The following is a 70,257-nucleotide window of genomic DNA, read 5'->3' on the forward strand; positions in this document are numbered from 1 at the left end:
TAATTATCAAAGCTTATAAATATCCCTATTATACAGCCCGTTTCTCCTCGCCGGTGCCAGTCCTGGTAACATCTTATTCCATAAATGACCACGGTGTCAGAGATCTCTCCTTACACACAAACATAACGTAACCCACTTATGGACGTGCTGTAATATTTCCATAGATGTAGTGCGGGTCGATTATGTGTCGGAGTACCGTCTGCTCGTGACTTGCCAGGTGCCGGTGTTGATAGATGTTTTACTGTCTTGAATCAATTTGTGCAGTTCTCCGGGCAGACGCCACTGCGACCCCACCCACGCCACAATCTTCTAGTTTAGATATCAGGACGGCCATACGGAGGATGTATGAACTTCTTCCCATTGTATTTATAGAAGCCGTCGCTCTTTCCTTCCAGTGCGGCTATTGATCTAGTCACCATGGTAACCCATCTTTACAATACGTTGTATCACTTCCATTCCGCAGTGATACATTCCTCCTCCATTGATGCTGCACAGCCGCACAATCCAGTCGCCAAAGCGTTAAATGACTATACAATGGCTGTGCACAATGGATCTTTTTAGTGTTTTAACCCATTATTCCTGGGTGGATCCAGGAGGAAGCCTAGGCTACTCGTTTAAAGATTCATGCTCTGCTGCAGCACATTTTGCAGCCTTCGCAGTATACAGTAAATCAATGGTAATGTATATGTGAGCAGAGAACATACATGTCTGCAGTAAGGGGTGATGCCTCTGCTCTATGCTGGATTTTAGGATGGGACACACAACAATGTACAAGAATCTCTCTCTCTTATTGGACATCACTGACCTCTATGGGGAGCAGATGTCTCCTGCAAACACATAATCATAAACCGGCTGCTGCCCTGCCCCCAAACACACAGCAGACACATAAATGGTCCCAAGTCTCAAAGGATTCAGATGGAGAAAGTCCCAAATTTGCAGATAACATAAGTAACGTACATTTTCCCTACAGATTCAATGGAGACTGAAATCCAAAGGGTTTATTATGACCCCCTCCGTCATCAGTATCACATTTCAGAGGATCTCATCATTCAGGTATATGAATATCCATAAGGTTCCCATTTATGTGCTGTGCTATGGGTGGTCCCCGTTCTGGAACATGATCCCTTTCTCCGTCTAAATGCATAAGAACACAGAGAGAATCTACAGATATAGATATAATACGGATAGAACAATCAGTAACTTACTCTACAGGGTGACTCCCAAATAAGCCCCCCTCCCCCCTATTCTGGAAGTCATTAAAATGAGTACATTGGGCCACATTTATCAGAACTAGTCCAGTCTGTACTATGTGCAGTTTGCCTGTGGAGTGTGCAGGGGGCGCCAGATTCACCAAAACTGCTGCAGGGTCTTCATGAATCTGGAGCTTCCTGCATTGCTTGGGAACGGTACACCAACTTTTTTTGGTGCACCTTTAAAATAGGGTGTACAACACAATTCTGTTGAGTCGCAATAGCACTGGAACGCCCCTTTTTAACCGGCTAAGGACCGGGCCCTTTCCTGCTTTTTCATGTCCATTTTTCACTCCCCACCTTCAAAAATCTATAACTTTTTTATTTTTACATGTAAAGAGCTGTGTGACGGCTTGTTTTCTGCGTAACAAATTGCACTTCATAGTGATGGTATTAAATATTCCATGCCATGTACTCGGAAGTGGGAAAAAAATTCCAAATGCAGTGAAAATGGTGAAAAAACGCATTTGCGCCATTTGCTTGTGGGCTTGGATATTACGTCTTTCACTGTGCGCCCCAAATGACATGTCTACTTTATTCTTTGGGTCGGTACGATTATGGGGATACCAAATTTGTATAGGTTTTATAATGTTTTCATACATTTACAAAAATTAAAACCTCCTGTACAAAAATATTTTTTTTTATTTTGCCAACTTCTGGCGCTAATAACTTTTTTATACTTTGTTGTACGGAGCTGTGGGTGGTGTCATTGTTTGCGAAATTTGATAATATTTTCAATGATATAATTTTTAGGACTGTACGACCTTTTGATCACTTTTTATAGATTTTTTTATATTTTTCAAAATGGCAAAAAAGTGCCATTTTCAACTTTGGGCGCTATTTTCCGGTACGGGGTTAATCGTATTGAAAAACCGTTATCATATTTTGATCGTTCGGGCATTTTCGGACGCTTCGATATCTGATATGTTTATGATTTTTACTGTTTATTTATATTTATGTCAGTTCTAGGGAAAGGGGGGGTGATTTGAAATTTTAGGTTTTTTTATTATAATTTTTTTTTTTAACTTTTTTTTTTTTTTTACTATTTTTCAGACTCCCTAGGGTACTTTAACCCTAGGTTGTCTGATCTATCTTATCATATACTGCCATACTGCAATATGGCAGTATATGGGGATTTTCCTCCTCATTCATTACAATGTTCTGTCAGCACATTGTAATGAAGGGGTTAAAACGAAATAGCCTCGGGTCTTCGGAAGACCCGTGGCTACCATGGAGACGGATCACCACTCCCCGATGACGTCACGGGGAGCGGCGATCCCAGGTAAGATGGCGGCACCCATGCGACGCTATCTCTTTTTTGGCTGCCGGGTGTTACCGGTAAGCCTTTGCTGCAATATGCAGCAAAGACTTACCGGCTATGGAGAGGGCTCAGCCCGTGAGCCCTCTCCATGCAGCGCGACCCGACCGCCGCCGTGAATACATGGCGGGCGGTCGCGAACCGGTTAAGCAGAATTTAGTGGTGGGGCAGACACAGAGCAGCCGCAGCACAAAACTGGCGCAGACACTTTATTAATACAGGTACAGGCAGTCCCCGGGTTACATACAAGATATGTTCTGTAGGTTTGTTCTTAAGTTGAGTTTGTATGTAAGTCGGAAACGTATACTTTATTATTGTAACCCCAGCCAGATTTTTTTTGTCTCTGTGACAATTGGATTTTAAAAATGTTGGGTTGTCATAAGAACCAGGAGTAACAATAAATCCTAATTACAGACACCAGTGATAACTGTTACAGCTGATTATTGTAGCCTAGGGCTACAGTACAGTAAATTACCAACATCCAGGTCCGTTTGTAACTAGATGTTGTATGTAAGTCGGGTGTTCTTAAGTAGGGGACCGTCTGTACAAGCAGTTTGCACGTTCTTTTCAGTGCAAGCTCAGGCATAAAACTGGCGCAAACGCCTCAATAAATGTCACCCAATGTCTTTACAATTTATAACAATAATACAAATATTCCACCCCCTCAAATATTATAAAAATACTAACCCCCCAGTTAGTATGAACAATTTTAGCATATAAAGTGCCCCCTCTTTAATTAAAATATGTACAGTGTCCCTTAAATTATATTATATCTACTCCTATGAATTGTTTTAATAGCAAATATACCACCAGAACCAATCTCAGTACCGAAATATAGCACCAGAACTGAGCCTAATACAGAAATATAGCACCGTACAAAAAAAGACCAAAACCAATCTCTGTACAGAAATAGAGCGCTAGAATTGAAATCCATACAGAAATACTACCAAAACTGAGCTTGGTACAGAGATACAGCATCAGAAGGGAACTCCGTACATAAAAGCAGCACCAGAACCAAGCTCCATAAAAAAAACACAGCACCAAGTACCAAGCTCAGTGCAAAAAAACAGAACTAAGCTCTATATAGAAATACCGTACTGCACCATAACAAGCTCATTACATAAATGCAGAACCAGAACCAAACTCCATAAAAAAATCCAGCACCAGTACCAAACTCAGTGTAAAAAAACAGAACTTAGTTCTATATAGAAATACTGCACCATAACCCAGCTTATTACATAAATGCAGCACCAGAACCAAGCTCAATACAAATAATACAGAACCAGAATTGAGCTCCATACAGAGATACAGTATCAGAACCAAGCTCTGAACAGAAATGTGGCTGCAATGCAGCACAATGTGCAGAAATACAGCACAATAACCAGGATCCTGACATACATATATACAGTATCCCAAAATGTATGTGCTTATATGCAGTGCCCCACTTATATGCAGAGCCCCACTTATATGCAGTGCCCCACTTATATGCAGAGCCCCACTTATATGCAGAGCCCCACTTATATGCAGAGCCCCACTTAACTAAGACTACACAGGAGTTATAGGAGTGATATCTCTCCAGTGTTATATAAGGGTAGGGGTGATATCTCTACAATATTGTTTGGGGTGGATGATATATTTCCAGTAGTGTATAGGGGTGGGGTTAATATCTCCATAACATTGTACACGGGGGGGGGGGGGGGGTGTTATATCTTTCCAGTACTGTACAGGGAAGGGGGTAAAATATTTCTCCCGCATTGTACAGGGGGTAGAATCTCTCTAGAATTATACAAGTGGGAGGCTGATATTTTTCAAGTATTCTACAGGAGGAATTGGTATTGTATAGGGGGGGGGGGGTTATTTCTTGTTTTATACAAGTCTGGGGTGATATCTCTCTTGTATTGTACATGGAGGGGGGGGGGGGAGTTATTAATAGCTCTCCAATATTTTACAGGAGGGTGTTCTATGTACAGGGGGCTGTTATGTATACGGGGGGGGGGGGGGGTGTTATGTGTACGGGGGTTGTTATATGTACAGGGGGGTGTTATATGTATACGGGGGGGGGGGGTTATGTGTACAGGGGGGTTATGTGTACAGGGGGGTGGTATATGTATACAGGGGGGGTGTTATGTATACAGGGAGGGTGGTATATGTATACAGGGGGGGAGTATATGTATACAGGGGGGTGTTATGTGTACAGGGGGGTGGTATATGTATACAGGGGGGTGTTATGTGTACAGGGGGATGGTATATGTATACAGGGGGGGGAGTATATGTATACAGGGGGGTGTTATGTGTACAGGGGGGTGGTATATGTACAGGGGGGTGTTATGTATACGGGGGGGGGGGGTGTTATGTGTACGGGGGTTGTTATATGTACAGGGGGGTGTTATATGTATACGGGGGGGGGTTATGTGTACAGGGGGGTTATGTGTACAGGGGGTGGTATATGTATACAGGGGGGGGGAGTATATGTATACAGGGGGGTGTTATGTGTACAGGGGGGTGGTATATGTACAGGGGGGTGTTATGTATACAGGGGGGGAGTATATGTATACAGGGGGGGAGTATATGTATACAGGGGGGGTGTTATGTGTACAGGGGGTGGCATATGTACAGGGGGGTGTTATGTATACAGGGGGGGAGTATATGTATACAGGGGGGTGTTATGTGTACAGGGAGGGTGGTATATGTATACAGGGGGGTGTTATGTATACAGGGGGGGGTGGTATATGTATACAGGGGGGGTGGTATATGTATACAGGGGGGTGTTATGTGTACAGGGGAGTGTTATATGTACAGGGGGGGTGTTATGTGTACAGGGGGGTGGTATATGTACAGGGGGGTGTTATGTATACAGGGGGGGTTATGTGTACAGGGGGGTGTTATATGTACAGGGGGGGTGTTATGTGTACAGGGGGGTGGTATATGTACAGGGGGGTGTTATGTATACAGGGGGGGGTTATGTGTACAGGGGAGTGTTATATGTACAGGGGGGATGGTATATGTATACAGGGGGGGGGGGTAGTATATGTATACAGGGGGGAAGTGTATGTATACAGGAGGGTGGTATATGTATACAGGAGGGTGGTATATGTATACAGGAGGGAAGTGTATGTATACAGGGGGTGTTATGTGTACAGGAGGGGGTGATATGTATACAGGAGGGAAGTGTATGTATACAGGGGGGGTTATATATACTGGGGAGGGGGTGATATGACATTGCTGCTCGGGCTGCAGCCCCCATGTATCTGTACATTTCTAGGCTCCTGATCCGCTGCCAGTGTTATGGGCTGAGGTATTAGCCGGCTCTGTAGTTTCCCGCCCTGGGACCCCCTATCCCGTCTCCTGGATGAGACTATGGAGCAGACCACCCGGCCCACCCCCTCCCGGCATTATTCACAGATTTCTCCACACAGATACAGACTCCAGCAGCCCCTCCCGGCAGGGAAAGTGAGGGCTGGAGATCCCACGGGGTTTCAGGATGCTGACTCGGTGCCAGAAACCCAGCCCGTGTTATCTGCAAGAGGGCGGGGTAACCTAATGCAGCACTGGCACAGGCGCCGCACACCCCGGGAGCCCGCAGGACGGGGGAGCCACTGCGCATCCGCAGCACGCCGGTACAACAGCGACATCTAGCGGACACTGCCGGCACTGCGCCACCCAGAGACACTGCACGAAGTTTACTCTGAACTTATCTGAACTTGAAGTCTCCATTATCACCAATCACTGGTTATTTCTTCTATGGTTGTAGATGCTTTAGTAATGATGATATTTTATATCTCTGATGGATACATATGTTGGAAGTAGATACAATTTAGATGTTAAAGCTGCAGATCTGGAACTGTGAGAGTGTATGAGAGCGGTGGCTGTAATACAGATGTAATACAGATGCGACAACGTGCGGGGTTTATGGTGACGCGATGCACGGCCTGTGACTGTTAACAGGTGAATGCAACGCAAATCAATTTCAAAATGAATATTTCGTACCAAAAAATGTGACGCTATCCGCCTGCAGTGCGTATTGTAGTTACATCCGTTTTTTCAAATCTGCAAAATAAAAAGGATGTATTTAATGCCCAGCCGGTTGCCCTGCAACATTTGAGAAAAAACGGACCGCTTACTGATGTCATCCGTGTGCCGTCCATTTTTATTGCAGATCAAGTTGACTTCTTCGGAGGTGCGATGTTTTTTCTCACAGTCTGTACATGAGTGGAAAAAAACGGACATGTGAATAAACCCATAGATTTAAATTCTATCTGCAAAAAAAAAATTGAATAACACATTGATGTCAAAAAACGCCGTCTGAATAAGCGGATCAGTTGTTTTTGGCCCAATAACAGCACATGCAGCTGTACAGGTAGCCACAAAGGTACATGTGCTGTTCTTGGGCTAAAACCAACATGATGGGGCTCATTTACTAAGGGTCAGGCTGCTCACTTTCGTCGGACTGTGCGCCTTTTTCAGTGGATTTCATGGCTTGGACAGATATGTAACAGGTGTCTCTGCTAGGATTGTGGCGCACGCGATCTCTTTTTTGGCGCAGCTGCACTGGCTTTCATGTGACAGAAATCGGGGGTCAGGCCGTCACGGTATTTAACTTTAAAATTGTGTCGCAAGATCAAGCACTTACATGCACCAGGAAGAAGAAGGAGAACTCCGGTGGACCTGAGTGGGGAAGCGACACATGCAAGGAGAGAAGAACGTAGCACACATCCTTTGTTGACTTTAACGATTTTTCTTTTAATTCATTATCATATTATATACAGCTCCACCACAAAATCATAAAGAATCATATAATGTAACGACAGATCACAAGATTCCTTTCAGCGATTTTTCGGTCTGAATCGACCTTTGTCAAGCATGATCTGTAATGGGAGAGGTAGTGGTTCGGGAGCTCGGGTGGGGCACATTTACTTAGCCGGTATCCTGCATGTGTCGCTTCCCCGCTCAGGTCAGCCGGAGTTCACCTTCTTCTTCCTGGTGCATGTAAGTGTATTGGATGCAACACAAATTTAAATGTAAATCCCTCGCTTAGTCCGTATCCGTCGTCCGACAGCCCGCCCCCCAATTTCTGTCAAATGAAAGCCGCGCAGATGCGCCAAAATCCGATCACATGCGACACAATCCCCAGCGTGATCCACGAAAAGTCGAGAAACTCGACGAAAATGTGGCCGCAGGATCCTTAGTAAATAAGCCCCTTTGTGTTTCTGAGACTTATGTCCATAAAAACGGTGTGTTGTCCATTCGGTGGGGGTTATTTACTAAGGGTCCGCGGATCACACTTTCTTCGGAATTTCTACATTTTTGGGATTTGCGTTGCTGTGACAGGTATTTAGAAGGGAATTGTGTTGCCCGCGATCTGATTTTGGCGCATCGGCCACATTTGCCGATGGACGATCCAACTGATTCGGACTGAGCGCGGAATTTAAGATTGAAATTGTGTCCCAACCAATGCACTTACATGCACCAGGAAGAAGATGGTGAACCCACCCGGACCTGAGCGGGGAAGCGACAGATGCATGAAATCGGGTGCACGATCTTTGTGAGTCGCGGCAAAGTTCATTCTCGTCGGACAACACACAGCGGGAATCGCGCTAGACCGGGTAAGTAAATGTGCCCTAGTATGTCATCAGTTCTTGCACAATTCTATGAAGGGTCACATAATTGTCTAAAAGAGAATGTGATCCACAAATACGGACTGCACACGGAAGACATTGTGAAGACTGGTGGAAATTTATCATACACTGGAGCTCCGGCGTTATTCTTGTGGGCAATTATATAAAGCAGCCCAAGGTTTCCAGTCCTCGTTGTATGCGAGTTGTAATGTCCCCTCATTTGCGAGTGCCCCAAAAAACCTTGTACTAAACCAAGTGTTCCTACCAAGAAGTGCACCCACAAAAGTAAGTGACTATACACTGCCCTTAAATTATTTGCATCAAGCATAGTGCCCAGGGGCGTAACTTGAGGGGGTGCAGAGGGTGCGGCCGCAATCGGGCCCATGAGGCCTAGAGAGCCCATATGGTGTATCTTTCCTATATGAGAAGACTAGTTCTATAAATAATACATTATAATTGGGGGGCCTGGCATGCATTTTTTTTACTGGGGCTCGGCAGCTTCAAGTTACGCCACTGATAGTGCCCCAATAGTAATAGTGCCAAAAAAATAATTGTGCTGATACCTATTCCCTATAGAGCGAAGACGTGAAACCCAACAGCAGGTGTCAAGATAGAGGCCCACATTTATTAAAGTGTTTGCGCCAGTTTTGTGTCGTGGCTGCTCTGTGTCTGACAAGACAGAAAATTGTGCACCTAAAGAGGCTGTTACTTCTTTGTCGCAGTTTGCACCACATTTATTACTGATATGCGCCACAATTCTGTAGAATGAATAAAATGCACCAAAGAACAATGGTTCATTCTGCCGCAGCAGTGCAGATTCCTGAAGACTGTGCACCAGTTTTGATGAATCTGCAGCACCCTGCACACTACACAGACATACTGCACATAGTACAGACTGCACTAGCTTTGATAAATGCTCATATAATGCCCCTGGACAGTGCCCGCATAGGGTTTCAGAATACATTCGGCAACACAGAGTTCTCTTTAACCCCCTTAAAGGACATCTACCACCAGGATGAGGGATTGTAAACCAAGCACACTGACATACTAGTGTGTACCCCCTCTGACAGGATATGCTCTTATTTAAGCTTCCGGTGCCCTAGATTTTATGGAAAAAAATACTTTAAAATTATGCAAATAAGCCCGCTGGGCTCCAGGCTCTATTGACATCTGTGGAGCCTGTAGCCCCTCAGACTCATTTGCATAACTTTAAAAGCTTTTTATAGTAAAAAACCAGGGCATAAGTAGCTAAAAAAAGAGTGGATCCAGCCCGAGAGGGCACACACCAGTATATCAGTGTGCTGGGTGTACAATCCTTAAACCTGGTGCTTGATGTCCTTTAAAGGGAACCTGTCACCAGGAGACCCATTTTTAGCACTCCCCCAGTCCCCACAGAGCATAGTACATACACTGCCAAAGTGTTTTTGTATTAAAAATTGGTTTTACAGAAAAAAAGATATGTTATATTGCACCTTTCATTAGCATCTGCTGTGTGACTAGGCAGTTGCCAAATGGGAGGGGCTGGAAAGGAGCAGTTCCCCCCACCCTTGGGAAACAGCTACTCCATGTGACCTTTTCAAATATATGAAAACACCCATCACTGGTCTTAGCGACGCCCCCTGCTCCTCTACAGCCAATCCCGAGTGTGGGGAGTTATTCATATATTTGAAAGGGTCACATGTTTCCCAAGGGTGGGGGGGGTCACTGCTCCTTTCCAGCCCCTCCCAATTGGCAACTGCCTAGTCACACAGCAGATGCTAATAAAAGGTACAATATAACATATCTTTTTTTCTGTAAAACCAATTTTTAATACAAAAACACTTTGGCAGTGCATGTACTATGCTCTGTGGGGACTGGGGGAGTGCTAAAAATGGGTCTCCTGGTGACAGGTTCCCTTTAACATTAAAAGTGCCCCCACGAGTGACTCCTTCTGGCAGTCTCACTGTTGTCACTGTTTTCTGCTGGTTTTATCCCCAGAAGAGATGAGTGGACCTGAAGTTTCGTGTAGCCCTGGCCAATCATAGCCATGGCTAGTTGTTCGGCCGCCAATCCAAAATGTCCAGCGGGCAGAACCTAAACGGAAACATCAGTTCTGCTCATATCTAATCCCCCCTATTTTTATTTTTCAGTCGATACTTCTATTCTATTCCGTTTTTGCTCAGAATGTTGCTTTTTACAATTCATCTGTCACGGACCCACTTCCCCCAATCAGTGACCTACTTGGACCACACAACGTCACTTTCTCCTGTAGTCCGAGGAGGCCACTGAGTGGATGAAGCAGGTCATGTGACCCCTGGCACTTCCAGCGGATCCACTGGTGCTGAAGACCGCACAGCAGATGCACACCCATGCCCCAGCCCCCACCGAATCCTAGAAAACCCCTTTAAGGAACGGGGTTCCAGAATTATTCCATCATAATGAACTCAATAATTTTACGAATCCAAAGGAGGTGACGGGTCCTGTATAAAAGTTCATCTACTGCCTAGTGTTTGGAGGAGGTTATTATTTCATACTCTCTTCTTAAACGTGAATGTATTCACAGTAAATGGAGGATATTGATTAGACGACGCTCTGCCTGTAATTATACGTCGCTGCCTCCATGACTAATGGACAGAATGATAGATTCTACTTTTATAGTTTCAGTAAGATTTCTCCCCTATGAGCATCAATCACCCCACAACTTCCCAAAACAGGAACTTCCTAAAGCAGATGCCTGGTTTATGAGACTTTTTCTCCAGATTATTGTTTAGGTTATTGTTTAGGACTTCTATCAATTACAATCAACCAGTTAAAGTGATACATTGGGGGACATGTATTATCGTATCTGCGCCTAAAAAAATGCATTTTTTTTGGTGCAAAATTGTTGCGGATCATTTATAATGAGTTTGCGCCAGAAAAAAACAGATCTTTCCGACTATCCCGACTCCTCTGTCTTTTTTTGGTGCAAGTGGGCGTGGCCTAACTTTTCCACATTATCCGTCACATTTATGTGTATTTTGTCAGCATTTTTAGGCGCAATTTTTGGTGCACAATAGACCAGGAAAAAAAATGGCCAGAGAGCAAAATTAAGGGCAGTCCATGTCAGATTTTGGTACACATCTCATTGATGTCGGCATTTTTATGGCACATGACTGATTATTACCATCTATCCATTATTTACTTACAGCCGTACGCCACTTTAAAACATCGGGCTGTGCTTTCCGGAGACTGATCTCCGATGCCGACAGTCGTGCTTGTGCCAGAATTAGTAAATCCCCCCCATTATATGCAGAGTTCATTGATATCACTGGGCACCATATATCATCATGTCTGGCCTGAGGTGGCGCTGCAAGCAAGTCGAATGCTCTGTTATAGATAACTGATGATGATTTAACTTTAGGGGGATTCTTCAAACAAAGAATTAAGAAAATAGATAACGACATAACTTTTAACCACTTCCTGTGTTGTAATATTGACGTATGTTTATTTCATTGCAGTGAATGGTTGCATATTACAAGTCACATACAGATTAGCCCTCTGATCATCACCTCTGCTGTGCTTAATGTACTCCAGCTCAACACTGGTTTATACTGGTTTTACCTGTATCTATATACTGGCGGTCCCCGACTTACAGACGACCCCTAGTTACAGACGGACCTCTCTGTCCCCTGTGACCTCTGGTGAAGCTCTCTGGATGTTACTATAGTCCCAAACTGCAATGATCAGCTGTAAGGTGTCTGTAATGAAATTTTATTGATAATCTTTGTTCCCATTACACCAAAATATTTAAAATCCAGGTCTAAAAAAGTTACAATTATAAAATATATATGTGTTCTGACTTACATACACTTTCAACTGAAGAACTAACCTAAAAAATGCACCCGAAGACTGCGCGTATAAGAAATGAAATCAGATTAGTCATACAGTCACTGGTATAAAAAAAGCTGTATATCTTAGCAATCTATTCCTAGTTTCAGCCAGAATAAATGTCACATTATGGGGGACATTAATAATGCTTGAGCAAGAAAATATCCATTTATTGTTAATAATAATAATAATAATAACAATGAATGTAGGAATTATCTCATTATTTCTATTATTGCCCCAGCAGTCGTTAAAAGAGCTGAAATGTCGCCCTCTTGTGTCCATTTGTTATATTGCAATTCAGATCTTAAAGCGGACCTATCACCCTGTACAGGCGGTCCCCTACTTAAGAACACCCGACTTACAGGCGACCCCTAGACGACCTCTGGATGTTGGTAATTTACTGTACTTTAGCCTTAGGCTACAATAAACATCTATAACAGTTATCAAATGTGTCTGCAATGAAGATTTATTGTTAATCCTGGTGACAAACCAACATTTTAAAAATCCAATAGTCATACAGACCCAAAAATGTTTGCCTGGAGCCACAATTCTAAAGCATACAGTTCTGACTTACATATAAATTCAACTTAAGAACAAACCTGCAGAACCTATCTTGTACGTAACTGCCTGTACAAGCCCGCTAGGAGCTGCTTACGCTAGCCCTACCCCAGATGTTACACTGCTAGCTTTATCAGGACCCTCCAATAAATCTACAGAACACTGTGATATATAGAGCTTACAGCGGTCCGGCATCATGGGCAGGCGATGACTGCCAGGCTTCATGCGGCAGTCCTCAGACCGCCCCCTCATGAATACATCAATACGCTGTATATATATATATTTATACACACGTGGACATCCATCGGGTTTTCGGTCGGCCACGCCCCCCCCCCGATTTCCGTCGCGTGCATGCCAGCGCCGATGCGCCACAATCCGATCAAGTGCGACAAAATCCCAGGGCAATACAGGGAAAATCGGCGCAAATCGGAAATATTCGGGTAACACGTCGGGAAAACGCGAATCGGTCCCTTAGTAAATAACCCCCATTGTTTTTATGCCACCCTTCAATAGTAGTTTTTAAAAAATAAGCCTTAAAAATAAGGCCTGGACAGATATGATGGATCCCTTACCGTAATATTTTGTTGCACAACCTTTTGAAGCGATCGCTGCAATCACATGCTTTCTGTAAAGGTCAATGAGACTTCTGCACCTCTCAGCAAGTATTTTGGGGCAATCCTCATGAGCAAACTGCTCCAGATGTCTGGGGTGTGAAGGGTAGTCCAGTGTTTTCCTCTTACACTTCTTGGCTGTTTTTAGCTTTGTGTTTTGGGTCATTATTCAGTTGCAAAACCCATGACCCGAGACTGAGACCAAGCTTTCTGACACTGGGCAGCACATTGTACCCTGCACAGATACAAGACCTCCTGGGCCAGATGCTACAAAGCAGCCGCAGGTGTCAGATGTAATAAGTGTGATTTCTTGCCTTATAAATGGGGATGGACCATCCGTTGTGTTGTGCAGAAGTCAGGTGGATACACGGCTGATCGTCCTACTTAATAGACTGCTAGAATTTGTATTATGGCTAGAAAAAAGCAGCTAAGGAAAGAAACTTTCAGCAATGAAGGTCAGTCAGTCTGAAAAATTGGGAAAACTTTGAAAGTGTCTCCAAGTGCAGATGTGAAAACCATCAAGTACCACATAGAAACTGGCTGACATGAGGACTGCCACAGGAAAGGAAGACCAAAAGTCACCTCTGCTGTGGAGGATAAGTTCATCCGAGTCACCAGCCCCAGAAATCGCAAAGTAACAGCAGCTGAGATTAGAGACCAGGTCACTGCCACACAGAGGTCTAGCAGCAGACACATCTCTACAACCACTGGTAAGAGGAGACTGTGTAGCAGCCTTCATGGTAAAATAGCTGCTGGGAAACCACTGCTAAGGACAGGCAAGAAGAAGGAGAGACTTGTTTGGACTAAAGAACACAAGGAATGGACATTAGACCAATGGAAATTTGTGCTTTGGTCTGTTGAGTCCAAATTTTAGATCTTTGGTTCCAACAACCGTGTCTTTGTGCAACACAGAAAAGGTGAATGAATGGTCTCTACACTTCTGGTTCCCACTGTGAAGCCTGGAGGAGGAGGTGTGATGGTGTGTGTGTGTGGGGGAGGGGGGGGGGGGCTTTGCTGGTGACACTGTTGGAGATTTATTCAAAAGTGAAGGTACACTGAACCAACATGGTCACCACAGCATCTTGCAGCGGCTGCTATTCCGGTTTGCGTTTAGTTTAACCATCATTTATTTTTCAACAGGACAATGACCCAGAACACACCGCCAGGCTATTTGACCAAGAAGGAGAGTGATGGGGTGCTAAGCCAGATGACCCGGCCTCCACAGTCACCAGACCTGAACCCAATCAATGGTTTGGGGTGAGCTGGACCGCAGAGTGAAGGCGAAAGGACCAACAAGTGCTGAGCATCTCTGGGAACTCCTTCAAGACTGTTGGAAGACCATTTCAGGTGGCTACCTCTTGAAGGTCATCAAGAGAAGCCAAGAGTGTGCAAAGCAGTAATCAAAGCAAAAGGAACCTAGAATATAAGACACCTTTTCCGTTGTTTCACACTTTTTTGTCAAGTTTATAATTCCACATGTGCTAATTCATAGTTTTGATGCCTTAAGTGTGAGTCTACAATTTTTATAGTCATGAAAATACAGAAAACTCTTTGAATGAGAAGGGGTGTCCAAACTTTTGGTCTATACTGTACTTTCTACTTTAAAAGTATATTGAAAATTTGTTCATTTTTAACTAGCCCTATGTAACTGGGAAAAAAAACACTACATTTTTTTTAAGGTAGCACACAAAGAAAGAAAAGCTATTGACCTTAGACTAATGCATACAAAAATTTGCTAAAAATGCCCCGCTCATTATAGCCTCTTCAGGCCTCATCATTAAGGGGTTAATTGTATAGAAAGCTTCTATGTTTCCTTCAAGTTGACAGAAATCTGACCATGGTCACACATGGCCATCTGTGTGACATCACATGACTAGGGATACAATGAGCACTGCACCTGTGTGACATTTCATGACCAGGGATATCATAAGTCGTGCGCCTGTGTGGCATCACATAACCAGGGATATGTAATGAGCTGTGCACCTGCGTGACATCACATGACAAAGGATACAATGATCTGTGCCCCTGTGTGACATCATATGACATGGATATGTAACGAGCCATGCAACTGTGTGACATCACATGACCATGGATATAACAAGCCGTGCACCTGTGTGACATCACATGACCAGGGATATGTAACGAGCCGTGCACCTGTGTGACATCACATGACCATGGATATAACAAGCCGTGCACCTGTGTGACATCACAAGACCAGGGATATGTAACGAGCCGTGCACCTGTGTGACATCACATGACCAGGGTTATGTAACGAGCCGTGGACCTATGTGACATCACATGACCAGGGATATAACAAGCTGTGCACCTGTGTGACATCACATGACCATGGACACATTTCTATCCATAGGAAGTAAACAATGAAGCTTCCTGTTGCATGACATGAAGCAGAGATCTAGAAAACAGTGAGGAATTGATGCAGAAAGTATATTGGAAAATTGTAGAACTTTCCATCAAACAAACAATTATGTTAATTTGCGGAAAAAGGAAAAATTCTACAAATATTGGACAATTTTGGGTGTATTTTATTTCCTGTAGGGGGCACTGCTGCAAAGTACAGCGGTCACTGCAACAATCATCAGCTTCATCCAGGTACCACAGAGGAACAGGCACGTCTGGTGCACGTCAAAGGGAAATCCATTCATTTTATTATATAAAAAACCTTGTGTTCTTCTCTTAAATATCACAGTGTAAGTGAATTACGGTGATCTTTAGTGGTCACTCTGTCCATGCATTATACCTCATCAGTCCATCAACAACCAAATGTTCCTAGAAGTGACTTTCCACTGCTGGAAACTATGTGTAATAGACTAATGTCACCCTTTATCTATAGGATCTGTATGACTGATACCTAAACAGGACACAGATGGCGCTGCCTAAGAGTAATGATATATATACTATGCACAGCCCACTGCTATATATCACCCGTGTGTACCAGAGATCACTGGTCCAATCCATACAACTGATTGAGAAAGAATATTCGGAGAAAATATAAAAGAAATTCAATAATATCTTACAGTAAGTTACTAACACACCAGCAGCAGCCACTGCTAAGAGGTGTAACCACCAAGTATCCTGCCTCTGTGTTGGGTTAATTCGTAACCACAAAGCCAGCGCCTAAAACTAGTTAATTTTGTTGGTTCTGAAACTTTCGATAGTCATCCCATACAAGCTGCTAAAGCCTCTCTTTATAAATCAGGACTTGGTACTGAAAACTATAGCAAGGGACCTCTAGGAAGGTCTTAGTATATATTAAATACCACATTAGTATATGCAACCAGGGGTCCTAATGTGGTATTTAAAGGCCACCTGTCACCTGGTTTTATCCCACTAAACTACTAGCATCCTCAAGGAGGATATGAAATTTCCTTTGTAGAATTTCCTCTTTGTGGAATCTTACACATTTACCAATAAACACCCCCCAAACTCAGGCAAATTTTCACAGAGATGAGTCAAGTTTAGTAGTTGTAAGAGAGTGGGGCACATTTACTTACCCGGTCCATTCGCGATCCAGCGGCGCGTTCTCTGAACAGGATTCGGGTCCGGACGGGATTTATGAAGGTAGTTCCTCCGCCGTCCACCAGGTGGCGCTGCTGCGCTGAAAATCATCTGAACGCGCCGGAATACACCGAGCTGGACCAGGTGAAGGTAAGCGCTTCCCAAGCGACACATTTTCAGTTTTTAAATGCAGCGTTTTTTCCGAACCCGTCGGGTTTTCGTTCGGCCACGCCCCCCGATTTCCGTCACGCGCATGCCGGCGCCGATGCGCCACAATTCGATCGCTTGCACCAAAATCCCGGGGCAATTCAGGTACAATCGGCGCAAATCGGAAATATTCGGGTAACACGTCGGGAAAACGTGAATCGGGCCCTTAGTAAATGACCCCCAATGTCTCTTCAGGAGCCGCTATCTTCAGTTATATATCACCTAAAAAAATGCGTGTCTTATATTAAAGATAAGGATCTTGTCTTTAGGGTCACACCAGGCTTATGACTTTGTGAGCTACGGAATGAGAGATACAGGCAAATCAATAAAAAGTTGGAAATGCAAGCTGCAGATAAAGAAGCAATTCCCACCCATTATTTTACTGACTGTATATACAGTTCTGTAGCTCATAGACCCTAAGATGGGGTCTGAAAGATGAAATTCTTATCTTTAAAATGACACAAGAAGCATAAGCATCTAAGTACTATAGAACAAAAGTGACACTACCCATGCAATCACTTCATAAACTTTACTCATCTCATGTAATCTCAATATTGGGATGAGAAGAGTCATATTTAACTGACTTTAGGGTAGATTTTTTTTTTATAGCTAAATGTGTGGGATTTCACATAAAAGTGAGAATTCTATAGAGGACATTTCATACTGTACCTGAGGGAGATTGTAGTTGAGTGGGGTAAAATCTGGCAAGAAGGTTTCATTTAAAGAGAACTTGTCACCAGCTTTTACACCACTAAACTACAATCCCTCAGGTAGGGTATGACATTTCCTTTCTATAATTCCCTCTTTTATGTAAATCTCACCAATTTTTCTATAAAAAAAATCTCCTCCAAAGTCATGTGAAAATGAGCAGAGAAGAGTCACTTTTAGAGGACTGATACTCTACAGCACCTATAAATATGTTTCATATTGCATCAGTTTTTTTGTTCTGTAAGTTCTGTAGTCTTTAGCTGCCTGTGTCTTTGGTTCTATTGGTCTCAGACCCACAAGCCTGATGGGATTTGAAAGATGAGATTGTTATCATCAATATAATATCAAAAAAGTTCTAGGAGAAGTAGGACCCAACATAAGCACAACTGAACTGATGCTCCTCCTCCAGCCTCTGAAAGTGACACATTTCATGCAAAAAGTGACTCTTCTCTTCTTATTCACATACGACTTGGAAAACAATGGGCCACATTTATCACTCGTTTTTTCTGTTGTTTTTGCGCCTTTTCATTCAGGCGCACCGTTTTTGCGCCATTTTTGCGATTAAACGCCAAACTAGCCGCGCAGCAAAAATAACCAGCTTTCCCTCATCTATCTTACCAATCCAGATGTTTTGCTGCGCCTAATGATATTCATCACTTGCAACGTTTTCATTTAGGCGCAAAAACGGGCGCAAAAACACTCCAGCCCGAAGGTGGCGTTATCTGAGAAGAAAGCACTGAGCCCCTTTGCAGAACAGCTCATTTCTAGCAGCAAAGCTCAGCCAGACACTAGAACATGTAATAGATACATTAGATACATTACAGACAGGAGCTGCAGACTCTATTTACAGTTCATCACCTTCTATTTACAAAACATTCTGCAAAACGCTGAGCTCAGAGCAAGAGAGAAGAGAAGTTTGCTCAAGTTTGCAGAAGCTTGCAGATACTACAAACAAGTGTCCCCCATGTAATTCTGCACAGTGTCTGAGGGGGATACTGTGCAGAATTACAGGGGTGCAGCAGGAGACCAGCACTGGGGGATCCCCTCCAGGAGAAGCCACTGCTGAGGAGGTCACTGGGTGCAGGGTGTCACACACCTGGGTGCTGCTGTGAGTGTTATCTTCATTCAGGGCTGTGGGAGAAGCAGAGAGGAGCTTGTAGCAGGATCACATGTAAGTGCCCGAATTTAACATTGCGCCTAAACTGCGCCACAATTGCGCCTAAACTGTGTTAAAGTAAAGTGATTAATAAGAGGCAGGAAATTAACTTATCACAGATGGTGATAATTCTGGCAAAACAGTGCGCCAGAATTTAGGCGCAACTACTACACTTAGGCGCACAAAAGTGATAAATGTGGTCCTTAGGCGCACAAAAGTGATAAATGTGGCCCATAGAGTAAGAGATAGAATGGATCTATGGGGGTCATTTATCTTATCTCCGTTTTTGTCTGTCTTTTTGGTAATTTATTAATCTCACTTTTTCCTTGTTTTTTTTTTCAGGTATCTTTTTGAGACATTTGTTACAAATGTGGCAAGTCATTTCTTTCCATTTTCTTAGTTCTCCTTAAGTATGGTTTGGTCTGGAGTTTTTTGCGCCAAAGAATGTCGCAAATTTTAGACAATTTGAAATGATAAATGTCTTTTGAGACATTTAGCACATCTGGAATAGAAGATAAATGGCTCTTATTGCCGAAAAACAAATGTCCCCAAAATAATGTCTCAAAAAAGACAGAAAAAATAGGAAGAAAAATAAAGATAAATGACCCCATATGGGGATCAGAGAGAGAGAGAGATACATAGGGGCACACTAAAGGGGTCTCTCTAACCATGTACAAGAGCAAAACATATATAGCAACGTATACAGTGTATACAGTCATCATATCTTATGGAGCAATATACCAACACTTACAAATACAGATGCAGCAGAGCTGAGATTGCTGTGATATGATGGGACATTGACATACAGGACTCTGCATGTTTTGTCTCATTTTTATGTCCTGTTAATAGGACCTCCTGCTGACAGTGACAGGGCACATTTGATGACATTAAGCAGCCCATAAAGCCTTAAAGTTCCCGTATCTGTTTATTAAGTTATATGTTATCAATCATCTGCACTGGCTAATATTTTCCTGCTCGATTTTATGACCTCCATTCACCCTTCTTATTGGGCATCATTCTTTTAGTCATTGCCTTTAAGGCAAAATATATAGGACGGTTCAGTCCACTCTCGCCTGCACGACTATCACTACCGCGCTTTTCATGCGGCATCAAATTATGGTAAAGTGGATGGTAACAGGACAGAATGCTGAAAACAGAGAGCAATAGCGGGGGAGAAGGAGCATCAAGGATGACGAATACTCAGGCACAAAACACTTGGCTGGAGAGGGTACGTGATGATATTACGATGATGATATTACGATGTATTATACAGGCAGCCCCCGGGTTACGTACAGGATAGGTTCTGTAGGTTTGTTCTTAAGTCGAATTTGTATGTAAGTCGGAACTGTATATTTATAATTGTAACAGGAGCCGTCTGTAAGACGGGTGTTCTTAAGTAGGGGACCACCTGTATATTATATTACACATGGCTAGAACTCTATAATCTACTTACTGATATAAATATGTGATATAATCTTCCCCTGTAGGTTGATATAGATGATAACCAGTTACTGATTCCGGAGGATGGGGAGGATAGAAAATGTTCTAGTAATGTCTTCTGGGCAGGGTTTAACCTGATCAATGCCATCCTAGGAACAGGAATGATCGGTGAGTTCATCTACCAAAGTTATGTGACATGTTGTATCCCCCAAAATAATAATGATGCCCCCTATAACATAAAGCAGTCACTTACATTTTCACAAACTTTTCCATTGCCCTGAACTATTCATTTTTTAAATTCACCTAATTAGGACAATGGGATACTAAACTTACAAAAAATATAGTATAGTAATAAGAATGCGTTCAATATAGTAATATAGACACATGCAGGGCAATATAACACAAGCATAAATTACAGCACAAACGCAGGCAATATAGAGTAATGATACAAAGGCATACAACACAATAATAAAACAATAAAATACAATAGTAAACAACAGTACAATAATATAGATACAAAGTAAGCAAAATATTATACAAATGCTACAGCATACAATACAATAATATAGATACATGCAGTATACACTACGATAATACATGCAATATAGTAATGCAAACACATAAATTACAAAACAAAGGGAACTAGAAAAACATACAAATACAATATAATAATACAAATGCATACAATACAGTAGATACATGCAGTAATAAAATACAATATGATAATATGAATACTATAGAAATGCACGCACATAAATTACAAACACATGCAACACAATAACAGAAAAACATGCAAATGCAAATTATGATGCTAATGCGTATAATGCAATAATATAGATATATTCAGTAATAAAATACAATACTATAATACAAACAATATAGTAATGCACACATATAAGTTAAAATACAAACACATGCAACATAACAGAAAATGCTAATGCAAATATGATGTTATTATACAAATGATGATACAAATGCGTACAATGCAATAATATAGATATATCCACTAATAAAATAATTAAATAATTAAAAATTAATAATACTAACAATATGGTAATGCACACACATAAATTACAATATACATACATGAACAAAAATAGAAAAACAAGTAAATGCAATATAATGATAGAATTGCATAATATAATGGAATCATAAAAATAATACAGTAATGCACACAAATTACAATACAAACATACAATATAATAATACAGATGCCAGAAAAAAGAAAACACAATACAAAAATACAAACCCAAACAGCATAGTAATGCATCTAGATTACAATACAAACATATAAAACATGATAATAGAAAAAATATGACTTAAGATAAAACAATAATACAAACATACAGATGTAGGTAGGCCAGTAACAGTTTATGCATAGACAACACTGGGGCACAAAGGGTTAACTCAGCGTCTTTGCTTTTATGGTCTTCTGTAATAAGGTATAGAAATCCATCTTATACTTTGCTACCTCTGTGTAATACAATCATACAAATACATAGAAAACAATAACAATGTATCTAGAACAATGAAACGCAGCATGATACAATAATACAAACTCCAGCGATGTAGTGATACAAGTGAAAAATATACAATATACACATAGGTAGAAAAACACATCACTATGGAATAATACTGATAAAACAATATAATACAATATCAAGCAACAATTGACACAATTGTATGGTGTAACTATGGGAGTGCAGAAAACCTCACATCTCAGAAAGCCCCAAAAACCCCCATATAGTCCCCCTATAGCACCCGTAAGGGCGACACATGTAAAAGACCAGAATGTTTATGCCTTTTCCATTCTATCAGAACTTTTGCAGGTTCTGGACCTGTATATGAACACAGACCTGTACATCACATACTGCAAATACCCAGACTGTGATTTCTTGCTGTCTTTATGACGCCCCCATGCGATGCCTATACTATCCACTTCCTGATTAGTGCTTCTTATATTACCAGGATTACCTTATTCTATGAAACTGGCCGGATTACCTCTAGGGATCTTACTTTTGCTTGGAGTGGCTTATGTTACAGGTAGGCAAAGATTTCACTAATAATCAGATTCTCTGTTTCTTCATATTCTATATAGAGGCAGTCCCCGGGTTACGTACAACAACGGTTCTGGAGGTTTGTTCTTAAGTTGAATTTGTATGTAAGTCGGAACTGCATATTTTGTAACTCCAATTTTTTGGTCTCTGTGACAATTGGATTTTTAAAAATGTTGGGTTGTCATAAGAACCAGGAATAACAATAAAGCTTCATTACAAACACCTGTGATAACTATTATAGCTGATTATTGTAGCCTAAGGATAAAGTACAGTAAATTACCAACATCCAGAGGTCCGTTTGTAACTAGGGGGTCGTCTGTAAGTCGGGTGTTCTTAAGTAGGGGACCGTCTGCATACAGGATATGTTCTTCGAGAATACCACCTCTATAAGACCACCCCTATAAGACCTCCCCTATAAGACCTCCCCTATAAGACCTCCCCTATAAGACCACCCCTACAAGACCTCCCCTATAAGACCACCCCTACAAGACCTCCCCTATAAGACCACCCCTATAAGACCTCCCCTATAAGACCACCCCTATAAGATCTCCCCTATACGACCACCCCTATAAGACCACCCCTATAAGACCTCCCCTATAAGACCACCCCTATAAGATCTCCCCTATACGACCACCCCTATAAGACCACCCCTATAAGACCTCCCCTATAAGACCACCCCTATAAGACCTCCCCTATAAGACCACCCCTATAAGACCACCCCTATAAGACCACCCCTATAAGATCTCCCCTATAGGGCCACACCTATAGGACCACCCCTATAAGACCTCCCCTATAAGACCACCCCTATAAGACCACTATTCACTGCATTATTAGGTGATTGTTGCAATGAGATTTTACTGTGTCTCAGTCCCTCGTCGTGTATAACCTTGTACACATTTGAAGTTCTCTTTCATTGATCAGTAGTTTCTGTTGATCCAGGGGGTTACTCTGACCTCCATATTCGGGGTCAGGAAGGATTCTTTTTTTCCTGCTTTGGGCCAATTGGCATCAGCCTTGGAGGATTCTTGCTTTCTTCTGGGTCAACACAATATTATGTATAGGTTGGACTTGATGGACTGATGTCTTTTTCTAAACTTTTTTGCTATGATGATCTCTTGCTCTGTAATGCTTCTTATCCCCTCTGGGGGCGCTGTAGGGGGAACTAAACACTTACTGCCAGGTTCCTCTACTGATTACAGATTATTGGTGGGAATCTCTACCCACCTCAAGGATTGCAAAATGGCTTGTGGATAAGTCTGGTCATTATAAGGGCGCCTTTCACATACCGAGGGTCCACATTGTAGAATCTCATAGAGCAATGGCACACATTTCCAAAAACAGACCCAGACTTAAGTTTTATGAATCCGACACTCTAGCAGTGACTCATGTAAAGTATAGGAAGCTCCCCAGCATGTCCTGCTGTGCCCCCTCTTACCATGCTGTCAGCCCCCCATATTACAGGAGATATATAGACATCTCCTGCTGCTTATCTTGGAGACGAATTTTGCTTTGGGGCCGTGAGCTGCACAAACATCTCTCAGAGAAATTATCCGGCTATAACCGAGTTACAGGAACAGATCCTGGCTTACTCTCCATTTGTGGGCCCTCAGGGTGCACGCAGGGGAGACATGGGGGCTGCCATACAAATGCTCCAGTGCTGAAAGGGTTTTAATTAGCGGCTGCTAAATCTCAAGCTAATAAAGCAAAGAAATAATGTAAAATAATGTAATTGTGTGCCAGGAAGAAGACATGGTACAAAGTAACAAAAAATGTACACCTTACCCTGCACTGGACTCCTCATATGTCCAAACTATAGTCCTATATGTGCTTTTATAATATGGACTATTCAAAAATATGGACCAAGCACCACCTATAACCGCAGCCCTCATATAAAGAATCAGAAGCCCAGATTTTGGATTCTTATAGCACCAACATACACACACAATGCCCTGCAGTTTTCAGTGTAATCCGTAACAGAAGCAAGTAGCTTAGATTTGTAAATTCTAGCAATCCTTCCATGCTACCCCAATGTTCGGAATTGAGGGGGATAGTTCCGTGTAGCTGGAGGTATGTCCCAGGCTTTAAAGGAAAACTGTCGGCAAATTTTATCTCATTATACTACTAGACCCCCCAGTTAGAGAATGAAATTCCCTTCCTAGAATACCCTTTGTTTACCTATAAAAAAACTCTAAAGTCATATCAAAATGAGCAGAGAAGAGTCATATTTTGCCTGAGATGAGTCAAGTTTAGAGGCTGGAGTGTGGGAGTGTTACTTTATCTTCTGTTGTATAGTAACAAGAGTTATGATTCTGGTGTCAAAAATAAACACCTCATATTTCAGTTTGCACCAGGATTGGGGATTTGTGAAACAGTTTAAAAAAACTATATCTTGATCTGCCTTTATCTTTGGTTCCATAAATTTGGAAACTGCCAGATGAGATTTATATCTTTGCTATGACACTATGGGGGGGGGATTTACTAATTCTGGCGCAAGCACGACTGTGGGCATAGGAGATCAGTCCCGGAAAGCACAGCCCGATGTATTAAAGTGGCGCATACTGTATGTAAATAATGGGTAGACGGTAATAATCAGTCATGTGCCATAAAAATGCCGACATCAATGAGATGTGCACCAAAATCTTACATGGACTGCGCCTTAATTTTGCCCTCTGACCACTTTTTTCCTGGTCTATTGTGCGCCAAAAATTACGGCTAAAAATGCCGACAAAATACACATAAATGTGACGCATAATGTGGAAAAGTTAGGCCACGCCCATTTGTGCCAAAAAAAGACAGAGGTGTCGGGATAGTCGGAAACATCTGTTCTTTCTGGCGCAAACTCATTATTAATGATCCGCAACAATTCTGCGCCCAAAAAAAAACAAAAGATCCCGGCATATTTTAGGCGCAGATACAATAATACATGCCCCCCTATGTTTGAGGTACTATAGAAACAGGCACCTGAAGGTTCTAAACTTGACTCATCTCATATAAAATAGGACCCTTGAGATTTCACAAAAAGAGGGAATTCTAGAAAAAACAATTAAAGGGGTTTTAAAAGGGGTTGTTCCGCGCACCATGTAAACAAACATGGCACGCGGACCGGAGCAACAGCAGAACGGGATAAGAGGAGGGCATCAGAAGGTAAGTACATTTTTATTTTTTTAAGCAGCCCCCTCCGGGCCACCTTTTGTTTTTTCATAACTCTCGGACAACCCCTTTAATTCCTGAGGGGGCTGGGAGTTTAGTGGGGTAAAACCTGTTGTCAAGTTCCCTTTTCGAGGAAATCGACCATCAAAATCCATCTTTATAACCCAGGGGAACCTACTCGTACATCCAGGCCTTCTTCCTTCTTAAAAAGCAACTTATAAAATTATGCTAGTGAGCTAGAAGGCTGGCTTTAGCGCAGAATAACGCTGACTTGGTCATGGTCGCTTGGTCCAGGCGGAACAGGCCTCATCCACGCCGGGCAGATCCAGCAGGCAGATTGCAGGAAGAGGAAGAAGCCACAATATGATGGAAATAGTTCTCCATAGGGCACTCCTAGTGTATACGTGTGTAACGGATCCCCGGGTAGATGGTAGAAGGGAGGCACTTGATGTTAGCGGCAGTCAGGGATCATGTACAGACAAAAGATGTAGAACATCACCTAACAGTTCCTTTATTTCAGAACACAAACACAGCAAAGGCAAAAGGCCAAGGTAACTGTTCAATCTGTCCAGGTCCAAGGTAGCTGGTTGGATAATGTTTGGCTAAGATGCTCACAGTCAAGTCTGTGTAACTTTAGGCTGTAGAGGTTAGGAGCTGCTTTAGCAGCAATCCTAGGCAAGCTATTCTAAGAATCAGAGCTGCTGCAGGACTGATGTCTGCAGGCCATGTCCTTAAGCAAGGACTCATCTGCTTCTAACCTTATCTCTGGAAGCACTCATTGGGGCAGATTTACTTACCCGGTCCATTCGCGATCCAGCGGCGCGTTCTCTGCTCTGGATTCGGGTTCGGCCGGGATTTATGAAGGTAGTTCTTCCGCCGTCCACAAGGTGGCGCTGCTGCGCTGAAAGTCATCTCATCGCGCCGGAATGCACCACCTCGGACCTGGTGAAGGTAAGCGCTCCCCAAGCGACACTTTTTCGGTTTTTAAATGCGGTGGTTTTTCCAAATACGTCGGGTTTTCGTTCGGCCACGTCCCCCGATTTCCGTCGCGCGCATGCCGGCGCCGATGCGCCACAATCCGATCGCGTGCGCCACAATCCCGGGGCAATACAGGTACAATCGGTGCAAATCGGAAATATTCGGGTAACACGTCGGGAAAACGCGAATCGGGCCCTTAGTAAATGACCCCCATTGTCTCTGGAACTTTCCAGCCACATGGGGGCAGATTTACTTACCCGGTCCATTCGCGATCCAACGGCGCATTCTCTGCGCTGGATTCGGGTCCAGACGGGATTTATGAAGGTAGTTCTTCTGCCGTCCACCAGGTGGCGCTGCTGCGCTGAAAGTCATCTCATCGCGCCGGAATGCACCACCTCGGACCAGGTGAAGGTAAGCGCTCCCCAAGCGACACTTTTTCGGTTTTTAAATGCGGTGGTTTTTCCGAATACGTCGGGTTTTCGTTCGGCCACGCCCCCCCGATTTCCGTCGCGCGCATGCTGGCGCCGATGCGCCACAATCCGATCGCGTGCGCCACAATCCCGGGGCAATACAGGTACAATCGGCGCAAATCGGAAATATTCGGGTAACACGTCGGGAAAACGCGAATCGGGCCCTTAGTAAATGACCCCCATTGTCTCTGGAACTTTCCAGCCACATGGGGGCAGATTTACTTACCCGGTCCATTCGCGATCCAGCGGCGCATTCTCTGCGCTGGATTCGAGTCCGGCCGGGATTTATTAAGGTAGTTCCTCCGCCGTCCACCAGGTGGCGCTGCTGCGCTGAAGAGCATCGGAACGCACTGGAGTTCCCCCGAGCCAGGCTGAGTGAAGGTAAGTGCAAGCTCCGCGACAGATTTTTTGTTTTAAATGCCGCGGTTTTTCCGAATCCCTCAGGTTTTCATTCGGCCACGCCCCCCCCCGGAATTCCGTCGAGTGCATGCCAGCGCCGATGCGCCACAATCGGATCGCGTGCGCCAAAGTCCCGGGGCAATTCAGGGGAAATCGGTGCAAATCAGAAATATTCGGGTAACACGTCGGGAAAACGCGAATCGGGCTCTTAGTAAATGACCCCCATGGAGTCTAATTGAAACTTCACCTGGGGGGAGGAGAGTCGAGAGATCCAACCAAAGGCGTTGTGACCGTATCGGATTCATATTTATCAAACATCAGATCATTGGTCAATCTAAACATCTCTTTTCCAGGCAGGTGTTATGCATCTGTAATACCAGTTATGGGCAGTAGATGGCGTTCATACTAAGTGGAATGAATATATTGTTATAGACAATGGATATATTTTTAAAAACAACTTCACCAAGAAACCACTTAGACTGTAGGATTCAGTTGGCCCTTTAGGCTCATTAGCATAATTGTAAAAGTATATTTTATAAGGAAGGAGGCCATGGATAAAAAATATAAGAAGATTGTGATGGTAGATTTCCTTTAATTCTATCGGGGAGAGTAGGGGCAATGGGTCCTAATATAAAACATAGCATAACACAAAGTTGGGTCCAGTAAGTGAGTATCATCCTTTGTGATTCTAGAGGGTGTTGTCAATTTCTGCAAAATTCCTTAAATACATTTGTGTATTTTCTTTTTTTTTTTTTTTTTTTTTTGGCACAGATAAGAAATTTTATTTAAGTATCCAACACTTTTATGTGAAGTTCTGTTTAAATGTATAAAATATTCTTTTTGTGTGAAAATTCTGGTGCAATTTGCCATATCTTGAACCTCATCCCTTTTAAATAAAACGCCTAACCCTTCAACTAATATTATTCACATTTATCTGCTTGAAGCTTTCTTCAACATAGTACACAGTTATGTGATGCAGGAACTTGCTTTGACTTTTTTTTTTTTTTTTTTTTTTTTTAAACATTTTATTGAACAAAAGAGAAGCATACATGCAATAGACCTACATGTGGTCTTACTTGTTACAAAGTATATATACATTATTTTTTAACATGTACATGTGATTGTAATATAAATAATTCTGGAAGTGCAATTTCACCCTTTCACTGACATTAAATGTACAATGGGTTAATTCTTGCATTATGACTATTATCAGTCCATAGTGTTACAGATCACCAGTGATGGCTCATTTGGGATTTCCTGTATTTCCAAGGTATGCTTTGTATTCTTCTCATACAAAAATAACTCAAAATAAAAACAATAATAAACATATGTATCAAAAACCAGGGGTGTAAAACTGTGCCCAATTATAACAGGGGAAAGGTTGTTCATTCTTGAAAGTGGCTAGAGGTTGTCCAGATGTCCCATTGTTTCGTAAAGGTGGCTAGAGAATTGTGTTGATATGAAAGTGCCTTCTCAAAAGCGTAGTTTGTATTGACTTGGGAGGTGATCTCACTTAAGGAGGGACATGTCGATTCCTTCCAGTGTCTAGTCAGAATTAGTTTAGTTGACATCAGTATGTGTGCCACTACTGTTTTAACTGTAGGGGGGAGTTTATCTATGTCAATAAGAAGGAGAGATTTCTCTGGAGTGTCGAGATTCTCTGTGACACCTAGTCTAGCTATTATGGAGTGGGCCCCCTTCCATAAGGCACGAATCTTAGGGCATGCCCATAATGTGTGTATAAGGGTTCCTTTCTGACCGCACAACCTCCAGCAACCTGGGGGGGTGGATGGGAATATCTTATGCAATCGTGATGGTGTGAAGTACCACCTCATTTGAGATTTAATTATAGCTTCTTGATGTGTCACGCAGCGGAAGGAGGAGTAGGTGAGGACCATTGATTTTTGCCATTGGGTAATGGATAAAGAAATGTCCAAATCTCTTTCCCAGTGGGACATGTAGGGGAGTTTAGTGAGTTCCTGTCTGTTATTGAGTAGTGAATAAAAAAGGGTTATTCCTTTCTTTTTCAATGAGGTGTTTTGGAGGTATTGAAGCACTGGTTTATGGATATTCAAAGCTTTCAGGTCATTGTAGTGTAAAAAGCTCCTGATCTTCATGAAGTTGAAGATTTCTCTATCTGGTATACCTGCCTTTTTGCTTAGCTCACTAAAAGGGGAGATTTTATCTCCGTCTGTTATGTCTGCAAGGGTTTTTAGGTCATGTGCTCGCCAGTGGGAAAGGTCCAGTTCTGGTATCCTGTATTCCAGATATTCTAAAGGTATTATGTGTAGAGGGAGTTTGATTCTACTTGTTTCCGTGGCCACCAGCTTTCGCCAGGCTGAATCTGAAGCTATTATTGTAGCAAGTTTAGATGGATTAGAGGTTTTGTGCCATATTCCGTCTAAAAGGCGGAACAAGAGGGGTTGGCCGATGAAGCTACTCTCAAGTCCTCTCCAGGTCATGTTTATTTCTTCATTCCACCAGAAATATAGCTGGTCTAAGACTGCTGCTAAATAGTAATCTTTGAGATCTGGAACACTAAGGCCTCCTACCTTTTTTGGTTTTGTTAAAGTCTTATGAGCTATCCTAGGCTTGTTATTATGCCAGATAAATTTACTAAGTTGTGTTCTTGTTATATTAAAAAAGGATTCTGGGATGGGGATAGGGAGAGTTCGGAATAAGTATAAGAATTTAGGGAGTATCATCATTTTATATGATGCGATGCGACCACACCAGGAGAGGAAGTGTTTGGAGTAATCTGCTAGCTCCTTATCTATTTTTGCTATTAGTGGGAGGAAGTTTGACTTGTATAGTTCTGTAATTGGAAAAGCTAGTTCTATTCCTAGGTAGGTGACTTGTTTTGTTTGCCAGTCCAAATTAAATTGGGATTTTAACTTAGTGAGGATGGTAGGTGATATATTCACTGGGAGGATCTGTGACTTGGTGTTGTTAATCTTATAGTAGGACAGGGAGCCAAATACTTGAGCTAGTTGAAATATACATGGTAGGGATTTTTCTAGAGAGGTGGACATTAATATGATGTCATCCGCAAATAAAGCGATCTTATGTTCCTGACCTCCTACTGTAATACCTGTTATGTCTGGGTGTGAACGTATGGCTTCTGCAAATGGTTCGATTGAGATCACAAAAATGATGGGCGAGAGCGGGCATCCTTGCCGGGTGCCATTCGACTGGGTAAATTTGTCTGAAAGAGTACTATTTACAAAAACCCTAGCAGATGGTGCGGAGTATAATGCTTTAATAGCCATAAACATATGGCCTTCTATTCCAAATTTATGTAGTGTCATAAATACATACTCCCAGTTCACCCTATCGAACGCCTTTTCTGCGTCGACTGTTAAAAACGTAGTTGGGGTTTTCCTGCATATCTGCATAAGGTTAATTAATCTGCGTGTATTATCTGAGGCTTGACGGTTTGGGGTAAATCCTGCCTGGTCAGGTGCGATTAGGAAAGGGAGGATTTTCTTAAGCCTATTGGCTAGAAGTTTGGCATACAATTTAACATCTTCATTCAGCAGGGAGATAGGGCGGTAATTTGCTGTGTTATCTGTGGGTTTGCCTGGCTTTGGGATGGTGACTATTAACGCCTCCAGCATCCTATCCGGGAATGCTCCTTGTGTCGCTGCTTCTTTAAACACTCTACTTAAATATGGCGTTAATGCTTGGGAGAATTTTTTATAAAATGCTCCTGGGAGTCCATCTGGGCCAGGGGATTTATTGCTTTGCAAAGATTTGATTGTTTTAGCTATCTCAGCTTCAGTAATTGGGGCGTTTAAGGAGGTCAACTGTTCTGGAGATATTTTGGGTAGGGATAGTTTATCTAAAAATGTCTGTATTTCAGTCTGTGTGGGGACTTTTATATTTTCATCTTCTCTGAGGTTGTATAATCCAGAGTAAAATGCCATAAAGGCGTTTGCAATATCTCTAGGGGCGATAATTTTTTCCCCTGTCAGTGGATGGTGCATACTTGGTATTTTTGATTTAAGTGCTCTTTGCTTTAGCCTTCTAGCCAGCATGGCACCAGCTTTTTGATCTTGGGAATAGTGTCTTAGTTTTAATTTCTGGAGTGAGTGGGTGTATGTGTGCAGCATGAGATTTCTTAAATGAAGACGTAATTTATTTAATTCTAGGATTACAGATTGTGAAAGGGCCGCCTTGTTTTGGGCTTCTAGTAGTTGTATCCTTAGTAGGGTATCATTTATTTCCTTATTTCTTTTTTTTTTAATTGCACTGCCTATAGCTATAAATTCACCCTGGGCAAATCCTTTCATCATAATCCAGATTGAAAAAATGTTAGCATCCCCATTATCATTAAATCTCAAAAATTCTCGAAGAGCATTCTCCATACGGGCTGAGTGTAATGTCTGTGCTACTGTGGACATGTTGGCTCTCCAGATAAAATCATTATAGCCTGAGAATTTATCCATAATTTTGATTTTAACCGGTGCGTGATCTGACCAGTGAATAACTCCTATCTCCGAAGAGACTACTTGGTCTATCATACGCCTGTCTACTATTATGGAGTCAATGCGTGAATATGTCTTATGTCTAGGGGAGAAATATGTAAAATCCCTTTCCGTTGCGTGTTGAATGCGCCATATATCATGTAAATCATTTTCCCACAGCAAGCGATTAAGAGTAAAGGATCTAGATGGGGTAGTAGAAGTAGTATCCATCTGAGGATGGTTAATTGCATTATAGTCTCCACACATTATTAAGAAGCCTTGTTTAACAGTTGCTACTTTTTTAAAGAGTCTTTTGAGGAAAGGTCCTTGCTTATTGTTGGGTGCATAGATGTTAACTATTGTATACTGTATGTTGTTTATCTTACATACCAGGATTATATAACGACTTTGGGGATCTATAATGGAACTTTGTATATCTATCGCTAAAGAGGATTTTATAGCAATGAGGACCCCTCTTTTTTTTTTATGGAAGGAGGAGAAGATTATATGCGGAAAGGACGCATGGTAGATTTTGGGAGGGTTTGCCGAGCAGATATGAGTCTCCTGTAAGCAAACAATATCTCCTTTTTGCCTCTTCACCTCATTCCATAGTTGTGATCTCTTGAAAGGACTATTCAGCCCCTTTACATTCAGTGAGAGTACAGATACTGCCATAATGTATAATTAGAAAACATGCTATAAGGTAAATTCCTATTCTCCTTAATAAGCAATAGCTTTCTTAGAACAACCTTAGTGGGAAATAGACAGTAATGACATGGGCAAACATTACCAAACTCTATAACTATGCATAAAAACATAAGGGTAAACAAGAGGTTTCGTACCCGTTTTAGATAGGTACCACACTGGGGGAAAATTGTCCTTGTGGAAACGTAAGGACATTGAGGTCGGCTCCACCACCTTTTCTTTCTCAGGTGTGTCCCTTCTTCCTCCATTCCGGATCTAGGCGCTTGGGGTTGCTTGAAGATGCCGTTTGCTGAGGGTCAGGTCTGGGAATTCCCCAGGAGTCCAGGGCTGCCATACCGTCTTCTATGCTGTTAATTGCAACAATTGCATTTTGTCTCTTGACTAGAATTTTAGTGGGGAAGCCCCACCTGTAAGGGATGTTGTTTGCTCTCAGTGTAGAAGTGATAGGGGCAAATCCCTTCCTTGCCTGGAGGGTAGCCGCTGACAGGTCTGTGAAGAGCTTGATAGGTTCATAGGGCGCTGGAAGTTTGTCGAGTTTTCTGGAATGTGCAAGCAACTGATCTTTGACATAGTAGAATGTAAATCTAGCCAGAGTATCTCGAGGTATTGTATCTGGTAGGTTATCAGGCTTAGGCACTCTGTGAGCACGGTCAATGCTTAGTTCATAGTCTGCAAGATCAGGGATGAGAGATTTGGTTAATTGCTGGACGTACGTTTTAAGCTGAGAGGCAAGAATCGATTCAGGGATCCCCCTTATCTTGACGTTATTACGTCTGTCTCTGTCTTCATTATTAATAAGCTTTGCTTGAATAGATGAGACTGTAGCCTCTACTGCATTGTGAGCATCAACTAGCTCATTATGTGATTCAACAAAGGATGCTAGCTTATCTTCAGTGTGTGACACTCTTTCCCCTAAATCTGTGATTGAGGTCTGAATAGGTTTAATGAGAGCAGACAAGTCAGTGTGCAGGGAGGATCGCAGTGCCATTAGCATAGCCATAAGTGTATGTTCAGACACAGTTTTGTCTGTGGCTTGAAATGTTGTAAAAAAGTCAGGCTGGTGAGTGGGTGTAGTATTCACCTGGTGATAAGGTACTGAGTCCTGCTTCTTCACCCGTTGCTTTGCTGGGCTGTTGGTAGGTGAGCAGGAGTCTTCAGCAGCCTGCAGGGGAGACGCTGAGGCCAGTGAGTTCTCCTCTGAGTGGAGGAGCAGTGGAGGCATACTGAAATCCTCCTCTGTCTGAGGGGGAGATGGGTGAGCTGGTGCCCGGGGAGGGCCAGAATCAATACTCCAGCGCTCCGGGACATCAAAGGAGGCTGGTGAGTTGTTCCCCGAAGGGGGGCTTACTTGTGGCTTGCGTTGCGGCAGGGCACCGTGCGGCGCGCTACTGCCTGCAGAGGTCTGGTCCGCGGCGCCATCTTTCTTCCTCGTGGCGCTGCGCGGCGGGTCCGGGGGGAAGTAATGCCCGATCTGCCTCCCTCCTGTTTCTTTCGCTCCTCGCTTTCTCCCTGCGGAGGAGGGAAGGGAGCTGGTCATTTTGCTGGGCATTGTGCCCTCTAGTCGCCCGGGTTGCCGCTGTCTCGGGATGGTGGAGCCGGAGCGCTCTCCTCACGCGGCCATCTTACACGGCAGCCAGGCCCATTTGTGTATTTTCTATAAATACTATCATCCAATGTCCAGAGCCCAAAAATCAGCGAGACAGACAATGAAGGGAAATAAATGCCCCCCTAACAAATTGAATTATTTTTGCATGTATATTTAGTTTGTAAACTGCAGTCTCCAAACAGACCACTAGAGGTCTCATCATTTTCCCTTCTGACTCCATCAGTCAAGATTTATAAAAGGGTTCATTAAGGATAAAATTGTATCAGCCTTTAATGTCTGAATGTGATTTACAGATCTAAATATTTACACATGCTGCAGAAAACAGAGGAATGTTTTAAAATATTTCTTTTTAAGTGTGAAATCCTTTAAAGAGAACCTGTCATGCAAATTAACGCAAATTTACCCACTTAGCCCTTATCCTTAAAGGAAACCTACCACTTGATATGGTAGGTGTAAGCTGCAAATACCGAGCACCAGTTCAGGGTGAGCTGGTGCCGGAGCTTATGTTTGTTAATGTCCTAAACCGCTGTATCGCGGTTTAAACACTTTTTAATGTTTATATCTGAAGCTGCTTCGGTGCACCAAGTGCTTGGTGCACTGAATAGGTCCGCTCATCCCTAATTAATAGGGGCACACAAAGCACCAGTTTCAATACATCAGCCCCAATATTTTTCCATGGGATGATTACTAACATATTGCAATAATGAGATGTTTGCATTCATATGACATCCCACCTGACCCTTATGTTTTACAGATTATTCTATGATTCTGCTGATCAAGGCAGGCGGGATGTCAGGCACCAGCACGTATCAAGCCCTCGTCAGCAGGACATTCGGATTTCCTGGATATCTGCTGCTATCGGTGCTCCAGTTTTTATATCCCTTTGCTGGTAGGGATATTTTTACTTACTGCTAGAACTAGAGACATAAAAACCTGCTGATTTTTTTCATTGTCTACTTACTTATAGAATATCAGAATATTAGTGGTTATTATTTCACAAAGAATCTTCTGCATATGTTTTTAATTTTTTTTTTAGATTTTATTTTAGTTTTGTTCTCTGCCCTTTAATTGCAATACTTTGGGGTCCCTTTTACCTACTACTGTATTGCAGTATATAGCTAATTTACTATGATTTCTAATAGCCTGCCCTCTGCTGGCTAATAGAAATCATTACACATGGCAAGCCTACGAGTCTCAATGAGACTCTAGGCTGCCATAGTAATGGATCGCGATGGCGTTCCAGGGGGGGGCGGCGATCGGCCATCCAAGATGGCGGCGCGCATATAACGGTAAGGTAACAGGTTAACTGCCGTGATTGGTGCCAGCACCGACCGCGGCAGTGACAGGCGGGTGTTGGCTGTTTTATACAGCCATTACCCGGTGTGTATGGAGAAAGCTCAGCTTGTGAGCTCTCTCCATACACCCTTTGCCGCACGAGGACGATATAGTTCGTCCTCGGTCGGCAAGGTGTTAAGTCCTCTTGTGGTCCTCTTGTTAAGCCTCATGCACAAAAACGTTTTTTTCATGACCATGTGCTACCCGTACCGTACTGTTTTAATATGGGTAGCACATGGCCACATTTACTTCAATAGGCGATACAGTCAAACCTTTGAATGGCTGTATTGCTCACTGCACCTTATCAGTGCCATCTGTGTGTGGTCGTCTGCTTGCCTATGGAGAGGGGTGTGGAGCACTCACTCCCTTCTCCCTTTACCCGGCCTAATGCTATGCCCAGGTACGGCCTGGGTGTGCAAGGGGCCTTGAAAAAATTCAGAAACACTTTATTAAAATAAACATCTAGAAAAACCATGTCCTCCTCCAAAATAACAACAACACACAGGCCCACGTTGACAAAAAAATGGCTCGGTCTTACCTTGTGCTGCCATATTTTTCAGCAATGATCAGCTACAATATCATCACAGGAGACATTTTACCGAAAATATTTCAAAGAATCCCAGGAGGTGAGTCTCCTTGTGTCATATTATTGGAGTGAGCATGACTGGAAACATGTCATATAGGGCTGTATTCTCACATGGGGGTCATTTATCTTATCTCTGTTTTGGCTGGATTTTGCCTGTGTTTTTTCCATCTGCTACTTTGATAATTTATCAATCTCACTTTTTCCGTGCCTTAAAAACTAATGAAAGAAAATAAATAAAAAAGGAAGGAAAATAAAGATAAATAACCCCCATGTAGTCTTTATAATGATATTTTTTATTTATCTATGGGGCAGATGTATGAAACATTGGCACTTTGTGAATCAGTACCTGATTTTGGCCCCACCCTTAAGGCCGCACTGAACACAGTCTGGTCTCTTGATATATAACCTGTGAGGTGAGCGTGTTATAGTGCACCCAGCACAGTTCTACGACAGGTCTTGCTTGGTGTAGAATTGCACTTTTACCTGCACCCTGACCTGACATAGGCTTTTGCTATAGCCAGTGTACAGGTGCTGGGCGTTCCTGTCCCACTCCGGCCCACTCCCCATCCCGGCACAGCCATCTCTAAGCCCAGGTGGTGGAGAAGGGGAACCAGTGACAAAAAAAAGACTATGGGGGCATTTATCATACACTGGTACAACCACCGCCCCGGCACCCGCCATTTCTATAAGGAGGTTCTTTCCAACACCAGGTCCGGCCTGACATAGAATGTATAGCCTGCACCCCCTCAGAACATGCCCCATTCTTGTCCCTCCAAAGTCCATTTGGCTTGGTGGAGCTGTAAAGGGGGAATAGGTGCCGGGTGAACAAGCCCTGATAAATCCCCCCATATATGTATATATAATGTCATGGAGACACTTACCTTACATAAGATAAGTTGTTGTGCTGTAAAAAAATGTAGCTTTTTTACAACCATAGTGTCTTCCAAATGATAGACTAATAGATAAACCTCTATATGCCATATGATAAAACCTCTGATATTTCTTTTATGTAGTTACATCTAGAAGCATCCTCGCTGACCGCCATTTCGCCATCTTGAGCACAACGATCGCCATTACTCTTCCTATAGCGTTATACAGGAACATGCAAAGACTGGGAAAGGTACCGGAAGGAAACATTCCTTTTTGATGTGCATAATATTCCCTCCCTTGAAGGATCTTTTTAATATGAACACTTTGAGTGACAGATCTTACATTTCTGATACAGTTCTGCCTGCTACCACACACAGGGCTGACGTTTAGGGGAGGCAAACTCGGCATTTATCAAGGGCCCCTGTCCTAAAGGGGCCCCCCTGTATGTAGACATTTGTAAGCAGAGGATTTATTTTGGATATGAGTTTGAAGACAGTTAGTGGCACTAAAGGAACCACAAAAGTGTGGTAAGAGTATAGGCCAAGGTCGGGGCAGCTAAAATAATCATCTCAGTGGTCAAGCATCAGGTTAGAGCAGAGCTGGGGGTAAAGAGTAAGGTATGAGAAATAGGTCCAAGGTCTTGAAACAGGTTCACATAAGAATAGTGTTGGACTAGGTTTACATTGGCCAACTAGATTTTGGGGGCCCACTCTGCACCAAGCCTTAGGATGTAGACCCTCTCAGCCTCCAAACTGGGTCTTTTTCTCCTGAATTTGTGGGGGTCGTTATTTGGCTCCAGCTTGGACCCAACAGATCTTCCGCTGGGCCAGTTATACACTTGATAGAGACCCCTTTGCATTACACTAGCAAGATAGGGAAAGGAGCACAACACCAACAGCCATAGAGATACGAGCAGCAGGAAGAGAAGGGACTGGTGGCCCAGCCAGCGGCATCACCGGGTTCATGATACTTTACTATGAACAGAATAGTTACAAAGTACCTATATCTCTGCAATGGACCTGACCTGTTCCTGGCTACACTGTAATGCTTCATGTTACCTGTGGTGGCGCTGTGTGGAAATGAAATATTTGCTGCCAGGTTCCCTCTACATTAAATTGCTGGAAGTACAACCGTGTAATAACTACATGATGAGTAGACCCTTCCAATAAAGAGGATTTGTAGACTGATTGTTTTTTATCTGTAGGTATCTCTGATGTCCCTACTCTTCACAATAATCGTCCTGCTGATAGTTATCACAAGAACGTCCACTTTGACAATGTAAGTAATGATTTTGTACATATAGGAAATAAATTGTCATCAATAAATACCATGTAACTTATGTTATACGGTCATATCACCATTTCAGGATTATACTGTGTATGATGTTGGTTTATAGAGAAAAGTCTAATAATATTGTATAATATTACATATTCATTTAACGGGTTAATCATTTAGAAGTACCAGAAGACAAAAAATGGGCAGCAATCTTCAGAACTTTGGCTTACAGAGTACCACAAACCTTGCCAGATAGATCAGGATATGTACCTGGTGGGGGGCATGCACTGGCGTACAATGCTGGTTTACTATGAGAGGGGGAGGGGCTGAGGGTGCAGGGGGAGGAGACAGTATAACAGCCTGTGAATCTGCAGCACTGAGGTGCTCTAGTAACGCCCCTCAGGCCCTTCTGGCTCGTTAGAATGATTTTAAAAGTTGATTTTAAAAGGAAGGAGGCCGTGGATAACAAATATAAGAAGATGACCACAGTCACAGTGCCTGGATCTATGAGTAAGTGTCCCTGGTTTATCATGAAGGATTTAGATGGTAGATCTCCTTTGATAATCTAAATGTCAGAAAAAAAGTTTATAGATGATTAGACCCACAGGACAGTTTCCCATATATTTGTGTGTGACATTATAGAGTAGAAGCCATGGGATATAACCCAGAGAATGCATATATACAAATACCACAGTACTAGATTATATAAAGGAATTATGAAGAGACAGGTCATTCATACTTCTACATCATTTGTTACATACATCTACCTACCTTAACACCTTAAAGGGGTTGTCCCAACTAAGGAAGTTATTCCCACAGGATAGGGGATAACTTCTTAATCGGAAAGGGACCAACTGCTGGGACTCTCACAGATCATGAGAACAGAAATTATTTGGGGTCCCGTTTTAGTATGGGTTTTATACTGAATGTCTACTACATCCAGAATATTTTGGAAACCATGGGAAAATCGGCTGAGGATCTTTAGTATCCTTAGCATGTAGGATATGGAGGAGGTCACTGAAGAAAGAATCTTTCCTTGTATGAAGACATATATATACAGCAGAGATTCCTGACATATGGTGAATAGACATTGGAACGTCATGTGGTGAAGTCACAAAAAACAGCACAATCTAATATATGTGAGTGTGTATGTACTGTATGTCCTCTAAAGGAATCTGTACCATCGTGTTTACAATCACCAATTGTCTGCTGCTGCTGTGGCAGTTACAAGCTGGGCCGTGATTGGCTGCTATTTTGCCACAGGTCTTAATAAGAGCTCTGAGCTATGATTGGTTAATATAGATAATGGGGCAGATTTACTTACTCGGTCCTGTCATGATCCCGTAGTGCGTTGTCCGACGAGGATTCGGGTCCGGTGCGATTCATGTAGCTCTTGCACCTGAATTCCTGCATCCGTCGCTTCTGCACCGAGGTCCGCCGGAGTTCACCTGCTTCTTCCCGGTGCGTGTCTTGCGACACATTTCTAATTGTTAAATCCAGCTCGTAGTCCGAATCCGTCGGGTTGTCCGGCGGCCACGGCGGCCGATTTCTGTCGCGTGCAACCTGGCCCCGATTGGCCAAAATCCGATCGTGTGCGCCAAATTCCCGGGGCAATTTGGCGCAAAGCGGAAATCATCGGGAAACCAGGCGAAGATGCGTCCGATGGACCCTTAGTAAATGAGCCCTATTGAGTGTAAGACACTTATGTGTGAGGTAAGATGGATAGAGAGAGAAAGAGACAGTCAGCCAGAGAGAGAGACAGCTAGTGAGAGACAGACAGACAGAGAAACAGAGAGAAACAGAGACAGCCAGAGAGAGACCGAAAGACAAAGACTCAGAGACAGATAGATAGAAAGACAAAGAGAAAGACACACAAAGAGAGACAGAGAGAGATAGAAAGAGCTAGAGATAGATATAATAGAAAAATATTTTTTGTTAACCCATTCTATTTTGTGATAGATAAGAGCAGATATTTACTATCCTGGGCAATGCCGGGGGCTGCAGCTAGTAACAAATAATCTTAAACTTATCTTTTTTAAGTTTTTATCCTTAAATAATCTCTTGTTTTGAGTTTTTTTTAAACAATAAAGATGCCCACGTTCACAAAATGTTCTAAATTAAAAATATCCATAGAGTAAAGTGCCGGTTGCAGTGTCCCTGTTGTCATAGAGATTTAACATACCAAGAATTATTCTGTCATATGTACTGTAAACAATCATAAAAAAAAACTGAAGGAAACTAAGGGAAATTTAATCAACTTCAGGGACGAACCTTGTGGATTTATTAACTATGAAAATAAAAGTGATAAAAGCTGCGACTTTGGAAACATATAGATAACACCATCATTACATCACTACTAATAATAGATGATGTCACAGCTTATCTCCTCCCCCTCCCTGTACAATGACCTCTATATAGATAACACTGACCAATCATTACATCACTACTGACAATAGATGATGTCACAGCTTATCTCCTCCTCCCTGTACAATGACCTCTATATAGACTACACTGACCCATCATTACATCACTACTGACAATAGATGATGTCACAGCTTATCTCCTCCCCCTCCCTGTACAATGACCTCTATATAGATAACACTGACCCATCATTACATCACTACTGATAATAGATGATGTCATGGCTTATCTCCTCCCCTCCCTGTACAATGACCTCTATATAGATAACACTGACCCATCATTACATCACTACTGACAATAGATGATGTCACAGCTTATCTCCTCCCCCTCCCTGTACAATGACCTCTATATAGATAACACTGACCCTTCATTACATCACTACTGACAATAGATGATGTTACAGCTTATCTCCTCCCCTCCCTGTACAATGACCTCTATATAGATAACACTGACCCATCATTACATCACTACTGACAATAGATGATGTCACAGCTTATCTCCTCCCCTCCCTGTACAATGACCTCTATATAGATAACACTGACCCATCATTACATCACTACTAACAATAGATGATGTCACAGCTTATCTCCTCCCCCTCCCTGTACAATGACCTCTATATAGATAACACTGACCCATCATTACATCACTACTGACAATAAATGATGTCACAGCTTATCTCCTCCCCCTTCCTGTACAATGACCTCTATATAGATAACACTGACCCATCATTACATCACTACTGACAATAGATGATGTCACAGCTTATCTCCTCCCCCTTCCTGTACAATGACCTCTATATAGATAACACTGACCCATCATTACATCACTACTGACAATAAATGATGTCATAGCTTATCTCCTCCCCCTCCCTGTAAAATGGCCTCTATATAGATAACACTGACGCATCATTACATCACTACTGACAATAGATGATGTCACAGCTTATCTCCTCCCCTCCCTGTACAATGTCCTCTATATAGATAACACTGACCCATCATTACATTACTACTGGCAATAGATGATGTCACAGATTATGATGTCACACTATAGGTACAGTCACAAATAAGGACAAATAAGATGCCGTTAGGGTAGATGTGGGATGTTGACTTTAGGTAGGTAAGAAACAAAGTAGGTTGGGGAAATGGAGGATCTAAAGATTTCTTTACCCAAGTGCCCAATGCATATTAAGACTATAATACTGTACTGCAGCATCATCTCTTACAGCTAGATATCCCTACAATCACCACAAGGGGGCAGCAACCCTAAGGCTTTTTCTTCATATCCCTTCCCAGCATGAATGGAAAGTAGACATGACTGCAGCACATCCCGTGTGTTTATGCAGCTTTTGTGCTTTGAAAGTCACAGATGTCATGAAACATGTCTCTGACACTTGGCGGAAACTTTTGCTTTCTTTTCATTTTCCATGAGCCTGAACTATCTGATTTTTGTTTCAAATATGTGGAAAATGGTTCATGGTTTATAGATGTTCTGCTCGATTTAACAATAGAACATTTACATAAGATATCTAAAAGAGAAATCTAAAAGGAAATTTACTATCAAATTCCAGCATGATAAACCAGGCCCATCGACTCATACATCCAGACTGTAGTAATCTTATATTTGTTATCCGTGACTTCCTTCCTTCTATAATCAACTTTTTAAATTATGCCCAATGAGTCTGAAGTTACCAGAGTCCCTCCATGCAGCAGCTTACAGTGCTGCATGCTGGAGCACTTCCCCCCTCCCACCCTATGCTATAAATTCCTCTACTTTAGTGAAATTACGTTACGGCATAGTGAGGGGGACAGTAGTGGATTATAATATAGGCTGTTAGAGTGGTAGCTCGGGGCCTAATCCTTCTAGGGGGGCCAATGCCACCCAAACCAGCCACCAAATTTTATATTCGGAAGGACCTTTACACATGAAATCCTGTTACATCTGCAACATCCCCCACCGGGGCCTAGCCTTTTCTTGGGGCCTGGAGTCAGCCTGGGCCCGCAGTACCTGAGTGGCTGGCGGTTGCGGCCTAGGCACGCTAGTGTCACGGTGCTTGGTATGGGGAACCGGAGGGCTGTCCTACAGCCTGGCAGGTCTCCAGCAGGGTGGTCTTGGCAAGAAATGATGAGGGAGAGGCTGTTATAGTAGTTCTCCCTGGGGCAACCCTTTGGGGTCTGAAGTATGAGTCCCTGTGTAGTGGTTAGGGTGCCCGTGAGGGTGACAGCCGTAGTAGCAGGGACCAGACAGAGGCAGACGTTGAGCAAAAATAACTTACAGTTCTTTATGGGAACCGACAGGAACAGTAGCAACGTGCTTTGACAAATGGTAGAATGCTGTTGGAGGGAGCCACAGGAGTAGATCCTCAGCCTGGATGCAATGACAGGCTGGGAGGTAGCTGTGTCCTAGTAGGATGCTTCAGCTTGTCCTGGGTTGCTTCAGGTATCACCCTTGAAGGTAGAATGATACCCCTTTCCTCTCACTGCCTAATTCACTCCACTCAGGCAGGGAGCTGAGCTCTCCTGCTCTGGTCTGGTGTGCTGGCTGCACTGACTCCTCAGTCTGAAGTAGACTGGAAACTGACTGTTCAGACTCCCTGGTCTGACTGACTTCTAGAAGTTTCCTGACCAGGGGTTTTGTTACTCCCACTGGTCAGGTGGTGGCTACTCCTCCAATTACATCTCAGCTTACAGACATAAGGTATAACACATGTGATTGGTTGCTGGAATTGCACATAAAACAATTAACTCCTGCCTTACCAGGCAGACTCTACCGCTGCAGTGCTCATCTGTGTTATGTAGTGACATGCTGTGGGGCTGATCAGACCCTTCACAGGCTGCAAGCTACATGGTGGGATGTATTCGCAACAACCCCTCTGCCTTGCATCGGCGAGGGTGTTGCACATCTGTTCCTGCTCTCAATACACATTTACACAAGAGACATTTCAGGACCAAAATCTTCGGCGCGCAGCTACGAGGAGCTGCGCGCCCTCGTCCGGCACATCTGCGCATGCGCAGAACAGCAGGCCCGCGCCTGCGCGGTCACTGCTACGGAGTCGGAGCTGCACAGGCACGGGCCTGCTGTTCTGCGCATGCGCAGACAGCAGATGTGCCGGACGAGGGCGCGCAGCTCCTCGTAGCTGCGCGCCGAAGATTTTTGGTAGGAGGAGAAAAGAGGCTACCGGGGCGTGGAGTAGCCGCCTCGTGTAACCTCAGATGCGGCTACTCCACGCCCCAGTAGCCGCATAAGAAAATTTTAATATTGGGGCAATAAAAGTTTTCAAATCATTCCGGGGACGTGAGGATTAGCCCTTAAAAGGGCTATCCTCACGTCCTATTGATCCACCTACCACCCGATCTACCTTTATAGGTAGATTTGTGGTGGTAGGTGCCCTTTAATCCTTTCCTGAGGGGGGAAGGGGAGGGTGAGACAGTGCACCATTATTTACCTATAAAAAGAAGAAAACATTATAATCTCCTTTCCATATGAACTGATTAACTCACCAGACACATAAAAATGAAACTACACTTAAATCTACAAAAGGCTTCTCCAGAAAACCTTTCTATGAGAAATTCCCAAACAAAAAATGTTATCTTTAAAAAATGTTTATCCCTATACAGATGGTTGTCAATTAATCCAAATTGAAAAATCCACATAAACATAAATGATGATATATAATGATATAATTCCAGGTAAAAGACAAAATTGTAAGGTAACGACTATGCACTAAAAAATTGCTAATGGTTGTCCAACACCCTCGGCGATGCAAGGCGGAGGAGTGGTTGCGAATACGTCCCACCATGTAGCTTGCAGCCTGTGTAGGGTCTAGTCAGCCCCACAGCATGTCACTACATCACACTACATAGTCCTTATAGGACACAGGGGAACATTGCAGTGGTAGATCCTGCCTGGTAAGGCAGGAGTTAAGTGTTTTGTGTGATGTCATATGTGTCATCCAATCACATGTATTACACTCTGTTTTCTGTAAGCTGAGATGTAATTGGAGGAGCAGCCACCACCTGACCAGTGGGGAGTAACCAAACCCCTTACCAGGAATGTTCTAGAGGCAGTTCCAGTCAGACCAGAGAGTCTGAAGAACACTTGTAGAGAGCAGTCAGACTCTGAGGAGTCAGTGCAGCTAGCACATCAGACCAGAGCAAGTGAGCCCAGCTCCCTGCCTGAAGACTGTAGTGAGACAGTTAGTTAGGAAAGGGATATCATCCTACCTCCAAGGGTGATATCTGAAGCAACCCAGGACATGCTGAAGCATCCTACAAGGACACAGCAACCTCCCAGCCTGCCCTCTGCATCCAGGCTGGCGCTCTACATCCTGTGGCTCCCTCCAACTGCACCTCAGCACTCCACTACTCTGTTAAAGGCACGTTGCTGCGGTTCCTGTCGGTTCCAATAAAGAACTGTAAGTTGTTTTTGTTCAACCTCTGCCTCCGTCTGGTCCCTGCTACTACAGTTGCCATCATCACAGGCACCCTGTCCACCACACAGAGACTTATACTCTAGACACCAAAGGGTTGCCCCAGGGAGATCTGCTATAGCAGCCTCTCCCTCATCATTTCTTGCCAACATCCCGACAGGAACTGCAGCAACGTGCCTTTAACAGAGTAGTGGAGTGCTGAGATGCAGTTGGAGGGAGCCACAGGATGTAGAAAGCCAGCCTGGATGCAGAGGGCAGGCTGGGAGGTAGCTGTGTCCTTGTAGGATGCTTCAGCTTGTCCTGGGTTGCTTCAGATATCACCCTTGGAGGTAGGATGATATCCCTTTCCTAACTAACTGTCTCACTACAGTCTTCAGGCAGGGAGCTGGGCTCACTTGCTCTGGTCTGATGTGCTAGCTGCACTGACAAGTGTTCTTCAGACTCTCTGGTCTGACTGGAACTGCCTCTAGAACATTCCTGGCCAGGGGTTTGGTTACTCCCCACTGGTCAGGTGGTGGCTGCTCCTCCAATTACATCTCAGCTTACAGAAAACAGAGTGTAATACATGTGATTGGATGACACATATGACATCACACAAAACACTTAACTCCTGCCTTACCAGGCAGGATCTACCACTGCAATGTTCCCCTGTGTCCTATAAGGACTATGTAGTGTGATGTAGTGACATGCTGTGGGGCTGACTAGACCCTACACAGGCTGCAAGCTACATGGTGGGACGTATTCGCAACCACTCCTCCGCCTTGCATCGGCGAGGGTGTTGCAGTTGTATGGCTTGTACAGGGAGCAAGTTTAGCCGCAATAGCCCAATAAGCCTGTAACTATGGACGTGCTCGCATATTGGTTCCCCAGCACACCCTGAGGCTGCGATGACATCATCGGAGAGCAACGATCATCCCAAAAATGGCTTTGCCGGGAGGCTAGATCCGACTTTAAATGCTGCTGGCTGCGGGTGTAAATTGGGAAGGGGAGTCTTGAGCCGAACCTGGCACCAAACTTGAATGGCCCTCTTAAGACTAGTCAACACCCATTTGACTAATTTGATCTAATACATTTTATATGTAATAGTAACAACTGATTGGTTGACTATTTAAGGAATACTCCATTCAGAGCTGATTAATTGAAATATACCTTGTGCAGGGCCTGTAGGGACATCATGACTCTAGGGGGGAGTTTTTTACTGGTTCTACACAAGTTTTCTGGCATAGAAGCAGTGAATTAATCACGAATTCTTGTGCAGTGCAGTTACGATCACGAATACGCCACATCCACGCAATGTGGGTGTGGAGGGGGCATAGAGGGGCGTGGCAGCTGGTGGGGGGGACACGTTCTTTTGCAAAACCAACGAACTTTGGTTTGGTGGTTTTTACGCCAGGTCCAATCTGGTGTAGTTTTGCTTGCCAGCCGCACCACCCACTAACCAGAGTGGCCAGGGGCACCGGTGTATTTTAAATTTCCACCCTAATATCTAGCAAGGTTCTAGGAATACAATGAAAATGAGTCATGCTCCTCCATTCAGGCCCTGGACTATGAATTATTCTATGAATTAGCTTTGACTGGAGTCTTCCTTTAATGCAGCCAGGGCCCGATTATAGAAAAAGCACCTGGGGTGTGAGCCCCATGCCCCCCACCATAGGAAGGGGTGGGGCACCATTCTACATGCTTCTACTTTTGCTTAAGTGCTATCCAGTACATATTGTCCTGGACTCAACCGCACTGAAAAAGGCAGCAGAGCTTCATGGGTGAATGTTCAGAACCTCACGGGTCAGGTCTGGGTCCCCCATCATTCCAACTATGAACAGTGAATAGAGTTTAGTTAGTGCCCTCAGGTGAGTGTAGCAGGGGTATAAGGGGATATAGCTAACTGTGTGGGATGGAAGACATAGGAGTATATTCTGGGGGGTGTTAAAGGGGTGATTTGTGGCAGCTGAGGTGTGGATGAAGAAGCTGTGCGGCAAACTTTATTTAAAAAAAAAAAGGAATAACTTTCTTAGGGGCCCCACCACCCTTAATCCGGCCCTAAATGCAGCGAACTAATTGTTACTGGCCCTTTAAGAAAAAAGTAATTAATAAATACCAGTCCAAGCTTTTCCGTATCAGAGAATTTTCTTTGATTTGTGTAGCCGGTGCCGTCCGCTGATAGGATAGCTGTGTAAACAACTGCGCTAAAAGCAAATAACTGACTTACTGTGGGAACGAGCGGCCCTGAAGAGCGGAGCTTGGGAATCAAAGTGCAGAATGTTTTCCTTGAGTGTGTGGGCTGCGAGTGGGAAATTCGAGGAAATGGATGATAAGGAATGATTTTCTAATAAGCTTTCAGTCTTCTACATTTTTCACATGAATGTTCTCCAACAGCGTGGGTGGGAATAGGGTAGTATATATGTACAGTATACGGACACTAGGTGCAGTATGGAGTATAATTTGTCAATGTTTGTATCACTATCGTCATTATTGCAGAATTTCCTTGGTCTGTCTGTAAGATTCTGACTGATGTTGCCGCAGTAGCCCCCAGTAGCCACACTGGTGTCCCCATTAGTCACAGGATTTCCCCCGAGTGACGTAGTCACAGTGCTACCTCCAGTGGCCAGTGATGTTCCCAGTAATGAACCCCCACTGCCCTCCACCCCAACAAAAACCGCCCTGGGTGCTGTGTCCATAGTGTCTAGATAAAATACTGCCAAAAGTGCACCTATCAGTAGCTCCTACTGCTAAAACAAACGCAGCAGTGTTACAATGCTAGCGTTATCGGAAACACAGCTGTGCTGTACACTCTCAAAGTGGTCCGGCGTATTAATGAGGGGGCGGGATTAGGGGCGGCGACTGCCGCATGACACGCGGAAGTCACCTCTGGCCTATGGAGTGAGTAGGGCGGTCCGAAGAAGAGGCAGCACCTTGGACCGCCCCCTCATAAATACACCGGACCGCTTTGAGGGTGGTCTGGCATTTCCAGTGTACAGCGCAGCGATGTTTGTTAGCGTTATCGGAGGTTTCCGATAATGCTAGCAGCGTAACACTTCTGGAACTGTTGTAGCACTAGGAGCTGCTTACTTTAGTATCCAGCTCCTAGTGCCATTTTTGAACTTGAATCCCTGACACCACACCACAGATTACATTGCAGTTGGAATTTCTTTCCTAGCCACTACAATTCCAGATCAATCATTTCTATTAGCTTCTGCATCCAATATGCTAATTATGATCTATATTTTCAAGTGGGCAGTTCTAAAATGGAGCCTGGCAGCTCCCACCTCACATTAGAGATCCTCGTTAGTTTACTGGGTGTTAAAGTCTAAAAGCACAAATTGCTCTAAAACATACCGTACATACTCGTGTATAAGCCGAGTTTTTCAGCACAAAAAAATTGACTCGGCTTTTACACGAGTCAATTAAAAAAAAGAAAACTTAATACTCACCCTCCCGCGCCCGGATCCTTGGCACGGCTCCCAATCCTTGGCGTGGTTCCCGGCGGCTCCTCTTCTTTGTTCTCTAGCAATCAGAGTCACGTCCATGCGATCTGCACATCATCGCCGCTGATGACATACGCCCGCCGGCAGATAGCATGGACGTGACTCTGCCGGCTAGAGAACAAAGAAGACGAGCCGCAGGGAACTGCGCCGAGGATCGGGAGCCGCGGCGAGCATCGGGGGTGAGTATCGCCGGAGGGTGAGTATTGAGTTTATTTTTTTTATGCTATTGGCAGGGGGCTGGCTGTATACTACTTGGGGCTGGCTGTATACTACATGGGGCTGGCTGGCTGTATACTACATGGGGCTGGCTGACTGTATATTAAATGGGGGATGACTATATACTACATGGGGGCTGGCTGTATACTACCTGGGGCTGACTGTATATTACATGGGGGATGGCTGGCTGTATACTACATGGGGCAGGCTGGCTGTATACTACATGGGGCTGGCTGGCTGCATCTTACATGGGGGCTGGCTGGCTGTATACTACATGGGGCTGGCTGGCTGTATACTACATGGGGGCTGGCTGTATACTACATGGGGCTGGCTGGCTGTATACTACATGGGGGCTGGCTGTATACTACATGGGGCTGGCTGGCTGTACACTACATGGGGGCTGGCTGTATAGTACATGGGGCTGGCTGGCTGTGTACTACATAGGGGCTGGCTGTATCTATACCCTCGGCTTATACTTGAGTCAATAGGTTTTCCCAGTTTTAGGTGGTAAAATTAGGAGTCTCAGCTTATACTCGGGTCGGCTTATACTTGAGTATATATGTATGTTTATCTTCAGAAGTGGATTTATTTCCTGCTAGTTTTCCAAATAGAAGGACAAGACTACAATGTGATTGGGACTGCAAAGAGGTGGACCTTTGTGCAATGTAGGGATCGGGATATGGGTGGAGCTAAGAAAGCTGATCATATGCTTTCATTGCGAATGAACAAATAGTATTATAAAATTAGAAAACACCTTTAAACAACAGAAAATGTAGAATCACATATTAACCTAATGTCATTGCTTCTACCATAGACCACATACCGATGGAGCCTGGGTGTTTGCAAAGTGGAATGCGATTCAAGCAGTCGGAGTCATGTCTTTTGGTAAATTTTTGTGCGTGTGTAAATTGTTTTTAGAAATGAGATCTGAGAAAGGGTAGTAGAATGAAATGGACTCTACTCACCTTACCAATTACCCTAACACTGCTGTTCCAACTATCTGCTATTCTCTACTTATTGCATCTGCAGGAAATGGCAGTGAGTGCTTGTGAGCCAATCACTCGAACAGCACTGACTTGCCCCATTCAGTGATTGGCTGAACAGCCATTATCTCCTGAAGCCCCGGGATGGTTGGGAAAGCAGTGTTGGGAATTTAATAAGTCAGGTATAGATTCTTTCATTGTTTATGCCATATACAGGTCTCATATTGTTTCATGGTTAGGAAACCCCTTAAATTAAAACTATTTGCTGCAGACCCATACCTGCAAATAGTGACATAATACAAAAATATTCTGGCCTGAAGGAGATTGATCCATAAGACAACATCTCCTTTGCTTATAATCTGTAATATTAATAATAACAATAATAAAAATAATATTAGCCATTCATTCTCTTGCAGTGTTCATGTGCCACCATGCCTGCTTTTTAATTTACGGATCTCTTGAAAAAGGAACAGTCAAAAGTTGGTCCAATATTACCCACGTGTCAATGATAATCTCACTTATTATCAGCGTCCAGTATTCTGTCTTTGGATATGTGACATTCACGGGATATACACAAGGTAATGTACAGGAGTGACACTCACAATAATGTGCTCTATATCCTGGGGCATAACTGGAAACTGATGGACAAATGCAAAAATCTGTATCAGACCCGCAGCTATAATGTATGATTTATAGCAATAGTCTTTTTGGAAGGGCCAGAGACATCTTATAGGAACCCTAAGGCTCTGGGCCCAAATGCATCTCATGTATCTCCTATCTATCTATCTATCTATCTATCTATCTATCTATCTCATATCTATCTATCTCATATCTGTCTATCTATCTATCGATCTATCTATCTCATATCTATCTATCTCATATCTGTCTATCTATCTATCGATCTATCTATCTGTCTATCTATCTATCTATCTATCCATGTATATATGTATCTATCTGTCTATCTATCTATCAAAATAATTTATATTTATCTATCTACCTATCCATCTGTTATCCACACTGGCATAACACCCCAGTAGGCACCTGGACAAATTTTGCATGGAGGCCCCTTATACCTAAAATCTTGCTGGCACTCCCCATCCCACATATTACACTTGATAATACACATATATACTACACAGACAAATACACACAGCACCATATTCATACCAAATGTATACTGTCCAGCATCCTCCCCTTATTAATAAAATGTCTGGTAGCACCTTCCCCTCTTTAATAAAATGTCCAGCAGCAGCCTATGCACATTCATAAAATGTCCAGTAGCCTTCCCTCATTAATAAAATGGCTGGCAGCAGCCTCCCCTCATTAATAAAATGTTCGGTAGTCCACCCTCATTAATAAAATGTCCAGTAGAAGCTTACCCTCATTAATAAAAATATAAGGCGCACCTTTGATTTCTGAGAAAATTAAAGGATTTTTTGTGCGCCTTATAGTCCGAAAAATACCGTAATGCCCCCCCCCTTGTATCTTTCTATCTATCTATCTATCTATCTATCTATCTATCTATCTATCTTTCTACTTATCTATCTATCGTTCTATTTATCTATCTTTCTACTTCTCCTTTTATCTACCTCTCTACATAGCCATCTATTTATCCCACAGACTTTTTGTTTTCTATGAATCAGTAATAAATCCAATAGTTTAGCATTCCCATAATACGGGATAATGTTACTGGATATCATCCTAATTAAATGGAAACTTTCTATTTCTCGCACAAAGATCCCTTTACAGTCACTTAATCCTCACTGCTGAAAAATGAGCAGCGTTTCATGGAAAACATGAAAATATTTTTTCCATATAAAGTTGGATTAAAAACTGCTGATGTGCGATTTCCAATGCAAATTTTCGAAGAGAAAAGGGAGAGCATTATATTATTAACTCAAAAGTTCTGCATATTCTCGCTTGAACTTTCAACACTGTTAACTTTCCCTGAAAGGAGGAAGGAAGAGCGGAAAGTTCTGATGCTACAAATGATTGTTCTATATGTTCCTGCTAAATGCCTTTCATTCTACAAAAAGTTGAGGATATTTGGCTTACAGGTAAAATTTATGAAGTTCATGCTGAATTGATATTATATTATGAAAATAGGACATTTAACCCCTTAAAAACCTGCTGTAAGTATTTGATATTCCGTGCATTGTAAAGAGTTACAAAAGTTACAAGCTTCTACACAGGACCCAGCCGATCCCATTGTTTTACAATGGGAGACCATGCAGGACACTCTGTTTGAGGTCATTCAGTGCCCACTTTTGTCTGAGAACATCCTGGTTGAAGCCTCCCAGTGACAAGGAACTGATGATAAATTGTTAGGTGTCGTCTTGGTCTAATGATGTCAAAATGTGAACAGCATGATGAGGAAGACTGTTTAAATGCCAATTGTAACGTAAAACCCATCCTTTTCATCAGGGCCGACATGATGGGTAGGCAAAGTGGGTATTTGCCCAGGGCCCCTGAAAGGGGAGAATCTCGTCTTTCAAATAAATCTAGAAATGTGTTTCCAGGTGCCATGGATCCGGAGATCTTCAGGTTTAAAGTGGGGATTTTAGGTGCGATTTTTATATATAAAAATCACTCCCGATGACACTTTAACAGTTAACGGGGCACATTTACTTACCCGGTCCAGTCGCGATCCTGCGGCGTGTTGTCCGACGAGGATTCGAGTCTTCCGGCATTCACTAAGGTCGTGCGCCCGATGTCCACCAGGTGTTGCTGCTGTGCCGAGGTCCGCCGAAGGTCACCTGCTTCTTCCCGGTGCATGTAAGTGCTGATCTTGCGACACAAATTCTTTTTAAAATTTCGCGTTTTTTCCGAATACATCGGGTTGTCCGACGGCCACGCCCCCCCCCCCCAATTTCTGTCGCGTGAAAGCCGGCGCCAATGCGACACAATCCGATCGCGTGCGCCAAAATCCCGGGGCAATTCAGCGCAAATCGGAAATATTCGGGAAACCCGATGAAAGTGCGGCATTCACTTGTAAATGAGCCACAATATCTTTGTTTTACTGACACTTAGAAACACAAATTTAGATTCATATAAAAGAGGAGACTCTTCTTTCAAAGGAAAAAGTAACAAAAGGGGACATTAATCATAGGGGGTCTCAGGTTTGCCTATTTTTGCACCTGGTTTGTTCTCTTATTTGGCTTGTGATTTATGAAGGATCTAGTTCTGCCTTAGTAAATGCGCTTTGAAATTGTTGCATGTCCGATTCATTTGCGCCTAATATTGCGCCAAATTTGTCTCTACAAAGTAAATCTCATTTGAGACTAATAATGGAATGAGATTCAAAAAAGGTGACAGAACGTACAGGGCTTCATTTTTAATTCCGCGGTTTTTCCGAATCCATCGGGTTTTCCAATGGCCACGCCCCCCGATTTCCATCGCATGCATGCTGGCGCCGATGTGCCACAATCCGATCGTGTGTGCCAAAAACCTGGGGCAATTCGGCACAAACCGGTAATTTTCGGGAAACCCGACGAAAAAGAGCGATTGTGATGCAAATGCAGGGACTAAAAGTTACAGATAAAAAAAAAAACTTGCTGAAATGAGTCTTTGCCTTTTTTTTATAATGTACAGGAAATGGAGTCTGATAATATTCTCAGATCTGTACAATAAGACAAGACAATGATGAAGTGGTTACTGGTGAAATGTTTTTAAACTGCTCCGAAGCAGAGATGAGATGATGAAATTTTAAGACTGTGGAGAAGTATTTTTTCATGTTAAAGTTAATTTTGGGAAGCAGAGACCTTTATATCGAATAATGAAAATCAGGGCCAGTTCTATACAAAGTGGGGCCCTGGGCAAAACTTCCATGCGACAGAAATCGTGGGGCGGCCGTTTGACGATCCGACGTATTTGGATTGAGTGCGGAATTTAACTTTCAAACTGTGTCGCAAGATCAAGCACTCACATGCACCAGGAAGAAGAAGGTGAACTGTGTCGGACCTGAGCGGGGAAGCGACACATGCAGGATATCGGGCGCACAATCTTAGTGAATTGCGGCACAGTGCACGATTGTCAGACAATGTACTAAAGTAAATGTGCCCCATTGTTGTAAGTGCAGAGACTAAAAGTTAAAGATATGAAAAAAAAAAAATTCTTGTTCAAATGAGTTTTTGCCTTTTTTATTATTATGTACAGGAAATAGAATCTGATTTTCGGGTCTGCTCATTGCGATTGACAATAATCGCACTAACAGAGATGATCCGATAGAAGGATGAAGTCGTTACTTGAGAAATTTTACATTTTAAAGCTGCGCTGAAGTATTTTTTCATGTTGCATTCATTTAAATTTTTCATTTGGGAAGCGTAAACCTTTGTTTCCAGTAATGAAAAGGGAGGGGTTTTTTTTCAATTGCTGCTCAGAGTAGGTGTATTTTAGCGACTTTTTAGGTGCACAATAGTGATAGATGCTGTGCAAACATCTGCCGACCAACCATTCACCATGTCAGTTAAGGCGCAGACGCTCACTAAGTGCTGGATTTTTGCTTGCATCCAAAATTAGAGACAAATTTAATAACTGTGACAAAAAATTGTGCAAAAGAAACAGCAAAAACAGTCTAAAAATTTGTGATCAATGATCCCCATAGACCAGTGATGGAGAACCTTTTAGAGATTGAGTGCCCAAAATGAGACCCAAAAAACACTAGCTTTTCCCAAAGTGTCAACACGGCAATTTAGTCAGTAACAAACTTATTGCTAGCAGAATTTTGGAGCTCTGATCCAACCCTGTCCACACATTTTCACTCATCAGACAGGAATAATCAGCACAGGATGGGTCACTTTAAAATAGCAGGGCACTACTTGGACTTCCTGAGACTGCAGGGAGGTGCCATGTCTGGCAAACTCTGTGCCTGGGAGACACCCTGTGTGCCCACAGAGAGTGTCATCTCTGGCCCCTGTGCCATAGGTTCGCCACCACTGCCATAGACCCTTCCTTGACCCAGAATCATATAATATACAGTATGATTGATGGATAGATAGATAGATGGATGGATGAATACATAATAGATAGATAATATTGGAGTATTGGATAGTAATATCTGGAGTATAGTAGTTTACCATATATTCCCACTGCAGTAGAGCCTACACACTTAATAAATGGACCAAATTCATGTATAATACATGTTATTTATACATTTTTTGCAGGAGACTTGTTTGAAAATTATTGTAAGGATGATGACCTGGCCACAGCAGGAAGGTTCTTCTATGCAATGACAATAATCCTCACTTATCCTATGGAATGCTTTGTTGCTAGAGAGGTAAGACTTAAGATGGATAAACTGTAAATTGTTTGATAATAGATAGATATGAGATAAATGATAAATAGATAGATAGATATGAGATAGATAGATAGATAGATAGATATGAGATAAATGATAGATAGATAGATAGATAGATAGATAGATATGAGATAAATGATAGATAGATAAATGATAGATAGATAGATGATAGATAGATAGATAGATAGATAGATAGATAGATAGATAGATAATAGATAGATAGATAATCGATAGATAGATGATAGATGATAGATAGATAGATGATAGATAGATAGATAGATAGATAGATAGATAGATAGATAGATAGATAGATGATAGATAGATAGATATGAGATAGATAGATAGATAGATAGATAGATAGATAGATAGATAGATAGATATGAGATAGATAGATAGATAGATATGAGATAGATAGATAGATATGAGATAGATAGATAGATAGATAGATAGATATGAGATAGATAGATAGATAGATATGAGATAGATAGATAGATAGACAGATGAATATATAAGATTAATATTTACATAAATATTGTTTCTATAAACATAATATGGCTTCAGCAGCAGGTAAGTGGATGTCTACACAGATACATAGAAGCTTCTCACAAATAGTTTCACAATTAACCAGTAAAATCTTGATAATGTCAGCAGTGCTGCCAAATGAACAGTAGATGGCGCTGTCTTCCAGCTCCACATCATTCTAGAATGCCACCTTCTTTACATACACATACTATAATAATTATTTATCTATATATATAAGTAAATGTAGATTAACCCTTTTAGATTATATTCTCCTTAACAAGTGTTTTTTTCCTTTTCCAGGTGATTTCGAATGTATTCTTTGCTGGGACCCTTTCGACGCTCCATCATTTCGTGGTCACGTTACTAGTTGTATCCGTTACCACAGTCGTGTCGTTATTTTCAGACTGCCTGGGATTGGTGCTAGAGCTGAATGTAAGTGCATGAGACGTTATCCCTCGTAGCAGAGGTAAATGGGGCACATTCATTGTCAAGGTTTTTTTTGGTTTTTCTGAGTCTTTTTTTACATCTTATTTTATTATTGTAGTCCATGGGATATGGTTTATGGGGTAAGGAAAAGTGACTTTGATGATAATAAATGCAACTAAACAGCAAAAGCCAAGGAATAGACAGAAAATTTGGAAATAGATGCAATAATGAATCTGTGTCTATCCCAGTGCAGTCATCCTGGTTTCATGTTTTTGCAAAGAAATTCCCATCTGAAAGCCGACCACTGCATCTTCTATGGGTAGGAAGTGTAATTCACAATTCACAGGGTTGTTACAAACCGGAAATTCATACTCCCTCATAATATTCCCCTTGGGATCTGCATATAAATACGGTTCTGTCTAAATATAACACAAGTGTAAATGCAGGAATCTTTGGCCGCGCTGCAGGTTTACCAGGGAAATGACGGATACTAAAATGAAGAATATGAGGTCTGTATGAAAGGAGGAATTATTCTGGTGTAGTGCCAGGGCGTGACGCTCCAGGGTCCTAGTGCTAGTACTCTGTCCAATAATTAGGGCCGCTGCGTATTGTGAGGTTGTGTTCTTTAGGATCTTTACCCATAACAACTCATAGGAAAACCCAGTACCAAATAGGTAGTGCCCACTGCAACATGTTACAATGAGTATGTCAGAAAAACAGGGACACTTCTATTTATAAAAAATAATAAAATTCTGCCAAATGGGGTAAATTTTACCATGGAAGAGTCTGGGGTGATGCATAATGGTGAACTTGAAGTTGGTGGGCCCTAGTGCAAAAGGTGTGTCAGGCTCATATGGGAAAGGCCTCTTAGGCCCGGTTGAGACCGCACTCTCTGCACCCCCTCAAGCTACACCCCTGGTGATGCAGGTCTGGGTCAGCATCATAACCCACCCGGATCCAATGAGACCAGAACCCTGACCATATACCTTTCCACTGAGAAACAAGAACTCCTCCAAGGTTCTGGACCTGATGCCAGGTAGAAGAGTTCCTAGAGACCTCCTGTGGGTGTACAGGGGTGTCTCTGCATTTATGATAATCAGAGCACCCCTGGGGCCCAGTGTCCTTTTTTCTGGGAAAACTTTTACCATCACTAATCACAGGAAGGATCATTAAGCGTGGACTATCCGTTTCCATTAGGCCCACATAAGGTAACTAACATACGGCATACTTGTAGTCCTATCTGTGTACTTTGTACTCTGCTAACTGTATATATATATATATATATATATATATATATATATATATATTGTGTGTACTGTTTGTCTTTTGTGTCCATTTAAATATAACATTTTACCTGTTTTGCTCTTTTATCTCAATCCAAAAACCCCATGTCCGTGTTTTAGTTAAATACATGTTACCAGGTTGGTACCTCACCCTTTTCTAACCCCGTTACGGACAGGGCTTATATTAAAGGAGAGCTGGTGGGAGCTTATTTGTGTTGATAGGGTTCTGTTTCACTGAGGCTAGTGAAAGGGGTCTTATAGCCATTCAGGTTTGTGATTTATTGTTGTGCCATATGAGGAGATGGTGTGTACAGGGCCGCCTTAAAGGAGGGGCTCGCGGGGCTCGAACCCCAGGGCCCCCACCACTTTCACTTTTAAAGGGGCCCCCACCAGTTTCCGACAGTCAGCGACTCAGTCAGCAACTCAGCGACTGTCTCTGTGTGTGATGCGCAGCAGCCCGTGGCCGCCCGCATCACGCATAGGGGTCTAGGATGTCAGCTGTGTCAGTGAGACACAGCCGCCACCCAGGTTGTAATGGGACGCCAGCGGCGAGTGATGACGTCATGCTGTCGGTGTCCGATCACTACATGCTGCCGCCAAAACATTGCATCAGCGATCTCCCCCAGCGATGGCAGCTGTGTCTTCAGTGGCCTGAAGAACGAGGAAGAGCCTGCAGCATTGTGGGATCACTGGAAGGGAAGGTGAGGTAAGTATAAAGTTTATTATTTTGTGGCTATTTTCTAGAGGGGGCTGGTGGCTGTATACTACAGGGGGCTGGTGGCTGTATACTACAGGGGGCTGGCTGGCTATATACTTCAGGGGGATGGTGGCTGTATACTACTGGGGGCTGGCTGACTATATTCTACAGGGGGCTGGTGGCTGTATACTACATGAAGCTAATGGCTGTATACTACTGGGGGCTGGTGGCTGTATACTACAGGGAGCTGGTGGCTGTATACTACAGGGGGCTGGCTGGCTATATACTTCAGGGGGATGGTGGCTGTATACTACTGGGGGCTGGCTGACTATATTCTACAGGGGGCTGGTGGCTGTATACTACATGAAGCTAATGGCTGTATACTACTGGGGGCTGGTGGCTGTATACTACTGGGGGCTGGTGGCTGTATACTACAGGGAGCTGGCAGGCTATATACTACAGGGGGCTGGCGGCTGTCTACTACAGGGGGCTGGCATGCTATATTCTACAGGGGGCTGGCGGCTATATACTACAAGGGGCTGGCAACTGTATACTACTGGGGGCTGGCAAGCTGTATTCTACAGGGGGCTGGCAAGCTATATACTACAGGGGACTGGCGGCTATATACTACAGGGGGTTGGCAGGCTGTATTCTACAGGGGGCTGGCAGCTATTTTCTACAGGGGGCTGGCGGCTATATACTACAGGGGACTGGCGGCTATATACTACAAGGGGATGGAAGGCTGTATTCTACAGGGGGCTCGTGGCTGTATACTACTGTACTGTATACTACTGTATACAGCTGGTGGCTGTATACTACTGGGGGCTGGCTGGCTATATACTTTTGCGGGCTGGTGGCTGTATCCTACAGGGGGCTGGTGGCTGTATACTACAGGGGGCTGGCGGCTATATACTACAAGGGGCTGGCCGGCTATATTCTACAGGGGGCTGGCAGCTATATACTACAGGGGGCAGGCAGCTAAATACTACAAGGGGCTGGCAGGCTTTATTCTACAGGGGGCTGGTGGCTGTATACTACAGGGAGCTGGTGGCTGTGTACTACTGGGGGCTGGCTGGCTATATACTTCAGGGGGCTGGTGACTGTATACTACTGGGAGCTGGCTGGCTATATTCTACAGGGGGCTGGTGGCTGTATACTACAGGGGGCTGGTGACTGTATCCTTCTGGGGGCTGGTGGCTGTATACTACACGAGGCTTATGGCTATATACTACTGGGGGCTGGTGGCTGTATACTACAGGGGGCTGGTGGTTGTTTACTACAGGGGGTTGGCAGGCTATATTCTACAGGGGGCTGGCAGCTATATACTACAAGGGGCTGGTGGCTGTATACTACTGGGGGCTGGCATGCTGTATTCTACAGGGGGCTGGCAGGCTATATACTACAGGGGGTTGGCAGGCTATATACTACAGGGGCTGGCTTTCTATATACTTCCAAAAACATTGTTGGAAGGGCCCCCACCAGTTTGCGCCCAGGGGCCCCCACCACCCTTAATCCGGCCCTAGGTGTGTACAACTCTAACTCACTTCCTGTGCCTCTCAGAAGCCATGCGTTTTGGGAGTGTCTATAGAAAAATAATTAATTGACCTTGCGTAACCCTCAGGGTTCCAAAACATCACGGTTTTGTCACAGGTAGGTTTGTTACTGTCACACCATATATATATATAGTTTGATCCAATGAAAAAAAGCTTATGATAACTAAAAACAGGCATAAGAGCCCGCTTGTTGGGGGTCCGACCATCTTTAACGATACATTTGATTGAGAATAAAATGGTGGTGTATTTGGATACTGCGTCAATCTATAGAACCTAACCTATGACTAAGACTTTATAGTAGACCCTTGGATAGTTTTTATTGTCAGCTTTAAAATATTTACATGAAATAAAGATGAAATACATCGGTAATAGCAGAAAATTTGTGTAGATGAATACCTCCTCTTATGCAGACCTGATGTCCTGTGACAGATTTGTCTCACAAAAGTCACGTATCCCCTATATCTATAGTTTGGAAGGGATATGCATTAGTGCTGCATTCACACAGGGATTTTCACAGTATTTTTCCGATCTGACCTCCAACATTCGGTAACTTACCTCAAATCCTGTGAAATGGGGAAACATTTTGTAGAATGTTCTCTATATGTCTGGGTTAACCTTGTGGACCGGTGGTTTAGAGTCCCAAATCACCTCCTACGACCTACACGGACACATAAAAAAAAAGAAACAATACTTACTTGCATCCAAAGCTCCAAGCGCCTGTGCATTGCAGCTTGTAAAGCTGGCGTAGTACACCCCGGCTTCACTGCGCAAGTGCCGTAGCTATGCACAGATAATGTCCCGGCTCCACTTCTCGCAACAGGAGAGGAGGCGCAGCCACGGGATATGCTGATGTGGGTCCTATGTGTCTCATCGGACGCACATTCAGGTAAGTAACAATGTCTAGGTTACGCAAAGCTAATATACAGGTCGATTTGGGACCATAAACCAACTATAGGTCTGTACGGACCTGTGGTTTAGGGATAGGACGTCACAGGTCCTTTTCTAAAGCCTCTAATATCTTTTGTTTTTCAGGGCATCCTCAGCGCTACCCCTCTGGTCTTCATTATACCTACCGCCTGCTATCTGAAGCTGTCTGCCGATCACTGGTACCACTGGAACAACGCCATGCCCTGCTTCATCCTACTGCTCGGGATACTGATAATGCCAATAGGATTTATTATGGCCATTTTATATCCTCAAGAATGTAGTCATGGAAAAGAAATGACTTACTGTCTATTAAATTCCACACACCTGGATGTCTCTGTACCACATTTATACAAAAGCAACGCAACTGGAATGCAATAAATCTATAATAGATATTCTTATTTTTCATTGTGTTAAAAATAAAAGCTTTGTGAAGATGATCATGTGCCGCAGGAATTGCTACTCTCTATCATACTAGACATGACAAGGTGATGGCTGACACGGGTTTAACCCCATAAGGTGAAAATAAATAACTGCCTACCACCACCTAACTAAAATAAAAACACCAAACACTTGAATTTGTTGGAATGGTGATGGTCACAGCTTTATTGAGAATTTTAATATTTTAATATATTCTGAAAAGACAAAAATAGTTAATAACATATAAATAAATACATATAACATCTAAATGGCAAGGTCCTTGGCAACCCCTAATTTACGGTGGCACCTTAATCATTCGTTTTCTCAAAATTCTGTATAAGATTCATAGATCACATAATCTTAGCCATGCCTCCAAATCCACCAGCCAAGCTAACCAAACAAGCTAAGTGGTGAAACCATGCATGCTAAAACATCATAAATATAACTTGCCTCCCAGGGCCGTCCCCCCCTGGCGAGGCTGAACTGTAACCGGCATTAATTGCAAAATTCTCCCGCCACCTTCTCCATTAACTGCCATTCATTTTGATTGCCAAGAACTCACCTCAAACCCTAACTGCCTCAACAATCCTTAATCCCTGTACAAATTTTTCGGCCAAAAGATGGCGTTCCTTCCTCAACCTCCTATATAAACCCCCATTAACTCTACCCACCAAATCAATTCTCCTTCCACTAAATCTCCCAATCTCCTTCCACTAAAATTCCAACCACCCCAATAATCCAACCCATTTTCTTCTCCCCCTCCAACCCCCCGCCTGTCATGCCCGCACTCCCAGCTTCCAGCAAGTTCCGTGCTATCATACACTGCCACTGCTCCGCAGGTAGGACTTACTCCACATGCCTTCTCTACCCTCTCCCTACTTAGAAGATTTGGCTGAATTCGGTCTTGCTACCAATCTCAAGAGCTTCCTCTATCCTTGGATTTAATGAAATAGCAATTGAACGCAGTAGTTGACTACCACTCCATCCAAAAGGAGGACATTGGGGTTCTTGTATTCTGTGTGGATTGCAGCAGAGTAACCTTGAATATTTATCACTTAATCTGATAATCACAAAGCGATGCAATTACTATCAGTCTCAACTAGAGATGAGCGAGTATACTCGTCCGAGCTTGATGCTGGTTCGAGTATTAAGGTACTTGAAACGGCTCGTTGCTCGGACAAGTATTTCCCCTGCTCGAGATCGAGCATTTAATTAAAAAACACAGTGAAGAACAATGAAGAATAGAATAAAAACAGTGAACACAGTGACCACAGGATCATTTAAGTGAAAAAGACAGTGAAGAACACAGTGAAGAATAGATTACAGATGTTCGGCACATCTGCTTACTTGTCGGAAGATACGCGTGGAACGGCAGCAGGGAGACATCAAGCAGCAGGGAGACATCAAGCAGCACGGGGAGACATCGGGCAGCGGGGAGACATCGGGCAGCACGGGGGAGACATCGGGCAGCACGGGGGAGACATCGGGCAGCACGGGGGAGACATCGGCGAGCACGGGGGAGACATCGGCCAGCACGGGGGAGACATCGGGCAGCACGGGGGAGACATCGGGCAGCACGGGGAGACATCGGGCAGCACGGGGAGACATCGGGCAGCACGGGGAGACTTCAGTGGAAGAAGAGGAGCGATCCCGGGACAGCGTATCACCCCGACAAGTAAGCAGATGTGCCGAACATCTGTAATCTATTCTTCACTGTATTTTTCACTGCGGTTTTCACTTAAATGATCCTGTGTTCATTGTTTTTATTCTATTCTTCACTGTTCTTCACATCTGTTAACTTGTCGGGAGATAATATACGCGCCGAACAGTGAAGAATAGATTGCAGATGTTTGCATACATCTGCTAACTTATCAGAAGACATTCTTTTTTTTCAATTAAATAACACATTTTATTCCTGAACCATGGTCCCTTTGAAAAATGCTCGGGTCTCCCATTGACTTCAATGGGGCTCGTTATTCGAGACGAGCACTCGAGCATCTGGAAAAGTTCGTCTCGAATAACGAGCACCCGAGCATTTTAGTGCTCGCTCATCTCTAGTCTCAACTCATCATTACTAGACTTGTCACTCAATATCCAACATTTCTTATACCAAACACTTTATTAGTTACAATTAGTGTTAGGTCCATACCGAACTTTGCAAGTTCGGGCCCGGAACTAGGACACAAACTTCAATCAGTTTATGTCCGATCCGGCTCAACACCGCCACTAATAACACCCAGCCTACCTTGCGTAACTATAGGCATCACACAGTGATACCTTAAAGGGGTTGTCCGAGTTTAAAAAATATATATATATATGTGGCCGGGAGAGGGCTGCCTAAAATAATAAAGCTGTACTTACCTTCCGGTGCCCTCCGGTATCCAGCGCTGCTGTCGCTCCGGTCCGGGTGCCATGTAAACAAACATGGCCGCCGGAGCAGCGCTGCATTCAGCTTCCGGCCGGCCGTGGCCGGGTACGCCTATCCGTCCCTATACACAGCATTGTGTATGGGGGCCGGAAGGTTGTCGTGTCCGGCCGGAAGCTGAATGCAGCGCTGCTCTGGCGGCCATGTTTGTTTATATGGCACCCGGACCGAAGCGACAGCAGCGCTGGATACGGGAGGGCACCGGGAGGTAAGTACAGCTTTATTGTTTTAGGCAGCCCGCTCCCAGCCACATAGATTTTTTTTTTCAAAACTCGGACAACCCCTTTAAAGTACCAGTCCTACTAATATTTGCATCATACTTTTTTATGTTACAGTACCAGTGTTAGTAATATTTACATCATACATTACTACATTAGTAAACCAGTCTTCGTACTATTTGCATCAAACTTTTCAACTTTTTATTTCTCATTCCTGTAGGTTGGGTCCCGCAGGGTGACCAACCAATTACTGACACTGATAGCTACAGGAAAATCTGTCCCTTCCTTTCCCTGCCCAGATGCCGTCCTCATTGAGAGGTGCTTTCTCCAACTTCACATGATCCCAGCCAACCTACAGTTATGCCCATGAGCTGCGCTGGGTGTCACCCTACTGTGAGGAAAACTCCTCCTCTTCCTTCTCCTCCAAAACTGTCCGCTAGCTGAACAGTATATAGCTATTGCACCAGTAACCCATACTACGTGCCATGTGTGGACTGGTCAGACTCCTCTTCCTCCTCCTCCTGTGCCAGCATTACATCCTCCATCATGACCTACATTGTTTTTTTGCAGGAAACGGGTGGGGACGGTAGCGCTGATAATGGCATAATCAGTGCTGACTATTTTGGTGGAATTTGGAAGCAGTGCAGAATGGCACAAATGGTTAGTGGTAAAGTGATGATGGTCAGTACTTCGACTCCCCTGGCCGTCCTGTAGCTGTAACTCAACTATTGCCTGCTGCTTCTCACACCCTTATCAGCATATGTAAAGTGGAATTACGCCTGGTTGGTACATCACATATGAGGTGGTGGCTGAGAATGAAGTTCCTCTGCACTGCAGATGGGTGAGCAGAAGCAGGTTGTGAATGCCGTAAGAGTGCACAGACAGTACACACTTTATGTAGCAGCTCTAGCGAGATTGTGAACTTATTGCATGTGTTTAACGGGTTAACTAAAAGGATAGAGAAAAAAATTAGGAAATATGGTGGATAGGGAGGGTGCTGAGGATATTTGGGGTATTTAATCATTATAAGGGGTTAATGAGGGGTGGAGTGCCCAAGTGCCTATGCGTGCATATAGCACAGCTGTCTCTGTGTGTATGTAGCAGAGCTTTAGAGCTTTTGTAGAGATGTATGTATGACCAACAGGGGATATTTATTGGTTTCAAAAACATTTTTCTTTGTATGGTGTCCATATCTGGGGTGCCTCTTATTTTAAGGTGATTCTTATAGTCCAAAAAATATGGTACTTCCTGAGTCCATTTTCGTCAGAGAAACTGCCCTGTCATTACTACTATTTTTCTGCCCTCTACCCCTTATTACTTCCATTTTTGGCTGTTCATTTCCCCACTGGCTTCCGGGTCCCGAACCAAGTTTTTTCACCGTGTTTAGCCGAACCCGTTGAACCATAATTTCAACAAATCCATTCATCATTATTTTTGTTGTTACACGTTGAAGCTAATTTTAGATATAAGACCCATCAACAGATTACATTAAAATTCTGTATACATTAAAAAACAGTTGTTTGCTTCGGATTGTGATAACGCAAGTTTCCCAACTTTTCTAATTGGCTCTTATGATCCCATTACAAAGACACTTTGTACGGCGATCCTAGAGTTGCTAGGTCATGAGAAGAGACAATGGACACAATGGGGCACATTTACTAAGGGTCAGTCGGACGCATCTCTGCCGGGTTTCCCGAATTTTTACGTTTTGCCCTGAATTGTCCCGGGTTTTCAGAGCACGTGATCGGATTGTGGCGCATTGGCGCCGGCTTTCATGCGACACAAATCGGGGGCATGGCTGTCGGACAACCCGACTGATTCAGACAAACCACGGAATTTAAAAATCAAATTGTGTCGCAAGATCAGCACTTACATGCACCAGGAAGAAGATGGTGAACTCCGGCGGACCACAGCGGGGGAAGTGACACATGCAGGATATCGGGCGCACAATCTTAGTGAATCGCAGCAGCTCCGAATCCTCGTCAGACATTCTGGATCGGCGGCGTCAACAGGATGGGTAAGTAAATGTGCAAAGAGAGTGTAAAGCCTAGAAATGATTACATCTGGTTACTTGGAGCCTGACCCTTGATATTTTGCTTGTTGCTGGGTCAACCAGATAAGACAACTACATTACCAGCAGCCTGTATACATTGATAGCAAGATGTAGGCCATTATTGGCCAATGATGAGCCTGCGGAGGTCACTTAGACTACAACAATACATTTCATATGTTAGATGCAAGGAAATTCCAGGCAGCAAGAACCTGAAATATTTAGGAAGTGCAACAGGAAAAGGAAGAAACACGGCTCTGTGAATAGACTGCAATAATAAGCAAGGCTTGGCCTATTCCCGTAATATTAACATAATTTATCTTTAAAAGGGTTTTGGTCATATGCAGGTAGGGTATACAAAAAACATATTGATACTTACCTTCCTCTATGCTACCACTTCCAGTGATCTGATGGGATTTGTCTACATGATTTTGGGGATGAAGTTGTTTATGTAGACACCTCATTGCTGCACCTGATCACTGGTCTCATTGGTTTATGACACAAGGTCATTGAGGCCAGTGATTGGGTCCAGTGAGACATGTATAAAGGGACATCGCCCAGGTGTAGGCAGGTAAGTAGTTCCCAGTGGGGAGCACCTTAGGAAATTGGCGGTTCTCAACCTGTGGGTCGTCACTACCCTTTTGTTGAAGTTTCCTAAGAACATCAAAAATATATGTTTTTCCGAGAGGAACCGAGACACCACAGGACAGAGTGCCGGCTCCAATGTGTGGCAGCCAAGCACGGCAGCTTTCAGCAGTCTGAGAGATAGAGAGATGGCGCAGGTAACGTGTGATGGACATTTCATACCTTACCTGAATGGGGTAGTAGTTTAAAGGGATCCACAGGATCAGATCCAACTTGCTGATTGGTGAGGGTCTCAGTCACCCTAAAGGATCATAAGAACAAGAGGCCCATGTTGCAGCAAAGATGACTGGAGCAGCCAGTTGCGCATGTGCAGGCCACTCTGTTAGCTCCAAAGTGATGAACGCAGCAGCTGGTACATGTTCAACTGGCTGCTCCGTTTATCTTGCGTGCAACGCCGTTACAACTGACCCCAGTTCTAATGATCTGTGGGGGTCCCATTACTGAGACCTCCACCAATCAGCAAGTTAGGCCCTAACTTGCTATCACTGGACAACCCCTTTAATGGGGTAAAATCTGGTAAAAGGTTCCCTTTAAGGGATCAAAAAGTATAATATGACATAATACACGAAAACATAGAGGGCATAATTTTTTTGTATTCATTACCGGATTCATTAGAAAGTGTTTTTATTTTTTCGCACCAAATTGCTGCAAATATTTGTGGAATGCCTCGGAGTGGAATGTGTCCTTACACGGGTCAGACACTTGCAGGGGTGGAATGCAATAACGTTTGCTTAAAGGACAGCTGGGAAATGATTACCTCTTAAGAGTTGTATTAAACACTTGGCAGGAGCAGAACTTTCCGATGTACCTCCCGATTTCTTTTCTAATACACTACACTAACTCTTTCACTTCCAAGGACAGAATTCCCTTTCCATTGAGACATTTGGGAAAGTTTTCCATGTTATTTTCAAATCGTTCAGGCTTCTAAATGATACCAGCTTCTAAAGCCTTGCTGTTTCTGGAGCAAGACATGGTTGTAGTCAGGAACAGGACTGTCACCTCTATCCCAGAACGGTCCCACTGACCCCAGAGATGTCATCAATTAACTTTAGTTCAACTTTATCTTACCAATCAAGATGGCTTTCTTATGTGAGGGGTGAGAAGTTTTACCTACTATCTCTATAATCTTCTGTACTGACCTCTAAAGTGCTAACAAAGGGAAACTGCCATCAAAATCCGTCATGATAAACCAGGGACACTTAGTCATAGATCCAGGCACCGTGACTGTGGTCATCTTCTTAAATTTGTTATCCATGGCCGCCTTTCTTCTAAAGTTAATTTTTAAAATGCTATTGAGCCTTAAGGGCTCTGGAGGTGTTACCACAGCCCCTCCATGCTGCAGATTCACAGGCTGTTACACTGTGCAGGGACCAATTCCCCACTCCCACCATATGCTGAAACAAAGCAGTGAGATTACAGCATGCTGAGGGGATGGGAGGGAGAGGGTGAGACAGTTAAACAGTCTGTGAAGCAGCAGCACGGAGGGGCTCTGGTAAGGCCCCCCCCCCCCCGAGCCATGGATACTCATTAGCATAATTGTAAAAGTTGATTTTAGAAGGAAGGAGATAATAAATATAAGGAGATTACCACAGTCGCAGTAAGCGTCCCTGGTTTATCCTACCATCTGGATTTTTGATGGTAGATGCCCTTTAACGTCCACTTCCTTGGTTTAACTGTTTGAAATAGGCAACAATAACTCATCATTAAGTCTATCCCCCTATTGGCTGTTTTCTGCAATCAGTGCTATACCACATGACTACTGCAGCTATTGATTGGCTGAACCAGTCACATGGTGTATGCGTGTACACAGAAAACAGGAGGACTAATAGAGAGGCAGCAAAGAATTGGTGGGTCAAAGAGTTAATAAAAACTGTTCACCCCTTTAATAAAGAGTAATTTTTTTCATGTGCAGCGCAGCTTCTCTCCATTCTTCATATACTAGGCACATTGTTATAATGTGGACAGGTATAGAAGGATCACCCTGGAAACCTTATCTGCTCATTATGTTGAGCGTTTTTTGCTTAAGGGAATATCTTAAGGTTTAATTAATGGCTAGGGAAATCAATGGACTGACAAAGGCAATGCAGTTTACTAAGACTTACAGTACATTGCCTCCAGCAGTGGTGCGCAGCCTGCCCTGGTCTGAAAGTCACAGATTGTTGTGCGTAAAGCACCCACAGGGTTGGGGGTCATTGATATATATAGTGGAGTAAATCTCAAGAACTTATATAATGGGGTTGTTGGTGAGAGAACCTGTGTTTATATGATCCTATACAGAATTTTTTGTCAAGGGTCCTTATTACTGATAAGCAGACTTGAACCGCAATGTTCAGGATTGTGCCGAACATTGTGGTTTTAGGCCCCAAAACTGGGATTCAGCCTGAAATTTGGGTTCTGCTTTTACGTCATTCCCTTCTGATAAATCTTCCTCTTTGAGTTCAGTTTATGGCTGTCACCCACGATCGCTGCTGGCACCGATTGTGGGTGTTGACTCTTTAAAGGGGTTTTCCCACAAACTAAAGTTAGGTCCTATCCACGGGATTGGGCCTGACTTGCTGATCAGTGGCAGTCTCAGTCTGAGAAAATGAGGGACCCCTCGTCGGACACCTTGTCGCTCCATCAGACTAATGCAGCAGACGGCCACGCATAACCGATCTGGTCCATTAATCTCTATGAGGCTGACGGAATTGCGCTGCGCTCACCCATCTCTGTCAGCTCTATAGAGATTAATGGAGCAGAACGTTCATGCGCGGCCATCTGCTCTATTAGTCTGACAGAGCAATGAGGGGTCCAACGAATAGGGCCTAACTTTAGTTTGTGGGAAAACCCCTTTAAATGTAGTCAGCAGAGCCAGCAATTCTTGGGAAAATGGTGCTGGCGGCTTCAATCAGGACTGATTGTGGGTGGGGATTGTGTTGGAGGTGAGCCTTCAGGTTCACTACCCGAACCTGAACAAAGTTTCAGACAAACTCAGACGAACCCACAATTGAACTGGTCTGCTCATCCCTAATCTTTATCTATGGTCACATGGACAATTTGCAGGCGCATCGGACGATCTGACGGATTTGAACAAACCGCGGGATTTACCTTAAAAATTGTATTGCAAGCCAAGCATTTACAAGCACCAGGATGAAGAAGGTGAACTCCGGTGGACCTGAGCGGGGAAGAGACACATGCAGGATATCGTGCGCACAATCTTCATGAATCACAGCAAAGTTCATCCTTGTGGGACAGTACGGATCGGGGATCGCACAGGGACCGGGTAAGTAAATGTGTCCCACTATGTCACCCTTTTGGTCATTACAATAGCAGTGAAGGACAGGGCTGTATTTGGCTTTAGGTACTGTAGGTCCTACGTTTATGGTGTGTATTTGTTGAAGGGGTCATGCTAAGATGATCTTCACCATTCAGATTGCCCAAGTGTCATAAAATATAGTAGTGGGTAGGTCGAAGGTTCAATATATAGGTCCTGTAGGCTCTTTTGCCATCTCAAAAGTTGGGGAACACAAAGATTATAGGACTATAACTGGACCTTTAATGGGGGTCTCTTCCGGCTCAGTACCTGTCCTTAGTCCTGCACATGGCACTACATTGCCACAACCCCTTTTGTTACCAGAGTAGGAAGACTTGTTATTGTATAAACTCCTGTGATAAGGAGAACTCATTATAGGATCCGATCCTTTTAATAGAATCGTACAGAACATTGTGGAGGCAGGAAAAACGATCACATTAGTAAGAAAAACATCTGCAGTATCCGACACAGTGTGATCCGTGCTGGAAGTGAGACGGCTCATTATTTATAACTTTCCATAGCAAAACCTTTTGTCTTTGTCTTTTTTTGGTTAATTATATTTCAGTCTTGTTTGAATATTTTGCAGATTGAGAATGATTGTTATAGGGTTAGAAGAAGAGTGAAGAAATCAGGCGATACCTTTTTGAGGCTGAGTATATTTGATGGTGAGCTTTGGAGAATACTAGTCCTATTGGTCAGACATGATGTTATGCATGAAACAGAAAATTCACAGCATTTTATATACACTATACGGTGATCATCAAAGGATATAAAAAAAAAAACTTTAGAACAACATATTGATAAATACAGGGATATCTTATTTACGAGAGTTATAGGGTTAATATGATGTAAAGGA

The 70,257-nt window shown here is 43.3% G+C and overlaps 1 protein-coding gene across 1 annotated transcript; it reads left to right on the forward strand.

The window, feature by feature from the left end:
- The first annotated feature begins 19,929 nt into the window (after positions 1-19,929).
- SLC38A11 (solute carrier family 38 member 11) lies at positions 19,930-60,732 on the forward strand. The gene is made up of 12 exons (XM_072122670.1): positions 19,930-20,013; positions 20,273-20,393; positions 22,194-22,268; positions 34,811-34,945; positions 35,952-36,017; positions 36,991-37,097; positions 38,052-38,125; positions 49,482-49,552; positions 50,067-50,228; positions 54,813-54,925; positions 55,769-55,900; positions 60,460-60,732. The coding sequence occupies exons 1-12, from the start codon at positions 19,930-19,932 to the stop codon at positions 60,730-60,732; spliced, it is 1,413 nt and encodes a 470-aa protein (XP_071978771.1).
- Positions 60,733-70,257: the final 9,525 nt, after the last annotated feature.

This window comes from Engystomops pustulosus, chromosome 8, assembly GCF_040894005.1.
Source record: "Engystomops pustulosus chromosome 8, aEngPut4.maternal, whole genome shotgun sequence".
Lineage (NCBI taxonomy): Eukaryota > Metazoa > Chordata > Amphibia > Anura > Leptodactylidae > Engystomops > Engystomops pustulosus.

Bases quoted from the DNA above. Each gene is read 5' to 3' on its own strand.
- SLC38A11 (XM_072122670.1), top strand. From the start codon at position 19,930: ATGCTGAAAACAGAGAGCAATAGCGGGGGAGAAGGAGCATCAAGGATG. The intron at 22,269-34,810 runs GTAGGCAAAGAT...TATGTTTTACAG, and splicing joins TGGAGTGGCTTATGTTACAG to ATTATTCTATGATTCTGCTG. The intron at 54,926-55,768 runs GTAAGACTTAAG...TTCCTTTTCCAG, and splicing joins AATGCTTTGTTGCTAGAGAG to GTGATTTCGAATGTATTCTT.